Genomic DNA, 68,388 nt, shown 5'->3' on the forward strand with positions numbered 1-68,388 from the left:
CCTCTCATTAGAAGAGAAGAGGGTCCTGATGGAGTGTGAGGGCAAAGACTGACGAGATCTCCTGATTCTTTGCACATCGCTCTGAATCAAGTCATGTACATATTCGCAGACTTCTCAGAAACTGTCCCTTTTAAAATGTCTTACATTGTAATAATATTCCATTGCCTTCATGTGCCAGGCATTCCCCTTTCAGTGAGTGCCCCCTTCAGTTTCTAGTACATCATCATTGGAGAAAGACCTCAACTAGCTTTGTACTAATGGATTTTCCTCTGTCTTTGATCTCCTTGGGATATTGGCCAACCACATTGTTATAGCTGGGTCAGAGAATGTTGTTAGTCACTCCTAGGGCAGCCTTCCAATGGCTTTCCAAAATGTCTGCCACTAGGGCATCAGTCTGTGACATTTACTATTTGCCTTTTTTTGTCATTTGTGGAAAAGTGAATGGGCATGGGCACCCAAAAAGTCACTAAGCTGGGCATACCCTTTGACCCTGGAGGCTCAGTGATAGGTCTATTATCCCAAGGAAGTCCAAAACTGTGAAAGAGAATTCTTTAATGTCTATCTTGAGTTAACACTAACTTAAGTACCCCTACTTAGTACTTCACTAGATTGAAGACAGGATTAACTCTCCTTTGTCTACTTTTAAATTGAATCAACAAAAGATTGGACACCCTACTTAGTACTAGGTGAGAAGCTAGCAAGGTACTTAGAAAATTCACACCCTTAGCTGTGAATCTTTTTGATAAGAATTTAACTTTAGGAATGTAAGAAGTTAATCTCACTAGCACTGCCCCTGGACAGTGCTAGACAATTTGGAAACTGTGATTGGTCCCTGTGAAGAGGAGCAGGAACAAGAAGTTACCATGAAAGCAAGCCCTGAACTTCCTGTTTTTGAGAAGATAGACTGAAGAGATTGTCTTCTGGAGATAGTCTTCAGCTTGGGGAGAGTCTTCAAGGGAGCTTTGCTGAATACTTTGGCTTGGATCATGGGCTTGGAGCTCTGCTTCAACTTAGACTCTGACTCCTGGACTACTTTGTTGGGTGAGTGAAAGGCCAACTCCTTTCCTAGTTTCCTAAGAGACTAGCTTCCAACTTGGAGGAGGCCTCGTGGTTACTCACTACCAGTCTTCCTGGTTGAGAACTAATTAATCTGTCTAGATAAAGCAGACCCAGAACAAACTTTTAAGTTTATAACCTCTCTAACCTCTTCACATTTCTCTACTTTATTGTTTACTCTCTATTTTGTAAATATTTGTAAGTGCATGTCTGGCTTGAGATATAATAAATATTGGTGACCACATAATTTCAAAAAATTATTGTCTAACTATTAAATGTAACCCTTACAAAAGAGAGAGACCCAATAGGGACATGCACATTTAGAGCAAAGACCTAGAAACCCACCCACCACTCAACCAATTATGCTACATGAATCCAGTTCTTCCTGGGAGTAGAGGGTAGAGTCCATGTTTCATCACATCAGCATATCTAGTCACAATAGACGTTTTGTTAGTTGGATGTAGACCCACAGAATATCAGAAGGCATTGGGTTGAATCTCCATTACTACATGACTGACAACTGATCATCCATCTTCTCCTGGAAAGCCTCCAGTTATCATGGTCCCATGAACCCTAGCCCACGCATATCTGAGAAAACAATAAAAAATGGATAAGGGGTGGCTCCATATGACCTTGGGGCACAGGGCCACTTCTGTCCTACCCTTAGGGTTTCCTGTGCCTAAGACCTCAGGCAGCTCCAAGCACAGACCAGTGCATAAATCCTTCCTGAAAACAGGAGACCATATCCTCATATCCCCACTGAGTCTCATCTGGATTTCTTGCTTCCGCTCCTATCAGCCCACTCTCCTTTCCAGGGAATGCATCCAGCCTAAACACCAGCTCAGAGACTGGAACAATTTCAGCTGGTTTGACTGAGGAGGGAAAAGGAAAGAGGCTGAAGCCTTCCTTCCTTCCTTAGGACTGTGTATTTCCACTCTCTGCTGCCTCCCCAATGGCAGAGGTCAATAGCGTTTGTCCCTGATCAGGTACCGCCTTCTCCCCAAAGTCACCAGCTAAGCGAAGTACTCCTCCCTGGCATTATTACCTGGCATGATTCCATTTGGGTCTCATCATGGTCCTTTGGGCTCTGGATTGTGGGAAGTGAATTAACCATCAGTTAATGAGGGCTGGAGGTGGGTTTTGAACCCAGCTCTCTCCTGACACCCGGTCTAGGTGTCTTTCTTAACAGAAATATAATGAAGGCATCTCATGGGCAAATCGGGTTCTGTCTTGCTTGTGCCTCAGAACCGAGGACAGGACTCAACAGCACCAAAGATCAAATGTGAAGGGTTAGAATTCATTATAGATTGTAGACATCGAGAGCTCATTTAGTCACACCTCCCAATTTTACAGATAAAGAAACTGAGGCCCACAGAGACGAAGCAAACTAAGATCATATCGTCGGTAGTAAAGAACAGAGCTAAAATCTGAGCAGCTCTCCTTGTATCCTGACGTCCAGGAACCCACTGCACACAGTACCTGCCATTTGTAAAGCTTATAAAGTTTGCAAAACACTTGGCATGCTCCCCTGGGAGGCTCAGCCCCACACTCACAGGTCCACACCATTGCTATGCTTCTATCCTCGTCCTTTTACAGGTGAGGAAACTGAGGCTCAGGGACATGGAGAGAGTGACTCAGAATTGTGCAACTGGTAAATGGCAAGGTAGAGTTTTAAGTTGAGGCAGCTAGGTGGCTGAATGGATAGAGGGCCAGGCCTGGAGTTGGGAAGACCCGTCTCCCCGAGTTCAAATGCCACCTCAAAACCGGCCTAGCTATGTGACTCTGGGCAAGTCACCTCACCCTGATTGCCTCAGTTTCCCCATTTTAATTTTAAATGAGCTGGAGGAGGAGATCCAAACCACTCCAGCATCTTTGCCAAAAAACCCAAATGAGGTCACCAGAAGCTGGCACGACTAAAATGACCGAAAAATGAGGAATTTGAACCCAAGATCGAGAGCTTTGTGTGATGGATAACTGAAGATTTGTTTGAAGTAAACATGTCTCTCCTTTCCATTTGGCACAAAATCATTGAAATTCTTTCATTTGATGTTTCCCTGCCAGCCCCGGCCACTCGGTCTCCAAGTGCATCTGGCCGGAGCCTAAAGCCAGTCACGCACATCGGCTTAGACAGCAGAGCCAGGGCAGATGGTGCGCCGGGAGCTCAGCCACAGGGTCACTGCCCACATGTTGGCCCGAGAGCAGGCAGGGAGCCCCCCCACGACTCCTTCAGAGCCAGGGGGCCGTCCCGGAAACACGGCTGTGGGACTTGGGGGGAAGCTCTGCGGGATCCTTTGAAGGAAGCTTCTGTGGCCCAGAAGCTGGACCACCTGCCCCTGCCTGGGGAGGCCCGGCTTGGGCCCCCGCAGCAATGAAGACCCACTGGCCGAGGAGTTCTCCCACAATCCTATGGCTCCAGCAGCTCAGCCGTCCTCTGAGAACCAGCCCAGCACGGCCCACTGGGTCGGCGCTTCCCTGTTCCCTGGTCCTCCGGCACTTGGGGGAGTGAGTGGGCCACCTCCCCCCCCACTTCAGACAGCTGCCCCCTCCCCCCTCCCCTCCCAGCTTGGAAAGGCCCAGGCGGAAAGTAGGTCCCCGATTCCGCACTCGGCACCCTGGACCACAGCTTCCTTTGGTTCGACTGGCCTCGAGCTTAAGCCTAAACCTAACCCCTTGGAGGGAAGATGGAAGCTCCAGATCTTTGCTTAGTACTAGGAGACCAACTAGAAAAGCACCCAAACAGGCCAGGGGAGAGGCGGTGAAGGCCCGGATAAACTGCTCAGGAGCTCTGAGGGGGAGCCAAGAACTCGTTCCCAGCCGCGGGCTATGCTCTGTCTGTCTCTGTCTGTCTGTGTCTCTCTGTCTCTGTCTGTCTCTGTCTCTCTGTCTCTGTGTCTGTCTCTCTCTCTCTGTGTCTCTCTCTGTGTCTCTCTGTGTCTCTGTCTCTCTCTCTGTCTCTCTGTCTCTCTGTCTCTGTCTCCCTCTCTCTCCCTCTCTGTCTCTCTGTCTCTGTCTGTCTCTATCTCTGTCTGTCTCTGTCTCTCTGTCTCTGTGTCTGTCTGTCTCTCTCTGTGTCTCTCTCTGTGTCTCTGTGTCTCTGTCTCTGTCTCTCTCTCCCTCTCTCTCCCTCTCTGTCTCTCTCCCCCTCTCTCTCCGTCTCTCTCCCTCTGTCTCTGTCTCTCTCCCTCTGTCTCTCTGTCTGTCTCTCTCTCTCTCTGTCTCTCTCCCTCTCTCTCTCTGTCTCTCTCTCCCTCTCTGTCTCTCTCTCTGTCTCCCTCTCTGTCTCTCTCTCTCTGTCTCCCTCTCTGTCTCTCTCTCTGTCTCTGTCTCTCTCTCTGTCTCTCTCTCTGTCTCTCTCTCTTTCTCTGTCTCTCTCTCTGTCTCTCTCTCTCTCTGTCTCCCTCTCTGTCTGTCTCTCTCCCTCTGTCTCCCTCTCTGTCTCTCTCTGTCTCTCTGTCTCTCTCCCTCTCTCTCTCTGTCTCTCTCCCTCTGTCTCTGTCTCTCTCTGTCTCTCTCCCTCTGTCTCTGTCTCTCTCTCTCTGTCTCCCTCTCTGTCTCTCTCTCTCTCCCTCCCTCTCTCTGTCTCTCTCTGTCTCCCTCTCTCTCTCTCTCTCTCTGTCTCTCTCTCTCTCTGTCTCTCTCTCTCTCTCTCTGTCTCTCTCTCTCTCTGTGTCTCTCTCTGTCTCTCTCTCTCTCTGTCTCTCTCTGTCTCTCTCTCTCCCTGTCTCTCTGTCTCCCTCTCTGTCTCCCCCCCCCCCAAGAAGGCATCTAATTTCTGCTTGCTTCCGTTTCCTCATCTGTGAAATGGGTTAACAACAGTGCCTACACGCCAGGATCATGGGAAACAAACCAGATAAGCTGTGTAAAGCGCCCAACACAGAGATGTCTAACACATGCGTATTCGGTTCCCCTCCAGAGATCCATCCCGAGTCCCGTCTTCTCTCCTGTTCTACACCCTGAATCTCTCCAGCAGCACCCCTCCCCCTCTCTGGTTTGGGGAAGGGGCTTGGCGGGGGTCACTGGCAGCCTCTCCCTCCAAATGGCTTGTCCTGGTGCTGCCGGGCGGTCGGGGGGGGGGGGGGGGGGGGGAGTTCGAGGCTCAGCTGACTTGCGTCCGAAGGGCTCTTTCAGGGAACCTTATCCGTCCCCTTCCTCTCACTTCCACAGAAATGGAGGCTAAAAGGTGGCCCCGATCCCCCGGGCACAGCCGAGCTCTGGAGCCTCCCTCCCAGGCCGGAGGGTCGCCGGCGCCCTCGGCAAGGCCCCGCTGGCCAGGTAGGCGCCTCCTTTGTCCGGGGCGCCCCCTTCGGCCCTCCTCTCCTTCCTAGCCCGCTTCTCCCTGTCCCCGGCGCCCTCCCCACAGGCTGCCTCTCCCACATTCCCAGCAGCCTGGGGCCGTGCTGCGTAGGTCACGCTGCATCTTCTGGCTTCTCTGCTCGCTCCGCCTCTCTGGGCAAAGGGCCGTCTACACTGGCTTCGCCATCCCTGCGTCCGGCTCCTCCTCAGCCCCTGCATGCGGCATCTGGCTCTGCCCTCGGGGCTCCCAGGGAGGTCTCAGGTCTCGGGCAGCCTTTGACCGGCCTCGTCCCCTCGGACCACACTTTATGCAGCCCCTCCGGCACTCTCTCCACCCTCTCAGGCCTCCTCCGCTGCCCCGAGAGGCCGGAATCCCTCGTCCAGACATCGGCTCCTCCGGCCGCCCCCACGAGCCCTTCCCTCTGTCCTTCTGCGTCCGATCGTCCTCCCTTCCGTCACAGCAACGCCCTCCAGGAGGCCTCCGACGTCTCTTCCGCCTCCCGAGGCTCCACGACTCCGGGAGGCCCGACCACAGCTCAGGCCAAGTCCAACAGCAGACTTTGTCCTTCTAAAGCCGGACCTTCCACGTGGGTTCCAAGAAAGAAGGTCGGAAGGGCAGTCGGGGCAGTGTGGCCACGCTTCAGAGCCGGACTTTCCATCGAATCTAGCCCCAAACCAGCCGGCTTCTACCCGCCACAGCCAGAGGGAAAGGGGGCTAGCCAGAAGATGGCTGGCTCTGGAGTCAGGGGTCCTGGGTTCAAATCTCGCTCCCTGGCTTGCTAGCAGGGTGACCTCGGGGAAGTCAGTTTATGTTCCTCGAGGCGGCCCCTTCCTCGCTTCCTCCCTTCTCTGGGCGCCCCCACTCTCCACAGGGGTCCAATGAGTCATTTCCTGCCTGTTGAAGCCTCGTCCTTTTGCACAATGTTCTGAACGGCTGCCTTCATCGAGTGCCTGAGTTCAGAATCTCTTGCCTAGTGTATTCACCTATTGACATGTCTGCCTCCCCCACCCAAGAGGATGAATACTTGTTGGGGAGTCTATAGAAGGGGAGCCTCTTGTTGCTTTATCAGAAATCGTCAGCAAGGCAAGGCCAGAGTCGATAGACCTCGGTTTCCTTTTCTATAAAGTGAGGGGATGGGACTAGATGGTCATTCAAGTCCCTTCTAGCTCTAATTCTATGGTCCTGCGAAGAGAGAACTAAAGAAGAATCCTTGGAGTGGACAAATTAAAGCAAAACAAACCCAGACATCTACATGGAGCCCTCATTCTTCCAGGCTAACTACATTCTCCTCTCAGGGTTTGAAGTGTAGCCATGAAGGGTTAGACTGTCTCCAGTGCTATCCTCTTGAGCCCCCATCGGGGTGTGCTCCTTTACATACTGCTAACCGCCAGGAACTAGCAGCCGTCAATTATCATCAATTAATGTTTGCAAGTTAAAAACAGATTCTTGCCCCTCCTAACACCTCAAGAGCATGTTCTCCCCTAATCTTCTTAGACGTTGTGGGGCTCAAACTAAACAGGTAGCCTTGGTTCCACCAAGAGAGCCCTGTTCCGGGCGAGCCCTCCCCTTGGTTGCTGCTGGTTGGGGCCCAAAGGTTACTCCTGGCTTTTGGATGGCACAGCCCTGAACTCTCAGAGGGGGTCTTTCCTGTCCGTTTAGAACACAAGGTTGTAACCCACAGGCTCCTTCACCTAAAAAGGGGGACAATGGCTAAGAGAAAGAGCTGAGACCTATATTCATGGGCCATATGTTAGCCTCAGGTGAGGACGGCCCAAGCACTGGCTCTCACCAGAGTGCGGCCAGACCGAAGAAGTCAGACCAAGAGAGGATGAGGTTGATTAGTACCTTTTGACTGTGGCTCCAATGCTTCTTCCATTCACTGCATGGTTAGCAGATCTGGACCAGTTACGGAGTGTCTACACTTGCTCCAAAGTCTACAGGGGCACTGCATCAGCCAACCATTATGTGCATATACAAAGTCTCCATCAGCCAAACCTTGTGTACATGCTTATACAGCTGTGTTCATGGACCAGTTCCCTGCTGTACTTGCCACATCCCCTCCCAACTTCATACTGGCACAGGGTGCGAGAAGGACCATCCCCAGTCACAAAGACAAGTATAAGTTCTACAGACATAGAAGCCTAGTTTAACACAGCCCAAGCGGAAAGGTTCTGGGATGCATTGAGTAGGAAAAGTTGCATAGGAGTAAGTAATGGGGAACGCTCAGTTTTTACGTAAGCTTGCTAGTAAAATGTGCCACCTGGAAGATCTGAGAGCAGAGTAGACAGATCCTCACCCTGTTCTCCAATGATCTGGGTCCCATTAGGCTGTGATGGGCAGCTCACATCTCCCCTTGGGAGGAAAGATGTTGAAGTTGGCCTGGGTCCAAAAAAGAGTAATGAAAATGATTAAAGGGATGGAAGAGAGGTCTTCTGAGGAAAGGTGAAAAGGGTTCAAATTGACCTAAAAAAAAAAAGGCTAAGGGATTACTTCATGCTCATTGTGCAATGTATTCAGAGGGACTGTTGCCCATCATCTGGAATGGGCAGATTGACTGCAACGGCAGGTCAGCTTGGAAACCCTCGTCTGCATCTCTAGGCAGCCGTGACATTAAAAATGCAAGAAGGGGCTCCCCTTTGACTTCCTGGCAACCTTTAGAAAAGAGCATTGAAGAGAGGCACAAAGGAGTGAGAGACTCATCAAGAGCAAGCCATGATCAACTCAGCCACTGCTCTTCCAGACGGGCTTTCTAAGCCGATGGCTCAGAGGAGTGTTGGGCCGCCATATTCCCTGGTTTTATCAGGGTATCTGACAGGTCCCCGATCTTGTCCTTGAGGGAAAAGCTCAATGTGTTCTGAACTGGCTGAACGGTCAGATCCCCCGAATATCAATGGAGAGTGACCATCTAGTCACCCAAATTTGCTGGCCAAGTGCCTCGGGGAGCTTTTTGGAGCCTTGTGGGGAAGGGGAAGGAAACAAGCATTGGTTAGGGAGATTTTCACACTCACAAAAAAATCAGAAGTCCGACAAATATATACATACATATACATATGTATATATTTAAATGGGCAGTTATTAGAATGGTTGCAAGGGGCAGCCTGAGGACAGACAGAGTAAGTTGCTCATCATCAGACGTCATCCAGCAGTCTGGGAGACCATTGCTAAGAGATACTTTCAATTCTGAGCATCCTGAGAAATTAGTGTGAGCACATATGTGAAAAGCCTTAAAGGCCACATTAAAGAATCTTCTCTGAACAGCTACCTTCAGGAGATTTGGAGTCTGAGGACATTGATTACGTGGCACAATGGATAGAACACTTGTCTTGGACTCAGGAAGATTTGAATGCAAATCCACCCTCAGATACTTACTAACTGTATGATCCTGGGCAAGTCACTTCACCACTGTCTGCCTTGGTTTATTTATTTGTAAAATGGGGATAATAATAGCACCTACTTTCCACGGTTGTAAGGATCAAATAAGGTAACATTTGTAATAATCTTGTCAAACCTCCAAGCAATGAATCGATGTTTACTTTGATCATCACTGTTATCCTAGCTCTGACACTTATGTATGTATGTGACATTCCCTTGCTCCCACTTTCCTCCCATATACAATGAAGATGTTGCTCTGAATGTCCTCGAAGGTACCTTCTTCTGCCTCTGATTGCTCTGTGCAAAGGACTGTGCTAGGGCTTCTTCTCTTTTCCTTATTTTATTTCACCCAGGAAAAATCAACAGAAGGAATAGATTCTTCTCAGGGCCATCAAGGTGAGGAAGAAACAATCAAGAGGGGAGGGGAGAGGAGGGGAGGGGAGGGTGAGGAATCCAGCCTGCTCTCCCTCAGTCTCCCTCCCTTTCCTTCTCACAGCACGTTAACCCAGGTTGTGTCCAGGGATGGCCTCACATTCAGGGATTGGTCCACAGAGTAGAAAGAGACAGCAGCTGAGCTTAAATCAGCAAGCAGCTGGACCCTTCTGCCACCAAGGTGCTTCCAGGATGATAGTGTTTGTCCCCTTTGCCTAGTCTGGTTAAGCTCTGTTATCTTTGGAACTGGAGAGAGGAAGCCAACTTGACCGCCATGAACCTCCGCACATCCTCTCCCTGCTGAGGGATATTTGCACAGGACCACTTCCTGGTCCCCAGAGATCCCTTCAGATGGATGGCCCCAGCTGCAGGCTGCGCAGACTTAGTCCCAGGTCCCAGAACCTTGGCAGCACCTGGCCAGAGTGGTTCGGTGGCCGCCTCCCTCTCTCTTCCTCCAACAACAGTCGGCTCAGATATTACTTGCCAATCAGTGTGAACTTGCACCTAAATTGGGATTGTGGGAATCCCAGCATAACTTCGAGGCCTTTTGAAACCCGAGGATATTGGTGTGCTTAGTTCTAGTTTTTCAATCATCAGGTATTTATTTTTCCTCCCTCCCATCTCTCCCAGTGGCATAGAAAACCCTTGTACTGAGTAAAGTCAGTCAAGCAAAACAAATCCCCACATTGACCACATCCAAATGTGTGTCTTGTGTGCCCCGAGTCCATCGTCTCTGCCCCAAGGGAGAGCAGCTGTCGTCATTGGCTCTCTGGAAGCCTTGGTGGAAGCTTGGACAATCGTTCAGGGTTGTGTTGATGTTGGCTGCTTGATCTTTGGCATTTTGGGGAAGTTTCAGAGGTTTGGGGGATTAGAAATCAGAAGAGGGGCCTACCTAGTCCTCCATCTTGCTACTCACATGACCCTGAAGTCATGTTATTGGATTTTAAGTTATTTTTATCAATGAACTTAAAGAGTATTGCATTTCGTTATCTCCTTGCATAATAGCGGGAAGGGAAACACATTTGTACCAGCCCCCCAAAGTGTCTTGGGCCAAGCCTGCCACGGGGAAGGGGAAGCAGAAGGTAGTGGGATGGCAGGAACAAGGAAAGATGCTCACCAAGTCTACACTAACTGTTGAGAATGTTCAAACCAGATGAAGAGTGAATTTAGCATTCTCCAAACTCTGCCCAGGCCAATGGGAAAGGCTAAGAAATCACAGGAGACAGACCCTTCTTGTAAGTAGAGTCAACCAAGGAGAACAGAAGGAGAATCTCAGGGGGTCTGCGCCCTTTTTATGGACCACCAGGATTCTCTAAGGCCTTATTTTAATCCTTGGTGCTACCATTGACTGCTCTGTAGGGGCAAGAAGTTCCGTCCAAGCATATTCACCTGTTTGTCATTTGCCAATTATCCCAAAGGACTTATTAGCAGACTGTAAAAAGTACCATTGAGTGAAGTCATTCAAGCTGATAAAGCAACATTCCATTAAGCTTCAGGTTTGGAGAAAGGGGAAGGGGTGCTCGTTGGTGCCTTGGCCTTTTTCAAAGTCTGTCACACCGGAACATAGAATAAGTGACATGAAAAGAGGGAGCCGTGATAATCAGAGAAGAAAGGAGTTAGCCAGGGAGCCCTCCAAGCCAACTGCAATGAGTTCGTGTCTCCGGGCCCAGAAGAATCATAAAGCAGGGCTCACGAGGAAATAGCAGGTGTCCGTGCAGGTATCGTCAGAAAGGTTGGGGGGAACCCAGAGAAAAGCAGAAGGATTCAAAAGCTAGAAACAGACAGATGTCTTGATTTCTGGAAAGAGGGCAGGGGAAAAGTAAGTGTGCCATACAATGGCTGGAAAATCATTGAACAGATTATTGAACATTTAGGTCATCAATCTTAAGAAAAGAAGAATGTGGGGATCACTAGGACCCACAATGGGTGGATCGACAAAGCCATGCCAAAGCAGTCTTACTTTTTCTGGTTGTCAGAGTTAGGAAGGAAATGGATAGATTAAGAGAAGACTGTGAATTTGGGGTAAAGGTATACTTTCTTTTGCTCTTACTTTGTGCCATCCTAGAAAGCTGTGTGCCATAGTGGACAAAGAGATGATCTTGGAACCATGAGGCGCTGGCTTCAGACCCACCCTGACACATGCTGGCTGTACGACCTTGGGCAGCTCATTTAATCTCTCAGTCAGTGGTCCAGTCCTGTGGTCTAAAAGTGTAAGATATGGTGTACGTGCTAAGCTTCATGGGTAGAAGTTCCCTCATTTGAAACCTCCTAATAACCATGAAATCACAGTTCCAGAATGTAAGCCCGAGGTACCAGATACTAGGATGGATGATGACCTTCTGCCCTGCTTGGGTCACTTTTTAAAGAATGTCCCATCTCTCTCCAGTGAGAATTCGCTGCTCCCTAGGGATGTTCACTCATGACATTTTAGATGTGTGCTTCCAGGCTGAACATCCATGATTGGGGAGTGGGTCGGAATTCACCGAATCCTCTATTTAACCAGCCTCAGGCCATGCTTCTCATCTCTCCATCACAGTGATCCCTTTCCTTCATGGGTTACCTTGACCCTGCCATTCCTCACTCCCTCTCCCTACTCATCATCTCTTGCTCTGACGCCACTAATAAAAGCAGCATTTCCCTCACTTCTTCCCCAGACATGCCAGATCTTCTCTCGTGCCACTTTCCAAAGCAAACCTCCTCCCTGGACATTGCCCCCTTTGTATTGACTCCTCGTTAGAGTCGATGCTTCCTGCAGGCAGGGACGGTTTCATTTTTGCATTTGGATCTCCACAGCCATCACAGCGCATGGCCCGTAAGATGGGTCTCAACAAAGGGCTTTCCTTTTCCCCATGAACACATTCATTGATTCAGTCAACATTGACATACTCCTTCCCTTATAGGAGACTTCCTCTGGCTGCTACATCATGGCACAGAGCTGGCCCTGGCTCTCAAAGCAATACCAGGGAAGCCCAAGCTCGGGCATATCCAAGGCAACCAGGATCTCTCCGAGAGTCAGCACAGCAAAGCCCAGAGAGGTTCCTCACCAGTAGGCTGGAGTCTTTGGTCCTAATGACCTATGAAACAATGACAAAGACCCAATGGTGCCGTCACCTCTAAAGCCATGAGGGCTGAGCAATGGAAGCGGGGGCAGCAGGTGCTGTGACCACAACTTTCTAGGCAGTGGGACAACATCAACTTAGCTTTCCATGTTACCATGGAGATACTAGGCCAACCCTCTAGACATTCACCCATTGCTGCCACAAGTGCAGCATCTATAATCATTTTCCAGCTCTATGGGAAGTTTTTCCTTCCTTTTATTATTTGGACTCGGGGCTCGTCCTCCCACAATTTTTGTCAAACTCCAAGTCATCGTTCTTGACTAAAGAGCTATCCCATAGGATGTAAAATCTTACTTAAGAGCCTAAAGCCAGAGAAGAATCTCAACTGTTCCTGGCTCCTTGATAATATGTAAAAATTCCTCCTCACCCAGCCTGGTTGGGAATCCGCTCAATGTTATTCCATTTGACTTAGTTTACCCCTAAAGTCTGTTTGAGGAGGGCTGTTTCCTTAGGGAGTGTATTAAGTGATGACTGTTTAACTGAGTTTGCTTAGCTTTGGGGACGTTGAAGGAAGCACGAGGTCACAGATGTGACTTCTTCTCTTGCGCTTTTATCGCCAAAGAGGAATGTACAAGACTGGCATACGTGTCAAACGTGTCTCTCGGTCTCCTGTCACTCTGCCCGTTACGAAGTATTGTCGGAATCCCCATGATTGCTTCAGGTTTTCCCTGAGGTCTGAACCAAGGCTGAAGCATAATAATGAAATCTAGGTTCTCGCCTCCAAAATTTCTGTGTTGTGGTTAACACACGATTGTCATCGATGACCCGTCCCCGGCACTCCAGAAGGCTATTTCTCCTCTGACAACAGTGTAGTGAGGGGTGCTATAGATGGACTCAAAGGGCTCTGCTACGCACTAGTTGGGTGGCCTTGGACAAGAGACTTCCCCCGGGCCTCAGTTTTCTTCTCTGTAAAATGGGCATAGTGCAATAAATGGTGTCTAAGCTTTCCTCTCATGGCCTCTCGCTCTGATGGCAATAATAAAATCAGTATTCTCTGCCTCTCATCTTCGCTCCTGCCATTTTCCAAAATAAACCCTCCCCCTGGACATTGGCCCCGCTGGCTATGGTCTCTTCCTTCCAGCTCTAAACAATGGTCCTAGAAGAGGCAGCAGAAATGGAGTTAGAGGATTGAAGAACGTGAATGGACAGCTCCCAGGGCTTGCTGGAAAAGAAGAACAAAAGGCGATGGTCGGCAGGTCTCTAAGGGCCGAGAAACAAGCTCGTGGGGCACTTGGCCACCTCTCCTTGCGTATTGGTGATGAGGGCAAGCCCAAGGCCCAGCCCTTAAGCCAGCATTCCTCTGAATATGGGGGGGGGGGCTTCTTGCAGCGATGGGCTGAGGGAAAGGTGGCCCACGCTCAAGAAACACAACAAAGCCCCAGTCGGTAGGGAGAAGCCTCGCTGGATGGATCATGGATAGCAAAGACTCTGCAGGAGGCCATTCAGAATGTTCTGGACTCGGCAATCACGGCAATCACGCAGGGGTGCTGGAGGGCAGGACTGGCTATTCGTGTTGAAATCACTTCTGAATCAGCCCCTGGGGACAGGCCTGACATGACACGACACGCAGGGCAAAGAGCAAAGAGGAAATTCGAATAAAATGGAAGCTGTAGCACAGCACACGGTTAAGAGCTCAAACCTTCCTCCTCCGTCTTTAAACAAGCTGCCGATAGAGGAAAATGAGAAATGACTAAAAAGACACTCCCAGAGCCACGTCTACAGACACGTGTGGGCTGTAAGCCATCACCAGCACGAGGACCACGGATCCTAGGAGCCACACTACCAGCAGGCACGGGGCCTCCTTCCTAGCCAATGAGAGATGGCAGGCAAGAGTCTTCTTGTTTGTCCAGTCTCAGAGAGATCGGATCATGCCCCAGCCAGGTAAGGTTCCAGAAGGCTGCGGTGATCGGCCTCCCTCCCTCTCTCTCTCTCTCTCTCTCTCTCTGTCTCTCTCCCTCTCTCTGTCTCTCTTTCTCCCTCTCCCTCCCTCTCCCTCTCCCTCTCCCTCTCCCTCTCCCTCTCCCTCTCCCTCTCCCTCTCCCTCTCCCTCTCCCTCTCCCTCTCCCTCTCCCTCTCCCTCTCTCTCTCTCTCTCTCTCTCTCTCTCTCTCTCTCTTCTCTTTATTCAGCTTTCAGTGAGATGCTCCTGTGGTCCCCTTGCTGTCGGCTAAACGTGTTCCTGGTCAGTTCCAGAGCAAGGGCAGAATATTAAGGGACGACAGACAAGAAGCAATTGCGCTCAAGCGCGGGGTCCTCTCCCTGCCCCCTGGTGCCAAGCAGACGGGCAGTGGGAGCTTTAGAAGCCCAGACAGAAACTGAGACCCCAAACCTCAGTAATACGGTTTTTCAGCACCTGATTGGTCCCTTCCTCTCTCAGTGCTCTTCTCCCACTTCCTCGCCTCCTCTGTTGCACATCCCTGACGGCCCTCGGCTGCTGGTCCAGATTGGGAGACCCTTGAGGACACGATGCAATTGCATTTCTCTTCAGATCTTTCTCAGGCAGAGCAGAATGTCCGGTCTGGTTTAGCTTGATGGTCTCCCTGGTGCTGAGCACTCTTCAGGGACTCTTCCCTTTGCTGAGGAACAGAGAGCGCCTCTGAAACATCGCCTTGGAGTGCTGCGAAGCTGCCCGTGGTCCCGGGGCCAGCAATGCAGCCAGCCAGCTCTCCAGCTACTCTCCCACCTCCCATCTAGTTACTGGGCCAACCTTGATCCATTTAATGCTTCCCTGTCCATACCCTGCTTCTCCCAACTTGCCCAGCCATCCCCCATGGATGGACGTCCCCTTCATTGCCAATTTGTTGCCACCACAAGAAGAGCTGCTGCTAGAAATATTCTTGGGCCGTCCCTCCCCTCCCTTCCCTTTCTCTTTGATCTCTCTGGGCTATAGACTAGTGGCACTGGTGGATCAAAGGGCACCCACAATTCACTGTCCTTCAGCCGTATTTCCAAATCATTCGGTAGATGGCTAGGACCAGCTCACCCCTCCACAGCGCCTTCGTGGACCGATTTTCCTTCATCCTTCCCAGCATGTGTCATTTCTGAGAGCTGTTTTCATTTGCATTTCCCAATCAATAGTAATTTAGGGCATTTTTCCTACATCTACAGATAGCTTTGTTGTCTCCCCTGAAAAGTATCTGTTCATCAATTGGCAAGTTAGCCATTGGGGAATGGCTCTTGCTTCTATAAATTTGGCATGCCCTGTGCCAAGTGCTTTATAAATAGCATCTTGTTGGGTCCTCACAATTCTAGGAGATGGGTGCTATTGCTATCCTCATTTTATAATTGTAGGAAATGTGGCAAACAGAGGTGAAATGACTTGACCACAGTCACTACCTGCTAAATGTCTGAAGCGAGATTGGAATTCAGTTCTTCCTGCCTCCAGACCCAAGGCTCTATCCATTGCACCAACTAGTTTTGATGAAGTTGGAAGTCACTGAGCCAAAGCTCAAATTCCAGCATTGCTAGTTCCTGGCCTTGTGACTTTGAGCAAGTCGTTTCCCATTCTCTGGGCCTCAGTTTCCTCATCTGTAAAATAAGGGGATTATTCTAGATGACTTTTGAGGTTCCTTCCAGCTGTAGATCTAGAACCCCAAATGCTACAAACTAAAGCTGTGAACGTGGCTTGATGTCTCAGTGTGGAGGGCCTTATTGTCTGGTTTAGAGTCTGAGTCTCACCCCAAAGACAGTGGGGACTCTAAAAAGGGTCTGGCCCTCCAGGAGGGAGGTAAGGAGCTGGTCCAAAGCCTCCAGCAGGAAGGCCCCTGCCCATGGCTGGAGTCGTCCAGGGTCTGCAGATTTACTGGCCTGGGGCTGGGGGAATGAGGACCCCCATTTACGCCTGCTCAGGCTGAGAGGTAATGTGTAAAGCAGAGGGGAGAGCTGGGTTCCATGCTGTTAGGTGTTAATGATTTCCTCCACCGTAGCTGGGGAAAGCCGGAGCCCCCCAGCCTGGGCTTTGGCAGATAAATGGATTGGCTTGGTGTTAAGTCCTGTGTTATTTAACACTTGATTAATGGTCTGGAAGAAGGAGGGAGCGATCCATTAATGAAATCTACAGACCTCGGTGCACATACCTGCTGCCTGGGTGCAGGGGGGAGGCGGGGGATGAAGGGCTGGGGTGGGGGCTGCTGCTGCAAACCCAGCCAGGAGCAAAAAATAGAACCATGGAAAGAAACCAGAGCATGGCGACAAGTGAGAGGGACAAGCGCACACACACACACACACACACACACACACACACACACACATACACAATCCATGCATACACTCTACACACACTCACATATTCACAAACACACACAAATGGGGCAGAACAAGAGAAACCCCAAACAAGTGGACCCCTAAGAGGAAGATGCCTAGAACTTGGGGCTCTTTTCAAGGATCTCAAAGAGTTTAATGACTCCCATCTTGGGATAGCCTTAGGTGGGAAGCAGAAGTGAATAATTAGTAACAATAATAACAGCAATGAAAGGAGTGCTTAACATTTGTAGAACCATTCCGATAACCCCTACAGAATGATGATGTGATGACGATACTCATGGGGAAGTGGACAGAGAATTCAGCTCTGAGTCACGATGCACTGGGTTCAGATCCTGATCCTTGCCACTCTCAGACTATAAATTGCAGGAAAGGTGCTGAACTGCTTTGATGGAGTTTCCTCACTTCTCAGGCTAGTAGAAGAGAAAAATACAGACGCTGCTAATTAGAATAAAAGCCACTAGATAACAAAGATCCTTTTAGTGTTCTAAATAAGAAAAACCAGAGGAATTCCTAGAAGAGAGAGAACACTTCAATCTGGGCTAGTCAAAGATGGCTTCCTGGAGGAAGTGATATCAGGGCTGGCCCTGGATGCGATCACTGGGATATTGATGGTCAGAAAACAACTAATTCAACCAGCCAATCAACCCCCTTTAATTTATAATGCAGGTATTCCTCTTTGCTGGCAGAGAGAGTAACCAACACCGACAGAATCATAGGCTAGTCTAAAACAAACCAGATTCTTTTCTCCTCCTCTCCCACTACTCTTCCATACAGAGGCAATGCCTTCTTGCTGTTCCATGAACAAGCCACTGCATCTCTCCTGCCTCCGGGCATTTTCTCTAGCTGTCCCTCACACCTGGAACAGTCTCTGTCCTCATCTCCATCTCTCAGATTGCCTGGCATCCTTCAAGTTCTGACTAAAGTTTCCTCTTCCAGAGAAAGCCTTTCCCAATCCCTCGTCATTCCAGTGCTTCTCTCTTTGTGTAGTGTTGTGATTTCCTGTTCATCCTGTCTACAGTCTGCTGGTACCTTGTTCCTTTCATGCTATTTCCCCCGGATCAGAAAACTCTGAGAAAGAAGGGACTATTTCTTGCCTCCTTTTAAATTTCAGGCACCAAGAACAGTGCCTGGCACAGAAGTGGTACTTCATACATGGTTATTGGCTGAACCAAAAGGAAGAAGGATAATAGCTGATATTAATCAGTCAATAAGGATTTAGTAAGCACCTACTATATGCCAGGTACTGTGCTTAGCATGAGGATACAAAGATAAGCAAAATAAAAGACTGAGTATGGCTGTGCTCTTTGTGGCAGAAAAAAAAAACCTGGAAAATGAGGGGCTGCCCTTCAATTGGAGAATGGCTGAACATATTGTGGTATCTGTTGGTGATGGAATACTATTGTGCTCAAAGGAATGATGAACTGGAGGGATTCCATGTGAACTGGAACAACCTCCAGGAACTGATGCAAAGTGAAAGGAGCAGAACCAGGAGAATATTGTACACAGAGATGTATACATTGTAGCACAATTGATTGTAACAGACTTTTCTACTAGCAACAATGCAATGACCCAGGACAACCCCGAGGGACTCATGAGAAAGAATGTATCCACATCCAGAGAAAGAACTGTGGGAGCAGAAGCACAGAAGGAAAGCATAGGATTGATCACATGGTTTGACGGGGACAGGATTGGGGTTGTGATATTAACAGATCACTCTATGGCAAATATGAATAATATGAAAATAGGTTTTGAACAATGATACATGTGTAACCCAGTGGAATTGCTTGTCAGCTCTGAAAGTGGGGAGGGAAGAAGGAAGGGAAAAATCATAAATCACATAACCATAGGAAAAATGTTCTAAATAAATTAATTATAAAAATAAAAGATTGAAAATAGATGGAGGACAATCTGAGTAGAGAGGAAAGCATGGAGGCTGGAGGGACACTACGGAACCAACCAGAAAAGAACTCCAGCTCCTATAGGGCAGGAATTGTTTTGTTCAAGTGTATATAAAGCAGTCTGCAGACTTTCACACACTATATAATCACTATTATTCTTATTCTCAGTCCTCCCTTAGCACAATACTTGGCACATAGTAAGCACTTAACCTTGTTAACTGAGTGACATTTATATCACATTTTAAAGTCACCAGAACGAGGGAATTTGCTGGACTTTGACACTTCCATTTCCACCACTGACAAGAAAAAGGCCAGTGGGCATAGCCCCTCCAGGGTAGTGCTGCCTTCAGGCATTACTACCTATTCTATAGAGATAGGAAACTGGCCCAATAGAGTCAGATTGTAAAAACTGTGGCTGAGTTGTCCAGTGACTCGATGTGGAAGAGGGAAAGGAATCTGTGCTGTGTGTCTTTATTTTACCTGAACAGCGTTTAATGATCCTTGAGTCCAAGGGTCTCATATCCTACCACCAGTAAAAATGTAGGCATTAACTTGACTCTTCTACCTCTAAACTTACTCTTGCCCTGTTTCTCTGTCTCTTTCTTTTTTATTATAATTTATTATAATATTCTTATTTTTTTAATTTGGTCAATTTCAAACATTATTCCTTGGTTACAAACATCATATTCTGTCTCACTCCCCTCCCCCCCCCCAGAGCCGATGTGCAATTCCACTGGGTTTTACTTGTGTCCTTGGTCAGAACCTATTTCCATGTTGGTATTTGCTCTAGGATATTCATTTAGAGTCTACATCCCCAACCATATCCCTTTGACCCATGCATTGAAGCAGCTGTTTTTCTTCCATGTTTCTACTCCCACATCCTCTGGATGTGGATAGTGTTCTTTCTCGTAGATCCCTCCAAGTTGTTCAGGATCACTGCACTGCCACTAATGGAGAAGTCCATTACATTCGCTTGTATCACAGTGTATCAGTCTCTGTGTACAATGTTCTCCTGGTTCTGCTCCTCTCGCTCTGCATCACTTCCTGGAGGTTGTTCCAGTCCCCATGGAATTCCTCCACTTTATTATTCCTTTGAGCACAATAGTATTCCATCACCAACATGTACCACAATGTGTTCAGTCATTCCCCAATGGAAGGGCAGCCCCTCACTTTCCAATTTTTTGCCACCACAAAGAGCGCAGCTATGAATATTCTTGTACAAGTCTTTCTCCTTATGATCTCTTTGGGGTACAAACCCAGCAGTGCTATGGCTGGCTCAAAGGGCTGACTCAAAGGACAGTCATTTATCACCCTTTGGGCATAGTTCCAAATTGCCCTACAGAATGGTTGGATCAATTCACAACTCCACCAGCAATACATTAATGTCCGACTTTGCCACATCCCCTCCAGCATTCATTACTTTCCTTTGATGTCATGTTAGCCAATCTGATGGGTGTGAGGCGATACCTCAGAGTTGTTTTGTTTGGCAATTCTCTGATTATAAGAACAACAGATATTCTAAGAATGGTGACTGTGGATTCACTCCTGCCTCCTGTCCTCAGAGTGGGGTTACAGCTTAGGGAAGAGAAGAATAGGATGTAGTGGTGAGTGAAAATCAGGGCAGGAGATCTTCCCTGCTTGGAGAAAACTAAGCACACTTACCTGTTGTCTTGACCTCCTAAAGAACTGGTATGTGCCCCAGGTGACAGTCAGACTTCAAGCTGATGGCCTAGCAACCTGGGCATGAGGAGGAGGCCCTTTTGTCCCCCTGTGCTTTGAAAGTGGCCTCCCCTGAGAAGAGAGAAATAAGACAAGTGATTTAGTGGGGATTGGCCTTGTTCTGCTTGTCTGCCATCATTCTGAGAGTCCTTCCTAATGTGAATGCTGTCCCTAAGTAGTATGGGCTGCCTTGGCAGGTAATGAGTTCTCCATTTCTTATGAACTTTAACCAAAGACTGAAGGTCTACTGTGGTAGGGGACATTTTAGGTCAAGGGTACATCAGGCTAGATGGCCTCTGTGATAGAGACATGAAGAGAGAGAGGTTTTGCAGGACTTATGGACCAAGATGCAGGGCTGGAGATCTAGCTCTAGATGTCAGTTAAGAGAAGATTCCAATGGAATGCTCCCAGGAGGGGCAGTTGGGGGATTTTGCTGACCACACTGAGAGGAGAAACTTGGCTTTTGGTCTCTGTATCTCTGACTGGAAGTCACTTTTTTCCCTGGAGGTTTGAAGCTGGCTGAAAGGACCCAGAGGTGGGGGGGGGGGGGAGGGGGGGAGGGGGGAGGGGGGGCTGACTTGGCTTTTGGACTTGTTCTCTAACTGGAAATCACACATACACTCTCTCTCCCTGGAAGTTTGAGGCTGGCTGAAAGACCTTTGTGAAGATGATTTGGTTTTTTGGATTTCTCTGACTCTGAGCAGTTGAAGTTGACACTGAGAAGAGAAACTTGGCTTTGGGGACTTAGTCTCTGGGGAGAAGCTTTTGAGTTGGTGGTCTATAAAAGAGTTGAGCTGGCCAGGAGAAAAGGAGAGATTTTGAACTTTGTTTCTTTCTGGGGTTAAGCTGAGAGATCTGACTGATTTGTGAAGAAGAAAGAAGATTTTGAACTGCTGTTGTCCTCCATCTCTCCTGTCTCAGAGTCACAGCTTGTGACTAGAACACTTCCTCAAACCTTTCCAAAATTATCCCCATAGTCTAGGGAAATCCTCATCCCTCTTACCTCAGTTTCCCATCCTGTTATCCCAATAAACCCCCTGACTGAGAAAGCAACTGGAGTATCTTTATAGTTCACTCAGGAGGGAGGGAAGAAGCAAAGGCTTCAAGAAGATTTGGGAGGTGAGGGAGGCAAAAGGGAGAGGTTGGTTAAGGGAGGGAGTGAGGGAGGAAGGAGGTCAGGAAATAGATTGAAGAATCAGCCATCAGTAGGGATCAGCAGGCAAACCCCAGAGCAGTCCTGTGTAGAGCAGTTCCTTGTGTCCCAGTATCCCTGTGTGGTGGCATCCCTCAGCATTTCTCATTTCTACATCCATTACCAATAAGCAGCCTCAGGTCCTGTAGGCCACCCTTTCTAGTCACAGCCAGCCAGAGAACAGCAGTCATTACTGAAGAAACAGTTTCCAGGCAGTTTACCTCTCTATTTCAACAAGTAATGGTTTCCAGTCAGTTTACATATTTGATTTCACCTCCTAAGTCCTGACAACTCCAAGATTTGAAAGTGCCAGATGACCCAACCCATCTATCTGTGTATGCACCCATTCAGTTGTCATTTGAGGCTGGAACTAGAATGATCAGTCATTACGTCATATAATAATAGATCCCAAATACCTTCTTGTTCAGGGCACACAGGCTCGGGCTAAGGTTGGATGACCATTAATTGGGTCATCAATAGGGATGAAGCTGAAGGAATGCTTGGCTAGAAATGGGCTAGAAGACTTCTGAGATAGAAAAATGGGAACTTCGTAGCTATCGGACATTGAATTTTAAAAGCAGAAACCAAGCAGCCCAGAAGTTTGGTCATCCCTTCTCCAGGCAGAAAACCAACTTGTGAGGAGATAAAAACAACGCAAGATGGTAGACTTGGCATCTCTGTCTGCCATGTGACTCTGCTGATGATCCAGACTTTTGAACAACAGCGTTCCATTGGGATCTTCCTAATTGCAATCTGGGAACAGCTGAAAACTAGGCATGAGGCATTTAAATAGGGCAGGGACAGTGTGAAGAAAGGGACTCACTAAGTGATTATAATGATTTTATAGAAAAACATATAGATGATTTTATATACCACTGGGGATTTTGTTGGCCCTTTACTGAAGAGGACCAGTGGAATTATGGGTGATGTTTTGACTAGTGCATGAACTGGATTTAAATGAGACAGAGTTGCCTACAATCGGCAGCCTCACTCTCTGTTCTAGAATCATCCAAGTCCAGCAGTAGGACAAAAGTCAGGAAGACTAGTGATGACCCAGGATGCAATGGATGACCTTGGCTCCTTTGATGTCTAAAGCTCTAGGCACTCCTTCATGCACTTGCTTCAGCCACCTTCAGAAGAAATTGTTCCCATTCATCAGTTTTCCTCCACCTGGCTTAACCCATCTGCCAAGATGGTTTACCAAGGTGTGGCCACTGGGTGTGATCCAGCTTCTTAGAACCACAGGTGAGAGCTGAGTGCTAGTTAGACAGCAAAAGTGAGTGAGCAATCCTGGAAAGGGCTCAGCAAACTGCACCACCTCCTCCCAGGTCCTAGTTCTCTTTGAACATCCATATCTACCACCCCTCTCAAAATCACAGAGGCTATTGTCTATAGACACCCCAGCCAGGTCACTCCCCTTCATTCCTTAATGAATTCAGTACATGGATCATGGGGCAGTCATCATCTGTAAAATGAGCTGGAGAAGGAAATGGAAAACATCTCCAGTGTCTTTGCCAAGAAAACCCCAAAAGGAGTCATAAAGAATCAGACATGACTGTAAAAGTTTTACTAAAATTTTAAACTAAGCAACAAAAACAGGTTTCATAATCTCTTCCTCCTCCCCATCTCTTTTCCTCTTACTAGGAGAGTTCAGAATATCTATTGACACCCCCTCAAATAGCCTCAGCACTCTATTTCTTAACCTGCTCACTTCCCAGGGATTAATTCTTCATCTCAGTTTCATACAAAGATGGTTATAGCTTTGATCTTGCCATAATCCACAAATGTGTCACCCCTAGGTTCAAGAATTCCCAAATCACCTGAGCCAGCTAAAACCTATTGTCTTTTCTTAGTCTTCAACTGAACTGTGACCTCCAATCCCTTGACATCCTCAATCCTCTCCCAGGCTATCTCCCTCTTTTCTGCAACTTGACCCCATAGCCACCAATTCAGTTCTGCACTCTCCTCTCTTTATTCTCTAGCACCACTATCGAATGACATGGTTCAGCCTCAGCACTGCATCACTTCTACCATTCACTGCCTTCCTCCAATACATATGCTGCTGAATGAAGGCGAAGAAAAAGCGACAATCCTCCTTAATGGTTCTATGACAGACTTAAATGACAAAATCTCCACTGGGCTCTCACCACTGCTTGGAAATTCTACTACACCTGACCTAATCGTCTCATTATCCCACTCTCTACAGTGGTGCTTCCAAATCTTCTCATCTCTCCAACTTCCTATGGTTCTCTCTCAGCCACTTTCTAAGCTGAGAACTTTGTCTCATACTTTTTGGAGTAGATTGAAAGCATTCACCATGAGCTTCCTCTTCTTCCTTATTCCCATCCTTCACTTCTTCTAACACGTTGCTCCCTGTGCCATCCCCACTTTCTACACGTAATTTCAATGTCTCTGTTTACTAGTTCATACCCTACTGCTTACATTCTTTACTCTCCCATTCTGAGGAAACTCTCAATTGATCTTTCCACCTCTGCCACCTATCATCCTTTTTGCCCTTTGTAGCCACTCTTCTAAAAGGCAGTCTACAATGGGCCCCTCTACTTGCTTTCCTCTTAACCCCTGTCAACCCACCTCGTGTCATTATTCCACTGAAATTGCTCTCTCCAAAGTTATCAGTGATCCCTTAGTGGCCAAATCCAATGATCTCTCCTCGGTCCTCTTTCTCCTTGACCTCTCTCTAGCCTTTGACACTGCCGATCACTCTCGCTTCATCAATATTCTTTTCTCTCTAGGTTAGTGGATCACCCCCCTCCCTTTTCCTCTTACCTATCTATCTGACTGCTCCTCTGCATCCCAGCCTAAGCAGCTCTGTCCTAGACCCCTTCTCTTCTCCCTCTAGACTATTTCCCTCCGTGTCTCAGCAGCTCCCCTGGCTTGAAGCACCGTCTCTAGGCTGATGCTTCTCAAATCTACGTCTCCTATCCCATCTCTCTCTGATGCCTTTCAGACAGCTCAAGCTGGAAGCCCAGTAGCTCTTCCTCTTCAGGCCTCTTTTCTTCCACCTCCCCATACCGAGTGGCTGATGAGATCCCCCAATTTCACTTTTGTGGTAGCTCTCAAATAAGCCCTGTCTTTCCTCTGGCATAGGCTACACTCTGATGCAGACCTGGACCATTGCAGCAGTTACTGGTGGGTCTGCCTGCCTCCAGGCTCTGCCCTCTCCAGTCAATCCTCCACTCAACAACAAGTCATCTTCCTAGAGGCCATGTCTGATCACGTCACACACACACACACACACACACACACACACACACACACAGAGTCTGTCTTCAGGATCAAATACAAAACGTTCTATTAAGTGTTCAAAGTCCTTCACAACTCACACCTCTCCTTACTGTTTCAGCTTCCTATACCTTATTCCTTGCTACATACTTTTTGAAAACCTTCACCTTCATCTCAGAATCAAGGCAGAAGAGTGGTAAGGGCTAGGCAAGGAGTGGTTAAGTGACTTGGCCAAGGTCACCCAGCTAAGAAGTGTCTGAGGCCAGATTGGAACCCATCTCTTGGCCTGGCTTTCATCCACTGAAGCCACCCCCACTTGCCCCCTTGCCACATACTCTCCAAACAAATGACAATGTTCTCCTTCTTGGCTGTTCCAAGACCAAGACTCCAGGTATGCCCCCTGCCTTGAGGCTGGCGGGCTCTCCTTCCTCATCTCCTCTTGCTGACTTCTCTGGCTTTGCCTTTCCCATCCCCCTCACATTCTGGTGTGTTCTCGTTCTCTCTCTCTCCCCCTTCCTCTCCCTCAGTCTCTCTCCCTCTCTCTGTCTGTTTCTCTCTCTGTCTCTGTCTCTCTCTGTCTCTCTCTCTCCCTGTCTCTGTCTGTCTCTGTCTCTCTCTCCCCCTGTCTGTCTGTCTGTCTCTCTCTCCCCCCTTTCTCTCTGTCTCTCTCTCCCTCTCTCTGTCTCTCTCTGACGCTGTCTCTGTCTCTGTCTCTCTCTCTCTCTCCCTCTCTGTCTCTCTCTCTGTCTCTGTCTGTCTCTCTTTCTGTCTCTGTCTCTCTCACTCTCTCTGTCTCTCTCTCCTTTTCTGTCTGTCTCTCTCTGTCTGTTTCTCCCTCTCTCTGTCTGTTTCTCCCTCTCTCTCTCCCTCTCTCTCCCCCCTTTCTCTCTGTCTCTCTCTCTCTCTCTCTCTGTCTCTGTCTCTGTCTCTCTCTCCCTCTGTCTGTCTGTCTGTCTGTCTGTCTCTGTCTCTGTCTCTCTCACTCTCTGTCTGTCTCTCTCTGTCTGTCTCTCTCTCTGTTTCTCCCTCTCTCTCTCTCTCTCTCTCTCTGTCTCTCTCTCCCGTCTAGACCTTGCTTTGCATCCCTGTGTTTGTGTGTTGTCTCCCCCATTGCATGGTGAGCCGCTTATCTTCTGTTGAGCTGCCAGCATTTCGAAGCATGCCGGCCCGGAGTCCGCGATGAATGCTTGTGACTTCCCTCCCTCCCTCCCTCCCTCCTTCCTTACTTCCTTGCTCGCTTGCATGTCTCTCTCATCTATGCACTATGCACGCCATTCAAATACACATCGGGATATTAACGCATGTCTGTCTGTCTGTCTGCGCAGGCGCAAGCGCAGGGAGGGAGGGAGGGAGGGAGTGGCCGGAGGTGAGAGGGCTGAGCAGGGGCTCAGGGAGAGGACCTGGAAAGATCCAGCAGAGCTTTGCTCTCTGCCGGGCGGCGCTCCCGGGGCCGGGCCGGCAGCCCGAGGTCAGGGCCCTTCTTTTCCAAGGCGGAACCTCGGCCAGGCTTGTCGTGGGCTCCAGGCCCCTCCCAAGCCCTTTGGCCAGCCGAGCGGCTCCCTCCCCTCCCCCCAGGTCTGGCGCAAGCCTCCTCCAAGCCATTGTTCTGGCTCGGAGCTCCCACATCTGCCCGTAAGGCGGAACAGCTGTCAGTCACGCCGACATCACTCTGTAAATCTGCCCCGGCTCCGCGCTGCCACGGCCGGGGTCCCCGGGCAGGTTTACGATGTGCCGCCGCCATGATTAACAGTGCCAGCGGAGTGCCTCGCAGGTGCCGGAAGAGAGGTGAGGGAGACGCAGGGGGAGCAGTTCCTGCCCGGGCCGGCCCACACACCCCGTGCCAGCCCTGGAGATGAAAGGCAGCGAAGCTTCGGCTCCTCCGGGACCTGAGCGGGTCACGCACTTCCTCCTGCTGGGCCGTCCTAGTGCTGGGCATTTAGTAGGCACTTAATCAATGCCTGTTTGGGGGAGTCACTCTTCCAGACACTCCGAAGAGTGTGGGAGGATGTGTGCACAGTTAAAAACGGAAAAAGAAAGGAGCCGTCGAAGGACGGTGGGGATGAGGGACCCGAGTTCAAATCCTGTCTTGGAGGCTTACTAGTCTCTAAGTCACAACACTCCAAGGCTTTGGTTTCCAAATCAGCAATGAAGGATTGCCTTGAATGGGAGATCGTCTCTGAGATCCCTTCTAGCTAGAGATCTACAAGTCAAACTAGCTCCCGAGGGCAGAACAAGGTGGTGAAAAGAACTGGGAGGGTGAGAAAGGCCCACTGGGGCTCACTTTCCCAGGAGTGGTCTTGTCCAAGTCAAGTTCCCTCTCTGAATTGGTCTCCTTCGCCGGAAAAGTAGACTAACTAGATGAGCTACAAAGAGATGGTGGGAGCCAATAAAAGTCCCCACAATGCCCATGATGGGTCCTTACTGTCAAAGCAGTGGCTGCTCACCCTCCTTCCCTAGGAATGACTTTGTATTAACTTAGTATCTGTGTGGTTCACTCCCTCGAATGGAAGCTCCCTGAGAGCACGGGCGATTCCTTTTGGTCTTCCTATGGCCATCTCTAGCCAGTACTTGGCCCATAGTTACTGCTTCAGAGATGGGGAACATGCAGCCTCCAGAAGCTATGAGGCCCCTCCTTTAACCTCGCTCTCACAGCCGGTCCCAGGTCTAGAGCAAAGCTCTGGCTCCCCTTCAGAGTTCTTTGGGCACGCTCTGGCTCTCTTGAACCAGAGGCCCCACTGGTGTGCTCTTAAATGATCAGTTGGGTGTCAATTTAGTCGGAAATGAATTCGAATTTGGGGAGAGCAAGTGGGGAGAGCGCCAGGCCTAAAGTTAGGAAAACTCTTCTTCCCAGTTCAAATCTGGCCTGAGACACTTAATAGCTGTGTGACCCCGGGCAAGTCACTTACTCCTGTTTGCCTCAGTGTCTTCTGGAAAACATGAGCTGGAGAAGGAAACAGCCAGCCATGCCAGGGTCTTCTCTGAGCAAAGCCCAGAGGGGGTCACAGCCAATGAGCCCGGAGGGAAAAGACTGAACGTTAGCCAGCCAGGTGGAAGGAGCTTGGAGAAGGAAGCCTGCGCTTGGGGTGATCAGCCCAAAGAATCTTTCCTCTCTGACACTTTCCCACAAAATCCAGGGGAAGGTGAGCCCAGCCTGATAAAGCACATGGAGCCAAGGGGTAACACCCCGTCTGGGTGCCGGAAACCCCACATGTGGGGTGCCAGAGAAGCTCCCCTTCGCCATGGTGCCTCGGCAAGACCTAGAGTCAAGTCCGGCTTCTGACACTTCCTGACTGTGTATCACTGAGCAAGCCAATTGACCTCAGAACGAACGCTGGGGAATTCTTGCTAACCCAATTCAGGAATAGTTTCCAGCCTCCTTTGGCACAGGCACTTTTCTCATCTGCCATTCCCTGTGGCGAAGGAATCACCGAGGCCCCCAGTAAAAAATGCCCCGCCTCCATAGACACACGGGAGCAGAGCACTGGGAAATATTTCTGAGTCACACTCACTACAGCTCTGATTTATTCCTCTCCTGGATCAGCCTGAAATCACAATCACCTCTGTGGACTCTCCCAGAGCGCTAAAGATGGCCCTTCCACCTTCTAAGGATTCATCTCACTTTGCCAAATGGCCACCCACTTAAAGAACTGCCCGAGGGTTTTTGTTAACCAGAATTCTAAGATAAATATGAGAATAGCAGTAGGTGGATGCAGATTTATACTTCCAAAGCCTTTGTACCCCCTTCACAAACTATAATATAAATTACCATGAATTCTGTTAAAACCTGTTTTGGCACCAAAGAAGAACGTGAAAAGTGGAAAATATTTGCCTCCATCAGAGGGTTTTGATCCATCAAAAAATAACAAGACTAGTGAGAGACACAGAGCAGGGATGTCACGGGTAGCAGTTTGGGAGTTCTGTTGCAGGGAAGAGAACTACTCTCGAAAGTAAGTACATAATGGAAAAAATCGTTTTACATCCCAATCCTAAAGAAGGGCAATGTGAACAAATGTAACAAATTGCCAAACAATTGTGCCCATTTCTCATGCAAGATTCTCTATGCCAGATTTCAGAACTAGGTGAACAGATAATTAACAAAAGAGCAGACTGGTTTTTAAAGAGGCAGAACTAGAGACCAAATTGCCAGCCCTCATTGGATTATGGAGAAAGCAAGGAGTTCCAAGAAAACATCTACTTCTACTTTATTGATGGCACTAAAGCCTATGACTGTGTGAATCACAACAAAGTATGGCAAGCCCTCAAGGAGATGGAAGAACCAAATCATCTTACTTGTCTCCTAAGGAATCTGTATGGAGGTCAAGAAGAAACTGTTAGAATTCCACATTGAATAATTGATTTGGTTTAAGATTGGGAAAGGAGTACAACAAGGCATATATTTTCCACTTTTTTTTAACTTCTATGCAGTGTATATCATGTGAAATGCCAGACTAGAAAAGTTGAAGTTGGAATTAAAGTCACTGGGAGAAATGTCAACATCTCAGATACATAGACCAATCCACTCTGATGGCAGAAAATGAAGAAGAACTAGGAAGACTCAAGATGAGGGTGAGAGAGGAGAATGCAAAATCTGGACTAAAGTTTAACATTTTTTTAAACTCTAAGATCAGGGGCAGCTAGGTAGACACTTCCTAGCTGTATGACTCTGGTCAAGTCACTTAACCCCATTTGCTTATTCCTTGCCATTCTTCTGCCTTGGAATCAATACTGTGTATTGATTCTAAGATGGAAAGTAAGGTTTTGTTTTGTTTTTTAAACTAAGATCTTGGCAATTGGTCCCATAACTTCCTGGCAAAGAGAGGGAAAAGAAATAGAAGCAGTGTCAAATTTTATATTCTTGTGTGGGCTCAAAGATCATTGCCGACAGCTACTGCAGCCATGAAATTAAAAGATGCTTGCTCCTTGGAAGGAAAGTTAGGGTGGATCTGTACAGCATGCTAAAAGGCAGAGAAATCGCCATGCCAACAAATGTTCATACAGTCAAAGCTATGTTTTTACCAGTAGCAATGTATAGCTATGAAAGTTGAATTATAGGGAAAACTGAGCACCACCAAATCGATGTTTTCAAACTGTGGTGCTGGAGAAGACTTCTGACAGTCTCTTGGGCAGTAAGGAGATAAATCAGCCAATGCTTAGAGAAATTAATTCAGATTATTCACCGAAAGGTCAAATACCAAAACCAGAGATTAAATACTTTGGCTAGATACTGAAAAGACAGAATTCACTAGAAAAGGCCCTGATGTTGGGGGAAATTGAAGGCAAAAGAAGAAGGGGATGGCAGAGGAGGAGATGGAGAGAAAGTATCAAGAAAGCAATGAATATCAGCTTGGACAAACTTTAAGAGATAATGGAGGTTGGAAAGACTTGGCATGGTATGGTCCATGGGAACACAAAGAGTCAAACGTGACTGAACAACAATAAATATAATTTCCTTGAAGACAAGGAGATTTTCATTTCTGGTCTTTGTTCTCCCAATACCTACTGCAAGGCCTGGCAAATTGAAGAAGTTAATTAGATGTTGGTCAGGTTGAATGGAATGACTTATAAAATAAGCTGTAATAGTGAGCATTACCAGTTGGAAGAAAAATGGAATGACAGGAGGAGCTTCCAAGTAGAGCTATATAAGATGCCACCTGCCAGAAGAGCTCAGCAACTGAAGAGCTGTACCTGAGAAGTGGGTCATGCCTGCTGCTATCGGCAGGTGGTTTCAGAGGAGAAGTAATGTATCTATTTCTTTCTGGAGGTGAATGGGAATTTGTGTTCTTGGTTGGAGATGGTTGGATATCAGAAGGTCTCTGTCTCATCCCAAGGATTCTGTTTTCCATTTTGATTTATTTTACACAATATATCCTTCTTTCCTGTTATGAGCTGTAGGCTTAAAAAAGAGCAGGCAGTCTGATGGTACCGTGGGAATATCAGGCATACATTTTCTCAGGGTGATATCACATACCTGAGTGGGAAGGAATTCTCCAAATATTTTTGGGCCTTTCGTGTCATACGAATCTCTAACACAAGAGTCACATGTGCGACTAGACCTCCTTGTGGCAAGACATATTAGCAATGGAAAATAATGCAAATTCTGACTTCTGAATTCCCAGGGTTTAGGCATTTAAACATCGAAGTGATGTCATTTTCTTGCAGAAGATTATTTTGTCAAAACGGGAATATTAACCAGAAATACTAAGCTTTGGGGTCATGTTACAGAATCTCTGCCAAACTCTACTAAGCTAAATTAACTCATTTTTATAATTTTAGGATAAACTCCATGGGACAGGGGCTACTCAACTCCATAGACATGCCAGTCACTGCCCATCGGAAGGTCAGTATGAAGCACATTACTAACGCATCAAATCTTTTCTCCTGCAAAAAAAGGAAAGGATGCTCAATCAGCAGACGTTGTTATGACACAGATGCTCAGAGGCTTTTTCATCTGCTAACAAAAGCGATGGCTCACTCCTACAAGTCCAATCCATATGATATGGATCCTATAAGCACAGAAAGCTAGGGCTGCAAGAAAGATTACAGCTAATTAACCCCAACCCTCTCATTTTACAGATGATTTAGATGTTTCCTAGCCTTGGATTAAATTGTTTAAGATATGGTGATGATTTAGCATGATGCTGCTGCTGCTGATGGCTAATATTAACATAGCCCTTTGAAGTTGGCAAAGCTCCTAACTCCATGATCTCATTCAATACTTGGAAAACATCTTTTTGTAAACATCAGACTAATTCCATGTTTAGCTCTTTTGTGAGTCAGGTCAATAGTTTGTGAGTCAGTTCAATTGATCATAGGACTTTGATTAAGGCAATTTACATCTTTGAAAATTCTATCAAATGTGTGTATGTGAGTGGGGTGAATTAGATGATCATGAAAGACCCTTTTGCTCAAACATTCTGTGATTTAAAGGGATGGTTCCCAGCCTGTTTAAATGATTCTGCTGCTACTTTGTGTTTAGTCCTGTGTTTTGACATTTTTTTTTAATTCTGATAACTTGTAATTAAATTTCTTCGCAAGTCAATGCTAAAGCAGGTTTTATGGATCATTCTCATCAATAATGTCATTGTTTTAAAAATATTTGAAATGTGATCATAAATGAATGGCAGCCTGAGTCTCACACAACTGTGGACCCAGGTTCAGTATAGGGAACTTGGGGCACACAAGATTATTAGGCAAATATTTCTTGATGTGACTGCAAAAATGTGGGTTCAAGACTGTGAATTGTCAAAACTGTAAAGATAATTTTTAGTGTCTTGATTTTATATCAAAAATAAGTAGTTGCCATGGGAAAAATTCCCAAGTCAGCTGGGTTTTATGGAGATTTTAATTAATACAAATGAAGGAATTAAGGGAAGGGAGGAGACAGAGTAAGAGGAAATAGTAGGACTAAGTCAGTCTTTTATCCACTCACCACAAGATTTTGTCCCAAGCAAAACTCCAACTAAGTTCAGAGAGCCAGCTCCTCCACACGAACTCCAAAACTCCAACTACTCTGAACTCTCACTAGTCCAAACTCTTCCTAAGTTGAGAGAGCCAGCTCCTTTTAAAGAGAAATTTCTCTTATATCACTTCTCCCAAATTTTCACATCTACCAATCACAGCAGATGTTTTCCACAGGACTGACCATTCTTAATTCACATCTTCTTTTGTTATCACCTTCTGAGTAGACTAAAACTTCACACCTCTTTTGTTAAGCTTGCCTTTTGTAAGTTGCTTGACCTTTTAGTGATTAATTTAACCTTTATAGGTACTTAGCACCCTTTTGCATTAGATCCAAAAATAGACCACCTAGCTTAGGGTTTTTGCTCCATTATAAGTATGAGTTGGGAACTTTTCATTGTTCAGTAAGGAATTTTACAACTTTATCTTCCCCTAAGGCACTGTTTGAGCAGGGTGGAGTAATTTTAAAGTTCTCAATACATTCTTGACTAAGTACCTCCATTGTTTAAAATGGGGAATAGCCTTAACCAATTGTTCCAAGGTGGAGTCTGAGCAGTTTTTAAGATTCACAATCCCCCCTGATGATCATTGGGAGACTAGTCTCCCCATTGATCATTTAACATAATCATCTTGTAGCCCTAAATGCACTTCTAACTACAGATATATACAACATTCAATTTTCTAAGAGAAAGTTACAGTAGTGAGGGAGAAATAGAAAAGAAAGAAAGCAAAACTAATGTTTTGCTAGGCGCATTGACAGAAAGCCAAATTAGGGGCAGTCCCCTTTGGCATAAAAATGTACATTTACAATAAATGTTCAATCAAACTTCAGTTCAATCAACCACACCCAAAGTTCATTCTTGATCTTCTTGATGTAGTGTGGGTTTTCTGGCATCTTTCTGCAACAGTTCATTCTCTGGATTTAGGAGTTAGCAAACTTCTTCCTTGAAGATCTTTCTCGAACAAAAAAAATTCAAAATCTTGGATTTTATTTAAAAATAAAATCCCAAACAAAAAATCAAAAATCTTGGATTTTAAATTAAAATACGTTGAGAAGCCAGCTAGTCCCTTCTCTACCAACATCCCAGGAACAATAATAATCAGGACAGAATAGCAAAGTAAGCAACAAAGAAAAATCAAATAGTGGCATGCTTCTCTACCCCTGTGTCATGCTCCCAGAGTTCCACATTGCCGTGAATTGGACTAAGAACACTCCTTTACCTGTGAGACAGCCCCTAAGCTCCCAGCACTGGCCCAGCTCCAATAGCTTGTGGACTCCATCATTCAGCCACCAGCTATGCTTCTTTGCTACTCTACTTTCTCTGCCCAGCTGCTATTCTGCTGTTGCCACTGGGGTTTCTTTTTCCTCAAAGGAGTATTATGTATGGGTCCCTTTTGATCCCTCCAATGCACAGGGATAATCAGATTTTCAGCTCTTTTATGAGTCAGGTCCTCAACCACACCTGGTTGGCAAAGGAGTCCTTCAGGTGATTCATCAAAATAATTTCTTCAAGCATTCTTCCCCCAAAAGGCAAAGATAAGCACACTTCAGTGAATTACCATCAGTCTTCTCTAGTCATTAGATTGGAATGAATATATTTCTTTCAACTCCAAGTATGATACAGGTCGATAGCTCCAAAGTCCTGTGAATTACCTTGTAGTGCTTTAAAGTGGGAAGCACTTGGAAAAATTGGACTGCCACCATTTCTTGCACTTCTGCTGCTCTACCTCCACTTCATTTCTTCTTTAGAAACAGAGTAACCAGATTATGAATAAACTATCATAATTACGTTACACTCACTTTGTAGAGTCAAGAACTTTGCCCACTATTGTTTGAGACAAGCTAGCCTACTCCCAACCATGTGTTAGATACAAGATAGTATGTCAACAGAACCTTCCTAAAATACACTTCAGCAACCTAAAAGAGCCAGGAAAAAGCATGGAAAACCATCCAAAATATTTACCAGAATTTCTTTCACCTCAGAAAAGACTCGAATGAATTGAGGTGGTTCTGAAAATAGAGGTAGGGCTAAACTGGTCACATGCTTTTCCAAAGACTGAAAATACCAAGGGCACGTCTGTTCCTCTCCTCCCATTCTTCTGTCGTAGACATTTGAAATAAGGGTCATAACAGGAACACAAATTTCATCTCATCCATATTTACTGAATTCTCAATTTGAAATGCCATCTAGCCAGCACAGCCTACGTTCTGGGGACTTTCACTCCAGCCCATTCTCTCCATTGAACAAGTAGCATTCAGGAATCGTTTCTGAAGTTTCAAAGAGCTTTGGTCTCTGAAAAGATCCTGCAGCAGGGATTCCAGTTCTGCTTTTTATTAGGCCATGACATTAGCATTTTCATTAGCCTAAAAAGAACCATATTCTGCTCCTCCAATAATAGAAACAGGACGTTTCCTTGCTTTCATCATTTCTTCTGGATCTCTCTTAGAATTCTCTTCTTTCATGTAGGTAAGATGCACTGCACAGAGACACTCACCATTGGGGTTTTTAAGGCTTTCAAAAGCCCAGAGGCTGCCCTGTGCCATATTTATATGTTAACAAAGGGACCCGTGCCCTGCGGCTGGCTTGGCAATCAAAATATCCCAGCAGGGGTCATTTAATCATAACAGAGTTCAAAATTCACAGAGTGATGGAACAGTATGGACCCTGGAGACCGGCTAATCCAACCTCTAGTTCTTAGATGGAGAAACAGACCCGACTTCCCCTAAGTCTCACAGCCAGCTCTTAGCCGACTCGCTCAACCTATTGATCTGGCTTTTAAAAAACCAAGTACTATGGGAGAATATGGCAGGTGATATATTTGACCAAAAATAATGGTTAAAACAGTTCTGTGAAATGGGTCTGTCCCAGAGTAAAAACTAGAAATTGATCAATCCATTTCAAGCCAAAGAGACAGGATGGTAGAATGGTTAGGGCACTGAACTTAACATCAGAAGGATCTGGTTTTGAATCCCAGCTCAGAAAGTAACTCTGGGCAAGACAAGGCAAGATGATCTCATTTGTCCTGTCTGTCTTTAAAGTGGACGAGGACGAGATGAGGATTCCACGATTCGGTTTGGGGGATAGCAGGAACCCCTATATCAAAGAGGTGTTCAGAGGATCAAGAGAGATCATTTTTGTCCAGATCTTTGCAGGTTTTAAAGTGTCAAATGACTTGAAACATCATTCAGCAAACATTCCTCCCCTGAAAAGGGTCTGGGGATACAAAGATGGCCCTGTATTGGGCGCCAGTCCTGATCCTTTGCCCTCGAGGGCTTCCCATCCGACTGGCATGTGGATTTCTGTATTCCTTCACCACAGCTGGCCTGTGACTTCCCAGTCATACTGTGCTATGGCTGTGGGACTGGTTTTACCCAGATGTTTGTCACAGACCGAGCTTATACACCTCCAAGGATGTAAAAGAACATTTCCCAATAATCTCTGCCTTTGTGTGGGGGGGAATCCCGGTACTCTAAGGCTCTAGCAGAGCCCAAGCCATGGCAGGTACTAGCAAGACAGAGAGACTTTGAGAATAGACCTGGAGATAGAATGTAAGTCAGATAACAGCAGCCGCCACACCATTGGCTTGGGTTTGTCTCATCTGATTTTCACAACCCTGGAAGGGAACTGCTCTTATCATCTCCATTTGCCAGAGGTGGAAACTGAGGCTTCAAGAGGCTGAATGACTTTTCCAGGGTCACACAGCAAGATATATGTTTGAGGCAGGATTCAGGCTCCAACATTCCAGACTCTGAGGTCAGAGTCATTATATCACCTGAAGGCATCATCTGCTCAACCAAAGGAAGAGGAGGGTGACCTGGGGGTGTGGGGAGAACCTGAGGGGGCAAATCACAGATTATTGAAAGATTCTCAATGAAGTCATTGAGCTTAGAGCCAGAGGGGCCCTTTGAGGTCATTTGGTCTTGCTCTTTCGTTTGACAATAAGGAAACTGAGTCTCAGAGAGTTTAGGTGCTAAGAAGTGACAGGACCTCAGAGCTTAATCCAGAGCTCCTTCCACCACACCACACCACCTACACTCAGGTTGCTAATGCCTCACCATGGCCACCTTTTTAATCCTTTTCCTCATCTCATTCACTCAAATGTAAGCTCTTTAAAGGAAGGCAGAGATGAGTTAGTTCCCTTTTGTATTTGCACCCTCACTAGCACAGTGCCTGGCACACAATAACTTAATCAATGCTCATTGATTGATTGATGGACCCATGTAGACCTCTGGCTTAAGCTGCTTCGGGTTTTATCCAAATTTTCTAAATGAGGAAACTGAGGCATAGAGAGAGAAATATTTCTAAGTCTCTTAGCTGGTTAAAGGCAGAGCCAAGAATAGATGATGGGTCCTGTTCCATGCCCATGGATATCCAGGCCTATTGTGATGACGAACTTCAGATAATGTGCTCTTCTTGGTGGGAAGGATCCCAGTGTTTCAGCTCTTCCTAAAACAGCCAAGACCCTGCAGCCTTTACTTGGGGGCCACTGAGCTCCTGAAATGTGAACAGAGCCTCAAAGAACAGATTGTCCTCTCTAGCCTTCTGAAATTCCTCCCACAAGTCTACAGGTCAGTCAGTCTGTCAACAAGCATTTATTAGGCACTTACCATGTGCCAAGCAAAGTGCTAAGCTGTCGGGATCAAAGAGAGGCAAAAAGATTGTCCCTGCACCAAAGGAGCTCGCCTTCTAAGAGGGGAGACTGCATGCAAATAATTAAATGCTTTCAAGATTGTACAGGGTAATGGGAGGTCAGCTCAGAGGGAAAGCACTAAGGGGGGCAGGGAGGGATCTGGGAATTGGCTTCTCCAGAAAGTGGGATTTGAGCCAAGCCTTGAGGAATGCCAGGAAAGCAAAGAGGTGGAGGTGAGGAGGCAGAGAATCCCAGGGTCGGAGGAGAGCCAAGACGCAAAATGCCCAGAGCCACTGGTGGGGCTGAGGCAAGGAGTGCATTATGGGAAGAAAAGCCTCTGAATACTGGGAAGACGGGAAGGAACCAGGTCAGGAAGGGCTCCAAGTGCCCCCCAAAGGACTGCATATGGAATTCAGGGGGTGATCAGGAGTCACTGCAATTGTCAGAGGAGGCGAGTGACATTGTCTGTGGCGAGTGACATTGTCTGTGCATTGGCAGCTAAGGGAAAGATGGAATGAAATGGGGAGGACTCCTCCAGGGAGAGATGAGGCAAGGAAAGAATTCATAGTTCAGATTCAGAGTTTGTTTCAATAGATCTGGAAGGGACTTTAGAGACCATTGAGTCGCACCAACTCATTTTACAGAGAAGGAAACTGAGGCAACAAGGCGATATTACAGTAACTTACCTATGGTCACACTAGTAGTAATTATTTCAGGAAGAATTTGATCCCAGATTTTCCTGACTCCAAAGCCAGCACTCTTTCCACGAGATCACATTCCCTTTGAACATTTTTCAGTTCTAGGTATAACAGGACAGCAAGGACAAAAGCACAGAGGTGAGAAAGTAGAGGGAATGTCCAGAGATTAGGGAGTCATCCAGGTTAGCTTGTGTGTGTATGGGAGGGGGAGATTACAAAGGGCAGTCATGCAATGAATTATCAACCTGTTGTGCTCATTTGAAACTATGAATTCTGATACCTAATTCTCCCTTCTGACACACTCTTAAGTCACAGAAGTGAGAGACAGCTTTGCCAGGCACCAAGAGAAAAGCATTGCTGGTCTCCAGTCAATCTTCTGAAGGAAAGCCTGGCTCCAAAAGCCACCCCAAAGGTGCAGTACCTTGGAGGAACACGAGATTGAGATCCAGAAGACCTTGAATCCTAGATCTGCTCCTGACAAGCTGTATTTTTAGTTTGGGCTCCTAGACACAGTTTCACCAATGGCACAATGAAAGGCACCCACTAAATGGACTTAATCCCATCAGTCTCTAAATCCCATGAATTCTCAGCTCTTTGACCTCAGGCAAGAGAACAAGAAGGGAAATATGGAGGGGGCTGTATTCCTAAGCAGCTCTGGGTTAGCCACGGAGGTTCCTTCCAGTTCTCCAGAGTCATGTAAGCTGACTCTCTATTCATCCTTCAAGCAGAGCTGATGATACCTGCATTGCTTACACCACAAACCATTATTGTATCAAATGAGTGACTGTATTGAAAAGTAATTGTAGTTAAAAGAGATAGGGAAGGTAATTACATCCTGATAAAAGGCAGTATAGACAATGAGGAAATATCAGTACTCAACATGTATGCACCAAACAGCATAGCATCCAAATTTCTACAGGAGAAACTAGTGGAGCTCAAGGATGAAATAGATAGAAAAACTATACTAGTGGGAGGCCTGAACCTTCCTCTAACAGAACTACATAAATCAAACTAAAAAGTAAATAAGAAAGAGGTAAGAGAAGTGAAGGAAATCTTAGAAAAATTAGAGTTAGTAGATATGTGGAGAAAAATAAACAGGGACAAAAAGGAATACACCTTCTTTTTAGCAGCACATGGTACATTCACAAAGACTGACCATGTACTAGGGAATAAAAACATTGCAAACAAGTGCAAAAGAGCAGAAATAATAAATTCAACCTTTTCAGATCACAATGAAATAAAATAATAATTAGTAAGGGTACATGGAGAGGCAAATCAAAAATTAATTGGAAATTAAATAATACAATTTTCCAAAATTGGTTAAAGAATGAATCATAGAAACAATTAATAATTTCATTGAAAAAATTACAATAATGAGACATCCTTTCAAAATCTATGGGATGCAGCTAAAGCAGTATTTAGGGAGAAATTTATATCCTTGAGATCATATATTAATAAATTAGAGAGGGCAGAGCTCAATGAATTGGGGGTGCAAATTAAAAAACTAGTAAGTGAACAAATTAAAAATCCTCAGATGAAAACTAAATTAGAGATACTAAAAATTAAAGGAGAAATTAATAAAATTGAAAGTCAAAGAAATATTGAATTAATAAACAAGACTAGAAGCTGGTACTTTGAAAAAACAAATAAAATAGACAAAGTACTGGTCAATCTAATAAAAAAAGGAAAGAAGAAAACCAAATTAACAGTATCATAGATGAAAAAGGAGACCTCATTAATTAAGGCAATCATTAAAAACTATTTTGCCCAATTATATGGCAATCTAGGTGATATGGATGAATATTTACAAAAATAAAAATTTCCTAGATTTGCAGAAGAAACAGAATACTTAAATAACTCCATATCAGGAAAAGAAATTTGAACAAGTCATCAAAGAATTCCCTAAGAAAAAATCCCCAGGGCCTGATGGATTCACAAGTGAATTCTATCAAACATTCAAAGAATAGCTAATCCCAATACTATACAAACTATTTGACAGAATAAGCAAAGAGGGAGTTCTACCAAATTCATTTTACGACACAAATATGGTACTGATCCCAAAGCCAGACAGGTCAAAAACAGAGAAAGAAAACTATAGACCAATCTCCTTAATGAATATAGATGCAAAAATCTTAAATAGGATACTAGCAAAAAGCAAATCATTACAAGAGTTATTCACTATGACCAGGTAGGATTCATACCAGGAATGCAAGGATGGTTCTATATTAGGAAAACCATCTACATAATTGACCATATTAACAAGCAAACCAACAAAAAATTACATGATTATCTCAATAGACGCAGAAAAAGCCTTTGATAAAATACAATACCCATTCCTATCGAAAACACTAGAAAGTATAGGAATAGAAGGATCCTTCCTAAAAATAATAAACAGTATCTATCTAAATCCATCAGCCAACATCATCTGCAATGGGGATAAACTAGAAGCATTCCCAATAAAATCAGGAGTGAAACAAGGATGCCCATTTTCAATGCTATTATTTAACATTGTACTAGAAACACTAGTAGTAGCAATTAGAGAAGAAAAAGAAATTGAAGGTATTAAAAGAGGCAATGAGGAGACCAAGCTATCACTCTTTGCAGATGACATGATGGTCAACTTAAAGAATCCTAGAGAATCAACCAAAAAGCTAGTAGAAATAATCAACAACTTTAGCAAAGTTGCAGGATACAAAATAAACCCACATAAATCATCAGCCTTTCTATATACTTCCAACTCATCCCAGCAGCAAGAGTTAGAAAGAGAAATTCCCTTTAAAATCACCATAGACAATATAAAATACTTGGGAATCTATCTGCCAAGACAAAAACAGGAACTATATGAACACAACTACAAAACACTCTCCACACAATTAAAACTAGATCTAAACAATTGGAAAAACATTAACTGCTCATGGGTAGGACGAGCTAACATAATAAAAATGAAAATCCTACCCAAACTTATTTACTTATTTAGTGCCATACCCATTGAACTACCAAAAAACATTTTTACAGAATTAGAAAAAACAATAACAAAGTTTATTTGGAAGAACAAAAGATCAAGAATATCAAGGGAAATAATGGGGGGAAAAAAGGAAGGAAGGTGGCCTAGCAGTACCAGATCTTAAACTGTACTGTAAAGCAGTGATCATCAAAACCATATGATACTGGCTAAGAAACAGAAGGAAGGATCAGTGGAATAGACTTGGAGTAAGTGACCTTAGCAAGACAGTCTATGATGAACACAAAAATCCCAGCTTTGGAGACAAAAATCCACTATTTGATAAAAACTGCTGGGAAAATTGGAAGACAGTGTGGGAGAGATTGGGGTTGGATCAACATCTCATATCTACACCAAGATAAACTCAGAATGGGTGAATGACTTGAACATAAAAAAGGAAACTATAAGTAAATTAGGTGAACACAGAATAGTATACATGTCAGATCTTAGGGAAAGGAAAGATTTTAAGACTAAGCAAGAGTTAAAAAAATTACAAAATGCAAAATTAAAATTTTTGATTACATTAAATTAAAAAGTTTTTTATACAAATAAAACCAATGCAATCAAAATTAGAAGGGAAGGGGGCAGCTGAGTGGCTCAGTGGATTGAGATCCAGGCCTAGAGACAGGAGGTCCTAGGTTCAAATCTGGCCTCAGATACTTCCTAACTGTGTGACCCTGGGCAAATCACTTGACCCCCATTGCCTAACCCTTACCACTCTTCTGAGCCAATACACAGTTTTGATTCTAACATGGAAGGTGAGGGTTTAAAAAAAATTAGAAGGGAAACAACAAACTGGGAAACAATCTTCATTACAAAAACCTCTGACAAAGGTCTAATTACTCAAATTTATAAAGAGCTAAACCAATTGTACAAAAAATCAAGCCATTCTCCAATTGATAAATGGGCAAGGGACATGGATAGGCAGTTTTCAGTCAAAGAAACCAAAACTATTAATAAGCACATGAAGAAGTGTTCTAAATCTCTTATAATCAGAGAGATGCAAATCAAAACAACTCTGAGGTATCACCTCACACCTAGCAGATTGGCTAACATGACAGCAAAGGAAAGTAATGAATGCTGGAGGGGAGGTGGCAAAGTGGGGACACTAATTCATTGCTGGTGGAGCTGTGAACTGATCCAACCATTCTGGAGGGCAATTTGGAACTATGCCCAAAGGGTGATAAAAGACTGTCTGCCCTTTGATCCATCCATAGTCCTGCTGGGCTTGTACCCCAAAGAGATAATAAGGAAAAAGACTTGTACAAGAATATTCATAGCTGCACTCTTTGTGGTGGCCAAAAATTGGAAAACGAGGGGATGCCCTTCAATTGGGGAATGGCTGAACACATTGTGGTATCTGTTGGTGATGGAATACTATTGTGCTAAAAGGAATAATGAACTGGAGGGATTCCATGTGAACTGGAAGGACCTCCAGGAAGTGATGCAGAGTGAGAGGAGCAGAACCAGGAGAACATTGTACACAGAGACTAATACACTGTGGTATAATCGAACGTAATGGACTTCTCCATTAGTGGCAGTGTAATGTCCCTGAACAATCTGCAGGGATCTAGGAGAAAAAACACTATTCATAAGCAGAGGACAAAATGTGGGAGTAAAAACACCAATGAAAAGCAACTGCTTGAATACAGGGGTGGAGGGGATATGACTGAGGAGAGACTCTAAACGAACACTCTAATGCAAATACTAACAACATGACAATGGGCTTGAATCAAGAACACATGTGAATCCCAGTGGAATCACATGTCGGCTATGGGAGGTGGGGGGGAAGAAAAGAAAATGATCTTTGTCTTTAATGAATAATGCTTGAAAATGATCAAATAAAATATTATAAATTTTTTTTAAAAATACTCTTTAAATGATCTCCTCTGATTGAATGCAATTCCTGGAGGACAAGGAATGTTTATCTTTCTTTCTTTGTATCCTTAACAGCAAGCAGAGTGCCAGGCACATTGTAGGAGTTTAATAGTTACATATTTATTGATCAATAATATTTTTGAAAACAGATTCCTGTTTTAAAGCACTTTGCAGGATGGTATTCATGTGTCACTCAAGATGTGCTAGCATCAGAAGTTGGAAATAATGTAGAGAAAACTCTTTTTCAGAGCTATATTGATTTCAGTGGCTTCTGAGGACCTTTCCAATCTTGAAAAGTCACAAAGGGACCCATTTAGGATTACAAGAAAAACAAACCATAGCAATTAGATATCCAGAAGTAGTTTGTAGGTTTAGAACTCAAAGAGACGGAGCCATCTAATGGTTTTACAGATGATAAAAGTAAGGCCCTGGGAAGTTAATGAATATATTTATGCTCATAAGGCCAGAATGTATCAGAGGAAGGACTGAACCAGATCCACTGCCTACAGAGTCAGCAATTTCTCCCTTCTGGGACACTGAGTGGTTTCTCCATCTCCAGAGATCTTTGAAGAAAAACTGAAGGCCCACCTGTCAAGTATTTAAAGAGGTGATTGTTTTGGGGTATGGATTGGAGTAAATAATAAGGGAAGAACCTTCCTCGGTGATTCTGTGGTTTCATTCAGAGTAGAAAAGGATATCATGAGCAAAGTCTTTGACAAAGTCTTTCTTGACATTCTTTGGGGAAAGCAGAGAACTGTGAGCTGACCAAGAGCATAGCTGGTGGAATTGGTGCTAACTGAAGAGCTGGGCCCAAAGAGGGATCAGTCATTAGTGGGTAAATGTCAAAGCTAGCCCAGGGTTCTGTGCCTGACTCTCGCTTCTGAGTGCTTTCAGCAGAATTGAATAGACATTACCAGTGCTTCCCAAATTTACAGGTGATACAAAGCCGGGGAAAATAAGGGAACATACAAGATGACAATAAGGATGTAAAAGATATGGGCAATAGCTCATGTTCACACAGTGCTTTAAGTTTTATGCGCTGCATAAGATGAAATTTAATAGGCTTAAATGTTGTCTTACACCTGGGATCCCCCCAAAATCAGCTGTAAAACACCGTATCTCTCTCTGGATGAGATGGTCATTGAACAAAAAGAGAGCTGGGAGAAGAGGGTTAATGAACCACAATCTAAATAGAAGTTAACGTGTGACAACAAGAAATGCAGTCTTGGTGCCCTCTTTATTAGAGGGCCCTAATGTTAAGGAGTAAGGAGGTGCATCCTCTGGCACACTGTGCTCTGCCCTGATCAGTAGTTATCTAGAGTGTTTAGCAAGAGGCTTAATGTTTTAGGAAGAAACTCCAGTTCATAGGAGGGCAGCCAGGATGATGAACAGCCTTGCCATCTTGCCTTCTAAGGACTGGTTGAAGAAAGTGGGGAAGCTTAGCTTGAAGAAGGGGTGACTCAGTCAGAGTGTGATCCCTTCCTACCTTTCTAGTCTTCTCTCAGCTCACACCCCTTTACCCACTCTATAACCCAATGGCCTCCTCACTAGTCCACACAGGACTCTCCAATTCCTGAATGTGCACATCCACTAGCTGTCCCCCATGCAATGGACTGCCCATAGATTCTTCCCTCTTATGAGAAGTCACCAAGCAAAGACTGAATGGCCACTTGCTGGAGGACTCTGAGATCCTGTGATTGTCCTCTTCTCTCCATATGTTGTGTATGATGGAAAGAACGTGATAATAAATTTAGGTAAGCTATAATTTACAATGCCTTTTAATGAGTTCCTCAAAGATAATTCTAACCAGAAACATCTGTGCCAGCCTTTCCCATGTTCATTTTCAGCTCCACGTTGAGGTGGGCCATCCTCTCAGGATTCCAGACTTGTTGATGTAACTCTCGTGGCTGTAGCAACATCACCACATGATCTCTCTCCTCCTCCCATGAATGTCCTTAATTAAATCTATTGGCTCGTTGCTTTGTTAGCCAGATTTCAGAATTTAGCCTTTTCAGCTTTACTTCCCACTTGGTCTGAGTTCCAGGTTCGATTTCCACAAGAAAAGATAGCGCAGATGTTCTCCAGGGCATAACATTTCCACCGTTCCTTCTTCCAGGACGTCCTACAATTTAGGAGCATTTGCCATACCCAGAGAGCTGCCATGAGCATGTCAGTCTTGGATGGGGAAGTCGGGCCTGGACTCCACTCTCAAGGGAGCTTGTTAAACAACCTGATGCTGGAGCTGCCCCTCCAAATATGCAGTCACTTTGCGTGACTCCATATATCTGTTTGATTGCTCCACAACATTTGTCAGCAGAGCACTCTCTTCGCCATTTGCACATCTTTCATTTCCCTTTGTAGATTAATTAGACACATATGCACATTTCCCTATCTGGAAAGGAATGCTGGCTTTGTCTTGTGTCTGTGTGCTCATCTTTGGGGTGTTCCAAATGCTGTCATGTAGAATCCAATGCAGGGCCAGCATGAAACTCTTAGAAGTGTCTCCCTCCCTGCCATAGGCAGTTGCCAGATTCTTGATGTACACAAAGGTGCCATTTACAGAGCTCTGAGGCACCGAGATTCATTCCTAAGACACTTGGAGGGATTCCAGCACTCCTTCCTCACCTGCTCATTTGTCCTGCACCCAAGTCATCGAATCATCAAGTCTTGGACCTGGCAGATCGCTTGCCTAACCCATCTGCCCCAAGTACAATAGCTGCAATCAAAGTGAATGCAGACTTGCTTCATGGTGTTCGGTTGGGCCACCAGCACCCACTTTGGACCATCAGAAATTGTTTGCCAAATCAGTCATCAATGAGTGGCCAAAGTTCCACTGAAAAGCATCTCAGTAACTGACCAGACTGGTCCTCACATATTAGGCACAGCCTGGAGTCAGGAGAATGGGAAGGGCGACCACCAGGACCCAGGATAGGAATGGGTGACTGGCTGCAGTGGCTGGCCACCACTGGCAGACATGTACCAGTGCACTGAATAGAGTGAGTCACCCAATGAGATTCTGAGGCAACGGCCACACTGTTATTTTTACTCGACGTGTGATTTCATCGTATTGGAAGTACAGAAGAAGAACCTCCCTTTGTCACTGCACAGCAGTTCTCCCTTATTTGCAACTTGAAGTTCTAGAGTTGGCTGGTGTCTTGAGGGGTTGAGTGACTTGCCCAGGGCCTCCCAATCAGATGAGTCAAAGTTGGGACTTGAATCCAGGTCAGCCTGATTCCAATTCAATCATTGCCATGCAAAATATAGTCTAGGACACAGAGAAGATTTCCTATAGAATGCAGGTTTTTCCAGGCTTCACCACCAGGTCTTTCTGATTCCAGGCCAATGTTCTGCCCATACCATGTCGCCATTTCTGCCAGATATGAGGTAGCACCTATGCTTGGAGAGGTGGACAGTTTTCAACCAAAGAATGTTCACAGACTGAAGCCACATTTTCCTTGCTGCCTCCTTATTACTAGTCCATCTAAGAAAGGGGGATCCTTTGGCAAAAAAGAGCCCCGTCTTCTGTTCATGGGTCCTGCCTGCGGAGTTCTCAGATAATGTTGTTGTTGCTTCATTCATAATTGAAGAAAATGCTCAAGTTCAATGAGAAACTATTGAAAATAAAGACGTCATCTCTTCCCATCCAAGTTCACAGATCACTCTAAAGTCTATCCACAGACCCCTCGGGGACCCAAGGACACCAGGTTAAGAATCTCCAGCCAAGATGAAGGCCGTAAATAGAAGAGGCATTTGGGGCCAGTTCAACAGTGGAAGAATTGATAGAAAAGTCACACAGCAACAGATAGACACTAAATGAGTCATTTCCTTTCCTCCTAAACCCCAGAGGACCTTCACCAGGCACCAAGGCAACACCCATGTACTCTGTGGTATTGTCGAGGGGCTAGTCAGGCATCCTCTTCCCCCAGATACTGCCTCTACCATTAGAAATTCATTCCTCTGAATAACATTAGGCCTCGGATTCCTGTTGGATTTGGGGGTTTTACTAGATCACGTTCATTTCTATTACTGCTCCTTGTACATTCACTCATTTGTAGAAAAACCACTTATTAAACACCTACTATGTGCCAGGCACTATGCTCTATACTGGAGTTGCAAAGGCAAAGTTCCTTCCTTCTAGGAGCCTATATGGGCACATAAATAGATATACCGAAAATAGATATTACCATCAAATTACTTGGACTGAGGCAAAGTCAGCTTTATTAACTCCTTTGGGAACTGGGATGGAGTCTGACTTGCCTGATTAATACCAGCTTTGTGCCTCTAGACAAGTACCTCATCCTCTTCGAGTCTTGAAAACTCTTTGAGTTTCCTCGTTTGGAGAAATGGCTACAATAATATTGGTTTTCTCCATGTTTTCATAAGAAAGGGACTTTGCCAACTCTAAAGCTATTAAACTCTAAAAATGCCACTGCATAGAGTTATAGATGTCTACCTAGACGGGAGTCACAGGTCTTCAAGTCCAATTCATTCATCAAACTGATGGGGAAAAGAATGAGACTCAAAGGGATAAGTGACTTTCCCAAAGTAGTATATAATTGGCAGAATTGTGATGCGAATCCAAGTGCTCACAACCAAATGCAGCCCTCATGCTCCTCCGGTGCTCCTCCTAAATTCTTAAATGTTTCTTCTCAGATGCACAAGCTCCAAGAGACTTATGACAGCTGGCCATCACCACTGTGCTAGGCATGCTTTCATACTGATTCCAGATTGCAGGTTCCCAGGCCATAGCAGAATGCTACCTTGCCTAGAACCCTGAATTTCTAATGCCTACTCTGGACTGTATCTCTGCTTGTGTCCCTTGCCCAGCTTGAATGCCTGAATTCCAACCCAAACCATCTATTTTGCCTCCAAACTTCTCTTACAATTTAATTTGATGCTCCAGTCTCTGGCCAAAGTTCCACTAAATTTAGAGTCATAAAACCCATTGAATCCTACTTGCTAGGCAACCTTAGGTACATCCCTATCCCTTTTGGTCCTTAATTTCCCTCTATGTAAAATGAAAGGGCTAGAATAAATGATAATAAATTATATATGTATATATATATATGTGTGTGATATCTATATCGTGTGTGTGTGTGTGTATGTTCTGTCTAGAGTTAGCATTTTGCCTCATTGTCCCCATCTGGTCCAATTAGATAGATAAAAAGTGATTTAGTGGAATAAATGAATATGGCTTATTCTATTCACTAGAGAAGAACATGCTTTTAATTATGTATTCCAGAATAATTAAATAAAAATTGCCTCCCATTCCTTCCTTCCAGAGGCCTTGTGAATTCAACTGGTTTTGTCTATTTGAAAAGAATCATCCAGATCTTAAATTTGTTAGAGTCCTCAGATGGTTTCTTTCTTTGCCGGGCTGTGGGGACAAGGGCATGGGAAAGTCCCCCTAATAAGGACACTGAAGTCAGGGGAGCTAGTGCAGAAAGAGGGCTTCTATGTCTTTTTCCACCATTGAAAGCCTTGCACCATCATATGTTCATGACAGCATTGTAATTGACTTTTGTTTCCCTGTCCCTGGCAGATTAGATCTATTAGCATGTTATTAAGAAAATAAAGCCCTACATTATTCTTCCCATCCCTGCCCTCAGTCTTCTTTGCTCCTAAATGACACACCTCCAGATATCTTTCTCTGATCCATTCTGTAAATGTTAGGTGTAGAGAGCAAACCTACCAAAGACCTTTAGAATTGTAGCCATGTGGCTTTCAAAGGAAAGGAGATTGAAAAAGCACTTCTTTCTCTTGCATCCTCTTTCCTTCGTTGTGAGCCATTGTTGATAAAACAAGATGCTTGTGCCTTAATTACTCTTGAATGTGGCATAAAAGATGAGTGCCCTGCTGGGAGTCCTAAAATATTTAAACCCCAAAGGCAACTCAGCTCTCCCATCAAACTTGACGAATGCTTACCCAGAGATAGATGTGTACACGTGGGGCGAAGCTCTTTTGGAATCCTTCAGCCAAGTGAAACTTTGCCTTACAATAAGGCACAGAGAAATTATTCCAAAGACCTTCATTTGTCAAGATCCTGACTCTTGAAGATTTCTAATACTGACCAGCAGAAGATGGAAGGATCCATCTTTGATTTTGAACAAGATTTTCCATTTGACTCTCCTTCCTGGAGTCAGGTGGACCCTAGTGACCAGTTCCTAACTCAAGGGGACAATTTTGCACTTCACTGCCAGTCTTTAGAAGAGCATCTGTCACCTTGGCCTTCTTTTTCACCTCAGCCCATCTTTTCTGACACTCAAATATCACTCCCTGACCTGGACACCCAGATGATGCAGCTTCAGGGAAGTGCTGAACTGGACAGCTCCTTCTCAGTCCAACCCCTGGATGACAAGTCCAAGGACCCCAGTCCTCTAGTCCCTCCTCACCTCTACAAGGTGCAAAGACATGCCGCCAACATCAGGGAAAGGAAGAGGATGCTCAGTATTAATTCTGCCTTCAATGAACTCAGGTGCCATGTGCCAACTTTCCCATATGAAAAGCGGCTCTCAAAGATTGACACCCTTAGGTTAGCCATTGCCTACATTGCCCTACTCAGGGACATCCTAGTCTCAGGCTGTGATCCCAAGTCATATATAGATCAGTGCATGAAAGATGGATATAAGTGTCAGAAGGATGCCATTTGGAACACTAGTGGTAAGTATGGCATTAATACAAGAGCTTTTATTTCTTAGAAAAATGATGCATCAGATGATGGGCCTCAGACATGAATGTTAGCCCACATTAGTTTAGCATCTGAAGCTACATCATTTGGACACTTGCCCATGCAGCTAAATGCTATTTTAGTTAGTGTAGCAGCATACAGGCTATTGCAAATGTGGCTGGGGATGCTAACTGAAATGGATCCTTGTTACTAAAAATGAAATCCAGCAAGCTTAGGATCTGGAAGTCAGTGAAACAGCTGATGGGTTACTGGACTGTGGTTTTCTTTTGGTCATTTTATAGTTGGGTTTTCTAATTCTTTACTAATAGCAAACAATGGGGATAGTGTCTGTGGGTCAATATTGCCTTGCATTTTCCAGTTCTTGTTTTTAGGCTAAAAGTTCACAACATAAACTTTAGTCAGTTATCAAACTATAAAACACACACACACACACACATTGATTCCTGAGATGGTACACCTTTCCTATCTGTGTAACAGAGAGTGCTTTTAGGTTTGAATCAATCCCAGCACAAATGGTTTCTTAATAGAATTCATGTTGAAGCCCAGGATCATTGGATCCCAAAGTAGCAAAGCAATTCAATGCCTGACTTTGCAAGCTCTAAAGACTTGAAAAGACACAAACGTCCCAGTGGGAAGAGAAATCAGTAACTTCCTTTACGGGAGAAATGATGAGGCTCAATGAACTTGGATGTTAGATGATCAAAAAAGGAGAAAATAATAATGTCTAGGAAAGGAAAGAGGAAAATCCGGGTTCATAGGCTCTATATACTATATGGTATTCCACTGGCACTGCGCTCAGAGCTGGCCGTGCCATTACTTTCAGAAATCAAGCTTCAAAGCTCAAAGCTGCAGACATGGAATCGGCTGGTGGCTGGACTCTTAGCTAAGCATTGTTTTTGATCATGTCAGCCGAGATGAAATTCATGAATTCACTTCTTTGTCCCAGTAGTTTCTCTGGTGCATCTGCAGCCAGTGTTTCCACTCCCATGGAAAGCTTTTCAAATGAATACACTTGGTCAAGTTCGGTTTGAATATATCCTGCTCAGTCCTGCCCTGCCCTCCCCCCAATTCTCTTCTGCTCCTTGCAGATCTGACAGCTCGCCTCTCCTGGATCAAGTGGAATTAGAGAGATGTCCCAGGGAAGTAAGGATCGCTTCTGAAGATACAGCTGCTGGATTCTCATCATCGCCAATGAAAGATACCAGCCCAATGCAACTGGGTGTCTGCCTGCCTGCCTGCCTGCCTGGCCCAACAAGAGGCAGGTGGGGAGACAGAGGGTGGGAAGGGGGTTTGAAGCAATGGGGATTCCTCCCCAATTGCAAAGTTCCCTTTCCTCTTTCTTTATCAATCTCCTTTCTCTCTTTGTGGTGTGTGTGTGTGTCTGTGTGTGTGTGTGTGTGTGTGTGTGTTTGTGTGTGTAGGGGGGAGTGCCTTCTTTTCAGTTACCAAACACACATTATAATAAATGAAACTGATACTTTTTAGGAAAGGAAAAAGGAATGGCATCATAGACCCGTTTCTGGATGGGATCTTTGAGGGAATTTAGCCTGATCCTCTCATTTTACAGATAAGGCAACTGAGTCTAAGGGTATTGACATCACTTAGAATCAAACAATTATGGATCTACTCCTGCAATGACTTTAGAGGTCATTTAACCCAACTCACTAATTTTATAGATTTGTAAAAATGAGTCCTGGGAAGTTGGTTGACTTGCCTGAGGTCAACAGCATATATGCTTGGTTTCAGTACTGTGTGGGTTCAAATCCTACTTTTGTCACACAGTGGCAGGTGGCTCAATCAGTTATCCCCTCTGAGCCTTAAGCAGTCCCCCAAAATTTATTTAATAAAGATGATTTCATTGTATTCAGTGGATGCTAGATTTTAGAGCTACTTAAGACTTTAGTGAGCATCTATTTTATTCCCTTCATGTTACAGAGGGAGAAATTGAGACCTAAGAAAAGGAAATTATTTACTCTACAGCATACAGAGTAGCACATGGCAAAGCTGAGATTCCAAACCTATAAGCTCTCAATTCGCTTCAGCAAGAATTTATTAAATTCCTACTATGTGTATGACTTTTTCATATGAGAAAATGTGGAATATTTTGTGATTAAATTGGTATCTAAACGTCAGCTCTTATTATTTCATTCTCAACTTAATTTCATGGTGTTTAGAGAGAAATGAACCTGGAATAAGCCACTGTTTGCTGTGATTCTTCCATGCTCTGTGACTAGTCAGACAAGTGGGAGAAATGATTTCTTTTCATAATTGAATAAAAGTATCAAGATTCTTAGTGTTGTCATTCTTTGATAAGCTGCCCATCTTTTGGTGCTTTCAATGCATCTGTATTTGGGGAGTGCTCATTTCCTGATTAAAGACCACTGAACAGAGGAAGTCAAACAATTAAACTCATAGTGCTTTAGACTATTTTTCTCATGACTACCATGAGGTCCTTCCAGCCCACCAGCCTTGCAGATGTGTCAATACGACACCTAATGAGAACCCAGAATTAAAAATCCTTGCTTTGTCGATCTGATATAGAAGGAAGTGCCTCAAATGATTCTTTTTTAGAAGTAGGATTGGACTGGATGGCACGGTTGTTTTGTATTTGTAAAGGCCTGGCCTAATTAATAAACTGCATCAATTTTGTTATCTAGGAACAGGAGAGAAAAAAAAGAACCATGGTTTCATCAGTATAGGAAACTCCTGGTTAGGAACTCTTCCTCTAAAAGTGAAGGAATTGATACTTTCTAAGTGTGTGATCCTGGGCAAGTCATGTAGCCCCAATCCCTAGCCCTTAAAGCTCTTCTGCCTTAGAACCAATACATAGTACTGATTCTAAGATGGACATTGAGAGTTTGCAAAACAAAGTGGACTGGCAAAAATTAGGTTTAGATCAATATCTCACAACCTATATCAAGATAAGTTTAAAATGGGCAAATAAACATAAAGAGTAATATTATAAGCAAATTAGGTGAACATAGAATAGTATGCCTGTCAGCTCTATGGAGAAGGGAAGAATTGAACACCAAGTAAGAGAGAGAGAACATTACGAGATATAAAATGAATAATTTTGATTATATTAAGTTAAAAAGGGGTTGTACAAACAAAACCAATGCAACCAAGATTAGAAGGGAAGCAATGAACAAAAAACTAATAAATTTCTCTAGCAAAGGTCTAATTTCTCAAATATATTTTGATCAAATTTAAAAGAAATCAAATCACTCCCCAATTAACAAATGGTCAAGGGATATGAATAGGCAGTTTTCAGATGAGGAAATCAAAACTGTCAATAATTATATGATAAATGTTCTAAATCCTTCCTGATTAGAGAAATGCACATCAAAATAGTTCTGAGATACCACCTTACACCTAGCAGAGTGGCCAATATGGACAGTAAAGGAAAGTAATAGATGTTGGAGGGTGTGTGGCAACATTGGAGCCCTAGTGCATTGCTCCTAAAGTCGTGAATCAATCCAGCCATTCTGGAATGCAATTTGGAACTCTGCCCAAAGGGCTTTAAAAGAATACCTGCCTCTTGATCCAGCAACACCACTACTAAGCTGGTATCACAAAGAGATTTAGAAAAATGGGAAAGGATCTGTTTCTACAAAAATATTTATAGCCACACTTTTTGAAGAGGCGAAAAATTGGAAAATGAGGTGGTGTCCCTCGATTATAGAATGGCTGAACGAATTGTGGTATAGGATGATGATGGAATACTATTGTGCTTTAAGTAATGATGAACTAGAGGAATTCCATGTGACCTGGAGAGACCTCCATGAATGGAGGCATAGTGAAATAAGCAGAACCAGAACATTATACACAGTAACTGAAACATTGTGGGATGATCGAAGGTAATCGACTTTCCTACCAATAGCAATGCAATGATCCGGGACAATTCTGAGGGACTCATGAGAAAGAAGACTATCCACATTCAGAGGAAGAACCGTGGGAGCAGACATCCAGGAGAAAACATGATTTATCACTTTTTTATATCGGTATATGTTTGGGGGGGTTTGGTTTTAAAAGATTACTCTATTACAAAAAAAAAATGAATAACATGAAAATGGGTTTTGAATGGTACTACAAGTATAACTCAGTGGAATTGCTTGTCAACTCTGGGAGGGGGGAGGAGAAAGGGGAGGAAGACAACATGAATCATGTAACCATGGAAAATTTTTTAAAATAAAAGTCTAAAAAAAATTAAATCCAAAGTGAAGGAGTTGGTTCTTGATTTCCACTTTATGTAGTTTCAGAGAGTAACCTGGAGCCCTGAGAAGTTGGCTTACCCATGGATATACAGTATTAGTATGAGTTGTAGGAAGGTTTTCTGGAACCCAGGTCTTCTGGGGGGAAAAATCCCTCTGTATTTCCTTAATGTAATAATTCTGTTTTTCTTGTTGTTTTTTAAACTCTTAACTTCCATTTTAGGATCAGTGCTATGTATTGGTTCCAAGCAGGAGACTAGTAAGGACTAAGCAATGGGGATTAAGTGACTTATCCAGAGTCCCATAGCCAGAAAGTGTGGGAGGCCAGATTTAAAACCCAAGACCTCTCATCTCCAGGCTTAGCTCTCAATCCACTAAGCCACCTAGCTGCCTCATTGCTGTCATTGTTTACTAGACCAGTGACTTCATCATTGAGGAGTTCTTCTGATATGAAATCTCTCCCAGTTGCAGGACTACAATTTATATCCCTAGAAAGTTTCCTGGGGCACCAAGATGTTGATGAACATGCTCGAGGCCACACAGATAATACATGTCAAAGATGGAACTTGAACCGAGATGTTGTTGACTCTAAGACTACTCTCTATTCACTGTGCCATTTACTGAGGGGAGGACTGTGCTGAGGGCAGCAGTTGGGCCTCTCTCATCTCAGATAGTAGCAAGAGCACTGGCTGGGAAAGCAGCACACCTGAATTTGAATTTTGCCTCCAGCTCTGTGACTGAGGTCAAACCATTTTGCTTTCCTTGTTCTCATTCCCTTCCTCTATAAACTGGGACAATAAGCTTATATGACCTAATTCACTAGACCGCTTTAAGGAAAGGACACCCTTCTCCTTCATGTTGGAACCCAGTTAGCTGTGCTCTAGCATTTAATAAACTCCAGTCAAATATTTCAATTAGGCATTGAGCTTTGCTTTCAATTGGTCGTGATGTGTGTGGTAGCTCTTATCCCCAAATTACCCATGTTACGGACATTTGCCACAGAATGTTAGGAGACAAGCAGGAAACTGAACATCTCTAGAGACTCTAAAACTATTACCTTAAACCTCTCCATTCAGATTTCTCTGCCTCCAATTATCTGTTTATATTCTATATGGGCAAATCATCTCTGTCTCAAGGCTGCATTACCCCTGCCTCTGTTATTCATTTTATAACTCCTTCCCTTTTTAGGACAATTCTGATCTCTTCATTTTTCTGCTTTCAATTTCTATTCTATAATTTCTAATTGTGTTGCTACATCATATCGCTCCATTTATGACTAAACTCATTTGAGTTTATTTCTAATTCCAATAATATCTCTTTTCCTTTCCCCACTGTTTATGTTTCCCACATAAGGAAATGTAGCAAATATTCATTGAAATGAATCACAATCCTTTCCATGTTGAGTTCATTATTCTTTCCCACTGAGGTATACTACCTATAAAATCCAGCCTATCGACATAGCTCTCTTAGTTCCATGTGGTCAATACTTGGCACATTTTTCATTTTGGCATAATATGAAATTATGGTTTCAACAGCTGTAAAACTGACAGATTACCAAGTGTATCCTTTCTTTCTAACCCATTGTTTTCTTTTTCTAAGTCCTCACTTTCCATCTTAGAATCAAGACTGGGTGTTGGTTCCAAGGCAGAAGAGTAGTAAGGGGTAGGCAATGGGGGTTAAATGACTTGCCCAGGGTCACACAGTGAGGAAGTGTCTGAGGCCAGATTTGAACCCAGGACCTCCTGTCTCTAGGCCTGGCTCTCAATTCACTGAGCCACCAACCTGGCCTCCCCATATTTTCAAATTTCTTCACAATATCTCAGTGCTAGAAAGATCTCAGAGGCTCTTTCTATATTTTCATAGAGAGCTTCCATCACTGGGAAAGTCATCATGTTCCAAGGCCTGTTTTGCTTTTGGATAATTCCAATTAGTAGGATTTTTTCCTGAAAACAAACTGGAATCTTTTTCTTGGAAACTTTTGTTTGTTACTCCCAGTTTGGAGCAATTGAGCCAAGCAATACAAGATGATGTCCTGTCTTCAATATGCCACCCAGAATTGAATGCAATATGATGGAAGCAAACTAAGCAGGGCAAAGAGGAGGAAGACTGCCATCTCACTAGTCTTGGGGTCATAGATTAAGTTCTAGAAGGGACTTAAGACCCCATCCAGAACAACATTTTCCTTTTATAGATGAGGAAACTGAGGCCAGGAGGAAGTGAATGGTTCAGTATTGCACAGGCTAGAAGGGTCAGAACCCATCAGGAACTCCAAGTCAGTCTATCACCAAGACTCTCTTCCTGCAGCCCAAGATTCCCCCAGTCTTCTCAGCTGCCCTATCACACCATTGGCTACTCTGCCCCAACTCTTTGAGCCTCCACCTCTGCTTAGCTCCCCTGTTACAGAGCCACTGAGTATAAACTGGACCTGGAATCGAGCTGGCTCTAGAATGATCATGATTAATAGCCAGTATTTGTGTAACCCTTTACGATTTGCATCTGTGTGTGTGTGTGTATCTTTTGATCCTCACAACCACCAGGCATTGTAGATTCTATTATTGTCATCCCCATTTTACAGTGAAGGAAACCGAGGCAAATCCAGGGGAAGTAACTTGCCCAGGGTTACATCGCTAGTGTAAAAAATAGAATCAAATCCAGGACTCCAATCCCCAGAATCCTTTGCTCCACTTCCCCAGAGTGCTTTGTAATCACACTGAATTCTTGCCTGGGCGAGAACACAAATAATTATTTAAAGGAGTTCTCTGCCTACTGAGGGGTCTTTTGGACTTCTGTTTTGGATCAGAGGCATCTCTTCCATGATGTGAGATTATCTTGTCTAGGCCTCTCTGGCCTAGGCACGTGTTTTCTTATCCTGTATTTTCCTTAATCTTTAATAAACCTCATAAAAATATAATACTCCTTGCAGAGAGAAACTAATTTCTACCTGCCTCAGTTTCCCTAAATTTTAATCTTTACACTAGTAAGTGTCTGAGATGGAATTTGAACGCTGATCCTCCTGATGACTCTAAGGCTACCAGTCAGTGCCCTGCAGCATCTCGTTTCCCTCTTGGTGGGGGGGGGGGGGGCTGGTATCACCCAGCCTCTACCAGAAGAGCCCATGGCCTCTAGGCTCAAATGAAAGTGTAAAATGTGTAAGTTAGAAATAGAGTCAACTGCCACGTGACTGTATCCAAGGGCCACTGCAAAGGGTCTCCCCTCAGTGATCTCCACCATCTCCATCACCAAAAGGGTTGAAGGCCCAGAAACTGGGGGGGGGGGGCTTTTTGACTCCACTCACCGACCACATGGTCTTTGCTGATTGCCCCAAAACCTGGAAAGAAGGCCCTCGAGAAGGCAATGAACATGCCAAGGATGGAGAGACAAGAAGGCTCCTAGGGTCAAAAGGGCCAGAAAGGGAGAGGCTGGGTGAGGACTTCATCCCAGGCACGGGGAGCGAGGACAATCCTTTGGGTCGGTCTATAGTACACATTGGAGAGTGGCAGGAGATATGGGCAAGAACATGGGCACCACCAGGTTGGAGAAAGCCTTGTGTAGCAGTCCACCCATAGCTATGGGCAAGGGAAACAGTTAGTGTGTACAGAGTGGCTTAGAAGAGAGCATGCTCAGTCTTGCGCATGGCTGGGAGAGCCTCTGACCCTTGACCCCAGCTTCCCCCAGGTTAGGCGGGAAAACAGGTTTCTTTGTGCTCACCTGGCTAAGAGAAACCACACCTATGCCTTGTCATTATCCAATGATAATCATCCCTATGTATTGTGTATATTTGCATATCAAAGAGATTAAATACAGGGCGCAGCAAGCTCCGCCCCTCTCTTCCTTGCTTGGATCTCAGCTCTCACTGATGCCTGTCCTTGCTGGAGGTGGCCAAGCTCCATCTTTGATTCCGTTCCTTCTCTACCTCTCCCACCTGGGACCTGGCCTTCGGCCAGGCACTCTCTTCTCTCTATCATGTCTCCGACCTGTGTGGTATTAAATTTGGATCATTGGACGGTACAAGCCTTCTGAGTAGTCCACTGATCGGAGTTTCTGCCGTGGCTCCTTGATAATCAATAAGGCCTGCGTTTCTGACTCATTCCTGCCACCTCATATCTCTAACTTGGCTCCGCCATCCCCCTCGCGGCATCCAGAACTTCTATCCTTCCTCTATCTTCCTACCTTGAGGCTTCTCGTGGGTTCGAGGAAGCTTCACCTTGGATGCCCGGCAGAGGAGGAGGGAGGCCTCGACTCATGTGGTAACATGGATCCATTCAGAGGGTGAAAGGACAAGCTCTGGGCAAGCCATATTAGTGTGGCCCTGGCATGAAGGCTGGAGACTGGGGGGGGGGGGGGAGCAAGAGGCACGAGGCTCTGGGGATTGTTGTGAGCAGAAGGTCCTTTCTGGAAGATGGTCCCTGAACACTCTGGCCGGGCATTAGAAGTCTGAGCTTCTGAACGGAGGTGCCAGGGGCAGGCGGAATCCAGAGAATTCAAGGAACGGGTGAAGCCGGGCTCTGGAAGGTCCAACAGACGCTTCAGATCTGGGGAAAGTGAGGAACAGGGAGTCAAACAGGCATCCGGAGACCATCAGCCCCATTCTGCACCTTCCAGGGAGGTCCGTGTTTTATGCTCAGTCTGGGAAGCTTTCCCCACGGCCCAGCCTTCCTTAAGGTAGCTCTGGCTAGCCTTTGTGCCATGCCACCACTACCCTTGGAGGGATGCCCGTCTGACAAAGCTGGGCACCACTCTCCTCTAGCTGGGGTGCGGTCTGGGGCTTGGTGGCTGTTGTCGCTGTACACAGAAGGACATGATGGCTATTGCTTATTACCCAAGTCCATCCTATTCCACTAACAATGTACAGTTGGGTTAGAATTCCGAGGCCCTGGGTTCCAATCCTGGTTCTGCTGCTTATTTCTTATAAGGCTTCGGGCAAGTCATTGCCCCTCTGTGTTCTCCCTGAGTCAAAGGAAGGGTTTGGAGTCATTTCCCTCCACTATCTCTTTGATCTCTAAATTCTATGATCCTGTTAATAATAATTAACTGTTTCTGATGGTGAAAAGAAATTTATATAGTGAGTAAAGCAATGTGCCTCTAGCTGTCTGCCAGCCCCACCTGGAATGGATTTCCCATAAAGTGCTGCGGCCCCAGAGCTGCTAATGAAATGGGGGGGGGGATTTCAGCTCCTGGGTTAATTGGGTCTCACTGAGGACTCATTTACTGCCTGCCCTGCACATTGCAGGCTCTCCTGATTCCAGATCTCAGCTTCCCTCAGTTTTTCTCTTGCTTTCTTTCGGAGAGGCAGGGATCATCCTAGGTCTGGAATCAGGAAAGATCTGAGTTTGAGTCCTGAGAGAATGTGAGCTCCCTGAGGGCAAGGCTTCTTTCCCTTTTGTCTTTGTACCCCCAGAGCCACGAGAGAGTGCCAGGCACAAAGCAGAGGTAGGCTGATTGAATTCAGTTTGGCTCTGAAGTTTGGAAACTTGTGTGACCCTGAGCAAGTCACCTGATTGCCTTCTCTGAATCTTAAGTTCATCATCTGTAAAATGAGAATGGTGGCACTTCTAAAACCAATGGGCTGAATTGTTAGGGGGAAACCATTCTGTCGCCCTTCAGGACCAGAGAGGGAGGGACTCCTGGATTCGGTCCTTTTCTATGCCCCTCGCCAATTTCTCCCCATTTCTTCTTCCTTCTTCCTTCTTCCTTCTTCTTCTTCTTCTTATTCTTCCCCTTCCCACTTCTGCACCTCTAAACAAGGGGCTTCAATAGCCATTTACTCTAACTCCCATTTCCACTGGGAAGGACAATGGAAGCCCAGAAAGCTCAGTGGCCTCCCTGAGAGGATCACACAGAAACAGAATCTGGATTTGAACTCAGGTCTCCCAATTTTAAAATCAGTGGATTCTCCACCATGCCACATTGCTCCTCTGGCCTCTCTAGGAGAGCAATTAGAAGTGATTTGACTGGCTACACGGCCTTCTGTCTCTGTTCATGGGAAACTCCACAGGGTGAGGGGAGAGAACGTGAAACATGCTTCCTTCCTCCTTCCTGTTGGACTAAGCTTTAAGATGCTATCCAACCCACAGCCATTAACATGTATTAAGTTCCTGCTGCATACAGGCATTATCCTGCATGGTGGGAATACACAGCTTAGCAAAAACAGGCCAGCTCCTGCTGGATGCATTCTACTCTGTGCTGCCAAGTTATTTCTGGTTGCTTATCACCTCATGGGCAGGCCAGACAATAAACACTGGTGCACTCTCTCTCTCTCCCTCTGTGTCTCTTTGTCTCTCTGTCTCTCTCTCTCCCTCTGTCTTCCTCTCTCTCCCTCTCTTTCTCCCCCCCCCCTCTCTCTCTCCCCCCCCCTCTCTCTCCCCCCCCCTCTCTCTCGGTCTGTCTCTGTCCCTCCCTATCTGTCTGTCTTTCCTTCTCTCTCTCCATTCATCTCTCTGTCTCTCCCTCCCTGTCCCTGTCTCTCTCCCCCCCACCCAGTCTCCATCTCTGTCTCCCTCCCCTTCTCTCTCTCCCTCTCCCTCCCCTTCTCTCTCTCCCTCCCCTTCTCTCTCTCCCTCCCCTTCTCTCTCTCCCTCCCCTTCTCTCTGTCTCTCTCTCTCACACACACACACCCATCACGGATTCAGTTTATTGTTTCCCGTCCTCTTCTGTCCCATCTGCCCAAGCTGCCAGTGTATCTCATGTGGAAAGCAAGTTCCTGCCCGGTTGGTGAAAGCATGACCACTTCAAGCATCTGCCTGTCTCTCTCTCCTTACAAAATGCATGCAGCCTACCTGACTACCCCTCGGGGAAGGGAGAGAGAGAATCTGAATGGCAAAATGTCAGGAAATGATGGTTAAAAAAACTAAAATTCAAATGAAAAAAGTAGGAAAAGAGGGAAAAGCCATAAAAATGAAAAACAAACAAACATATGGCCATGAGTCCAAAGAAAGCCTACCTGACTGATGAGCGCGTTGTCTCTGAAAGCACGAGGACCAGCATGCAGATCCCTGGTCTGATCCTTGCTTGCTGTGTGCTTCAGGCAAGTGTTTTGACCTCTCTGATTATCATTTTAGTCAGCTGTAAAGAGTAGCAGCTGCAGACACTCTATCACAGCACTATTAGGAGGCTAAGACAGTGTCCTTCCTGGGGAAGAAACGCATCTTCAGCATCCCAAGCCTGGATTTGAACCCTGTGGTTGTCATTTCATCTTGGTGCATCCTTGGGAAAGCTCACTACCTCTCAGGGCCTCACTTTCCTCTTCTGGAAAATGAAAGATTTGGGGGAGGCGATATGGACCTAAGGGTCCTTCGACCTCTAAGCCCAGGATCCTGGGCATGAGGCAACAGATGTGTTCTGTAAAGTCTCCTGTACTTGGAAAAAGCCAGCGATGCTCTTTTCAAAAAAGCAAGACGTGTTCCTTGCCCTGATGCTTCTTTGCCCCTAAAAGATCTGCCCGAGAGGAACCTGGGAAACGGAGCCAGGATGGAGGAACTCGGGGCGAGACAGAGCAGTCCATCCCACTTATCAAAAAATAACATGTTTGGTTTTTTCAAAACATTTTCTGTTTCTCACATCACCAGAGGATTCCGTTCTCCTCTCCCTCCCAGAGAGCCACCCTATGTGCCACAGTATTTGTTGGAGAGAAAAACAAAATATCAGATTAAGGGGTTGATACACTGAAAAAACCTGAAAACATGTTCAGTGTGCAGTGTGTACCTTTCATCTCGATAAAGGAATGGGTTGCACCCCCCCTACTTTAGACACAAGGAAAAGCAGACCCAGGGAAGTGAAAGGACTTGCCCAAGGTCACACAATAGGCATGTGTCCAAGGCAGAACCTACCTCAGGTAGGACTGGGGTTCAATGGACAGCAATAACCTCAGGGGTAGGGCAATAGGTTCCATTTGCACCTCTGCCATTTATTCCTCATTTACCCTAAGGAAAGGCATTCTCTCTCCCTTTTTCATTATTGTTCAAATGAAGGAGTCACAGCAGACAGCCTCTAAACTTTTTGGAAGGGGCCATTTTCATTTTTATGTCAAAATGTATTTATTATTTAAAATTCTCAGGTATTTCCCACTGTCTCTCCCATTCCCACTAGAGGGAAGGCATCATTGGGAAAAATAATTATGCATATATAATTATTATTCATTTTATTTAAATTTATGTTAATTTGTTTGTATATTATTTATAAGTTATATAATGTATATAATGAAAATTAAATATATACATATATATAAAACTGTATCTTGTTTCTATTCATCAGTTCTTTCTCTGGAGGTGTATATAAACAATTCATTCTTCAAACTATTTCTGTTGCTGTATAGAATGTTCTTGGTTCTGTTCACTTCCTTCCTCATCACTTCATTTGGTATTTCCATATGTTTTCCTCTAAAATTCCCCTGCTCATCATGTCTTATGGCACAGTAGTATTCCATCACAATCATATGCTACAACTTGTTTAGTTGTTCCCCAGCATCTCCTCAGTCTCCAGTTCTTTGCCACCAGAAAGAAAGCCACTCTAAATATTTTAGAACAGAAAAGTGCCCCAATCTCCTTAGGAAATAAAGAGTAGTATTGCTGGGTCAAAAGGTTTACACAGTTTTATAATTCTTCAGGCATTGTTACATTGTTACAGATTGTTAGCCAAAATGGTTGACTGAATTCACAGTTCCACCAACAATGTATTGGTTTTTCCCATTTTCCCACATCCTCTCTAATAGTTGTGATTTTGCCTTGTTATGATTTTAGCCAATCTGATATCTCAGAGGTGTTTTGATTTGCATTTGTCTAATCAATAATGATCTAGAGCATTCTTTCATATAGTTATATAACACATTATACCTACATAAATATATGTCTTTGACTTCTTTATTCAAAAATTGTCTCTTCATATCTTTTAACCATTTACTAATGAGGAATGGATCATACCTTTAGGAATCTGACAACATTCTCTCTATAGTGTAGATGGGAGACCTTTTTCTGAGAAACCACCTATAAAATATCCCCCCAAATTTTCTGTTTTCCTTCTAATCCTGGCTGTGTTAGTTCTATTTGTAGAAAACCTTTCTGGCTTAGTGTATTCAAAATGATCCATTTTCTATCTCCTGGTGCTTTGGATCTCTTCTTTTTTATCAGTTCTTCTCCTCTCCATAATCTGATACGAGCTCTAAGCTTCTGATTCTGTGAGGCCATAGCAGACAGCTCAGCTCCCTTATCTGCCGCTCGGACATTCACCTCCAAGACTTCTTCTGCTCACCTTCTTTGCCTTGGTTCACTCACCCCTAACTTAAAATGGCCACGATCTCCCATCCACCCTGCTTCATTCAGAACTTCCAACAATCACGTCAAAGCACATTTCCTGAGAGTCTCCTGTGTGTCAAGCCTCATGCAAAGCATTAGAGATGCAAAGACCAAATGAAATCGGTGCCCTGCAGAGTCACCCTCTCAAGAAGTTTACATTCTAGTCCTGACCCTATGCCGACAATCCAAACTGAAGGGTAAGCTTGAGGAAGCTCCCCAAAATAGGCCGGGGGGAGCATTCTCCCAATCACAAAGTAATGTGCATAGGTCGAAAGAGCATTGAGCCTACAGCCTTCAAGTCCTGAGTAAGTCCCTTTCCCACTCTGGGCTTCAGTTTCCTCCTCACCAAAATGAGTAGATTTCATGGTCTTTGAGGTCCCTGCTAGCTCTAAATCGATGATCTTTTGATGCTGTGTCATTTCCTGGGTATCTACCCTTCTGGGGGTCATTTCCTCTCTCTAAGCCTCAGATCCCTTACCTGATAAATGGTAGAAGAAAGTAAGAATACTTAGAGTGGTTGAGAAGGGAGAGCTTGGCCAACCTCAGAGGAAATAGAATGGTGAGCAGAAAGGTCACTGCTTAGAGAGCCAAGCTTCAGATCATGACTGTATCACTTGTTATACATTCCTTGTCAAATGAAGGAATTGGACTACATGACCCTTTGAGCTCTGGAGCTCTAATGATCCTACTTTTCCAGATTAAGGAGACACAACCAATTGAGCACCTGACACTACCCTCCAATATAACAGAAAAGACTGAATTTGAAGGCATAGGAAGTGAGTTCAAATCCTAACTCTGCCCCTTACCTTATTGGTCATTTCCCCTTTATGGACCTCATTTTCCTCGTCTATAAAATGAGAGAGTTGGACTAGGTTGCCACTGAATCCCTTTGGGCTAAATCTACAGTTTTAGGATCTAGACCCAATCCAGAAAACCTTTCACTTATTAAGCACATATTGTACAAGTCCTTAGATCATCCCAATGACTGCCCTCCAAGGTTGTTGAAGGATGATAATATGGAACCTGCTCTCAGGGCCTCTATGCCTCGTCCTTTCATTTTTTTAAAAATTAAGTTTAATTAATTAATTAATTTATTTATTTAGAATAATTTCCCATGATTCCATGATTCATGTTCTTTCCCTCCCCTCCTCCCCATCCCCACAGCCAACGTGCAATTCCACTAGGTTTAACATGTGTCATTGATCAGGCCTATTTCCATATTATTAACACTTGCCCCAGGGTGATTGTTTAGAGTCTCCATCCCCAATCATATCCCCATTGACCCATGTGATCAAGCAGCTGTTTTTCTTCTGTGTTTCTGCTCCCACAGTTCTTTCTCTGGATGTGGATACATTCTTTCACATAAATTCCTCAAAATTGTCCTGGATCATTGCATTGTTACTAGTAGCAAAGTCAGTTACATTCAATCATGCTACAATGTATCCGTCTCTGTGTACAATGTTCTCCTGCTGCTCCTTTCACTCAGCATCAATTCCTGGAGGTCTTCCCAGTTCACATGGAGTCCCTCCAGTTCATTATTCCTTTCAGCACAATAGGATTCCATCACCATTAGATACCACTATTTGTTCAGTCATTCCCCAATTGAAGGGCATCCCCTCATTTTCCAATTTTTGTGGCACCACAAACAGCGCAGCTATGAATATTCTTGGACAGGTCTTTTTCCTTATTATTTCTTTGGGGTACCAACCCAGCAGTGCTATGGCTGGATCAAAGGGCAGACAGTCTTTTATTGCCCTTTGGGCAGAGTTCCAAATTGCCCTCCAGAATGGTTGGATCAATTCACAACTCCACCAGCAATACATTAATGTCCCAGCTTTGCCACATCCCCTCCAGCATTCATTACTTTCCTTTGCTGTCATATTAGCCAATCCATTAGGTGTGAGGTGATACCTCAGAGTTGTTTTGATTTGCATCTCTCTGATTATAAGAGATGTAGAGCACTTTTTCATGTGCTTATTAATAGTCTTGATTTCTTTAACTGAAAACTGCCTATTCATGTCCGTAGCCCATCAAAGATTTGGGGAATGGCTTGATCTCCCCTTTCATTTTAGAGGTTTTATAGGTCTGTTTTTTATTTGTATTTAGGGGAAACATTTTAAGCCTCTATTTTTTGGATTGTTTGTCTCCACTCCCCTCAGTGTCCAGAAGCAGACCCTGTTTTCTGCAAACAGGAAACTGCATTTCATCTCCTAACTTCACACCTCCCTTCTCCCAACAGCTGAAGGCCCAGGTGATTTTCACCTGGCTGCCCCCAATTCCTTCAATCCCTACTTCCCCTGCAAGTTTGCCCTGCTTTCTCCAGGAGCACAGAGCCCCACCCATCACTTCATTAACATTCAGCCCCAAACAAATGGAATGTGACCTGTGGCCTCCATCTCCTCCCCCCCAGACCTTAAGCCAACTTTTAATTTGAGCCATGAAAACGACTGAACTCTGCCAAAGGGGATGCTTTTTTTTCTTGGTCCCAATCAAATACTTCAAAAAAGACTATAAATGTTTTCAGAACAAATCACGGCAAATAAATCAGCCACATGTCAAGCCCCCGGGCGTATAATTAAGCCAACACTTGCCCCGTGATGACCGTGGAAACTGGAGCAGGAAAGAGATGATCGCTGGATTCCTCTTCAGCCCTGCATTGGCCGGGATGCTCACCCAGCTCTCCTTGCCACTGGTGGACGAGCTCGCAGGTGACCACGTCTGCTCAGATTGGCGGGGCTACGGCGCCACTTGTTTGTTCCCATTTCGGCATTCTTCAAGATGCATGTCAGAGCATATGGTGCCCTCTCTGGCCACAGAACACAGGAAAATGCAACCTGGCAAGACCTTTTCTTTGGCTTCGTGAGGGCTCTTCTCCCAATGAAACTAGTCACCCATGTGCTGATGATGGAAAGACGTCACTTAGAAAGGATTCGCTTCTCTCCAGCACCTCATATGGACTCTCGGGCCACACTGATCCATTGTACCCTCTTCCAGACACCACCTTAGGAAACAGAGGTCCTTCCTGAAATTCTCATCCTAAATCAAGGCTTCTCGTTGGCAGCCTATAGAGCCCTGAAGGGTCCAGGGCCAGGTTTCAATGGACCCCAAACAATTTCCATCTTCTTTTTGACTCACCCCTACCCTTGGCCTTCAATGCCTCCAACATATGATCTGGAGAATGGGCCTTCATCAGACTGGCTGCCAAGAGGACTGAGAGACCCAATAATGAAGATCTCCAGTCTTAAATAAGGCCAGCACAGTATCCAGGACATCATAGATGGCTACCACACCGGGAGGGCCTAAACACCAGAGTTTCTTTGGTTCTGACTCAGCTCTAGCAATCAGCTCCCAAATGCCAAAGAACTAATGTGGTGGGCAGAGATTTGGGGCCCCCTTTAGGACGAGGTTTCCCCTCCTCTCTTGATTTCCTGCCCCCTCCACATCCCACTCCTGCCTCTTTCCCACAGCACCGTCCTTCATAACAAAGAATTTATTAAAAGAAAAAGAAGACTCGAACTCTGGCCAGAAAATGATCCACCTGCATATTCTTTGACCCTCCTATGCCACGGCCAGGCTGATATTCCCAGAGAAATCAAGGAAAGGTGGAAAGGACTTTGGCTTGTCGTGGAGAGCCCCAAATGGGAGAGCAAATGAGGCACACCTTCCAAATGGCGAATGATTGGACAAGTGCTATGGGGAGGCAGTAGAACATGACTGTCTTAAGAAATGCTGACATCAGAGCCATTCCCCAATCGGTAAATGGTCTAAGGATGGTCACATGGGAAGAAACCCAGAGCCTCGTGGGGGAAAAGGCTACGCAGGGTTCACCAGAGACTACTTTGGAAGGTGCCGAAAAAAAGAGAGTGAAAAACACCTTTGAAGAATTGTGGGGCTCCGACAACACAGCGATAGGCCCGGGGCCCAAAGAATGAAGGGAAATGCAGAAGGATGCTTACAGCGGGGATGTAGCCAAGTGGGGGTTGTGGTGCTCAGTATAAATCTAGACTGAGGGATGCTGAACCAAGTAGACGCTTGGCTTTTCCTCCCAGCATCGAGGTGGCCCAGGGGATAGAGTGATTGGTCTGGAGTAAGGATGAGTTTGAATCCTTCCTCAGACACTTACTAACGGTGTGACCCTTCAGGAGTCATATGACCCCTCTTTGCCTCAGTTTCTCTATCTGTAAAATGAGAATAATAACAACACTTACCTCCCAGGGTAGTTGTGAGCATAGAATGAGATCGTATTTGTCAAGTGCCAGCCCCAAAGAAGAGCTGGGCCATAGGAAGCATTTTAGAACGGGCAGATCCTTCCTTGTCTCCCAACTGGCTTTTGCCTCGGTTTCCGTTAGATGGATCTCTCCACCAGTCAAAGATACTAAAGTTGTCAGATGCGCTCAGAATCTGTGTCCACAAATGGGACATCTTTTAGGTCCCGAATGACTTGGTGGATTGAGCATCAGCTTCAACCCGTATTGTACTGGCTTCAAAAATGGGAAAAGACAAGCTAGCCCAGCACCTTGAGTTGCGCATTTCTAGGGTGACTAAACTAAAGGCAAAGGGTACCTGCAGGGAGCTTACGTTCCCTCAGGATATCCCAAGTGCACCTGAGCTCCCCTTCAGTCCTGAGGATGGTCTAGGACTCTGGCCCTGTGCAAGCTTCAGGCACAGAGTGCAAAACCTGACGCTGTTCAAATCAAGAGATGCTGATTGTGTGCCCTTTGGGGCCGGCCACATTCCCTGGGCCGTGTCCTCCCCGGGCCCAAGTCTTCTGTCCCTGCCCGGTGCCTGGTGCCCAAAAATGGACCCGTGGCTTCTGACGCAGAAGGACCAAAAGCACCAAGGACCAGGCAAAGGGCAGCGCTCCTCTCTTGCTTCCTCTGCTGTGCCCAGTTATCAGGGACACTAACAAGGTCTCTGAAGCACAGGAAACCCACGGAGGACCCCAGAGCCCAGCTTATAGCTTTCAGGTTGGAAGGTCCAGTGAAAGCCGCTGTTCCATGCCCTTCCATTATTTCCAAACATCCCTGGGAGATATACAGGAAAGAAGTCTGTTGTCTCCATTTCACAGACCAGATAACTGAGACTCAGAAATGGGAAGTCCTATAGCCGGCAAAACGTAGAGCTAGACCTTGAGCTCAGGTCTTCCGACACGTTACCCCAGTCAGGACAGGGAGGATGTGAGTAAATAGAAGAGGCAGCTGGGTGCCTCCATGGAGAGAGAGTCAGGCCTAGAGATGGGAGGTCCTGGGTTCAAATCTGACCCCCAAATACTTCCTAGCTGTGTGACCCTGGACAAGTCACTTCACCCTCCTTGCCTCGCCCTTGCCACTCTTCTGCCTTAGAACCAATTCACGCTATTGAGTCCAAGAAGAAAAAGGAGGCAGACATCTCCCTGAGATCCTAGGAGCAGAGATGGAGAGGAGGGAGCTCAGATGAGGAATTCGAGGCCCAGAGGGGTGATTAAGATCAGAGTCAGAGCTCCAGGGGCTCCAGAACACCGTTAATCCGGGGTTTTAGCCTGGAGACCCGACTTGGAGGGGGAAAAGCCGGCCTTATTTCCCTGGAATTGGCCCCCTGGTCATCCTGCGTCTTACTGGATTCATTCAAGAACAGGACTGTGGGAAGGCTCTGGAGGCTTTGCCGGGCTACCCGCCTCGCCAGGGTCCGGGACCCCCAGAGAGGGCACAATGCATGGCCGGCTTTCAGTACAAGCCCAGCTGCAGGCCTTTGTTGCATGTGGAAATGCTTGGGCTTGTTGACAGTGTTCACAACCTGGCTTTGGGCTGGTCCAACCCTGGGATTGTGTAGATGGGACAACTGGAGGAATTCAGACCTGCGGAGTCTTCAGCTCAAATCTTACTAGACTGCTTGGGCGACCCTGGACCAGTCCAGAAGCTTCCTCGGCCTCAGGTTCTTCTCGCAAATGACGGGGTTGGGCTCCATGTCTC

General features: G+C 45.3%; 1 long non-coding RNA gene across 1 annotated transcript; it reads right to left on the minus strand.

Annotated features, from left to right (window-relative positions):
• Positions 1 to 16,654: 16,654 nt before the first annotated feature.
• Positions 16,655 to 60,152, minus strand: LOC103104143 (uncharacterized). Its single transcript, XR_001627398.2, has 3 exons — positions 60,094 to 60,152; positions 20,096 to 20,224; positions 16,655 to 16,945 (listed from the first exon to the last, which is right to left on the minus strand). It is a non-coding gene; the product is annotated as an uncharacterized LOC103104143 (long non-coding RNA).
• Between the last annotated feature and the right edge of the window lie 8,236 nt (positions 60,153 to 68,388).

This window comes from Monodelphis domestica, chromosome 2 (assembly GCF_027887165.1).
Source record: "Monodelphis domestica isolate mMonDom1 chromosome 2, mMonDom1.pri, whole genome shotgun sequence".
Classification (NCBI taxonomy): domain Eukaryota; kingdom Metazoa; phylum Chordata; class Mammalia; order Didelphimorphia; family Didelphidae; genus Monodelphis; species Monodelphis domestica.